Raw genomic sequence first — 72,089 nt, 5'->3', positions numbered from 1 at the left:
GACCAAGTTCGACACGCCACAGCTGGATTTTGGTATTTTTGATTTCACCTTTAGATTTGCCGTCAAACATGAACGCGACAGATCTCTGGTCAGTCACAAAAGTGAAATGTCTGCCACGTAAAAAATGAGCCCATTTACGAACTGCCGCGACGATCGAGGCCGCTTCTTTCTCAACAGAGGAGTAGCGTATTTCACTTGGCGATAGTGTTTAAGACATGAACGCGACCGGTCGACCGTTTTGACTAAGGATAGCTGCAATGGCTGCATTAGAAGCATCGTACTCTATTGTGAACGGACTTGTCTCGTCGATCCTACCAAGAGACGCGTCAACTAACTCGCGTTTTAAATCGTTGAAGGCGATAGATGCATTTTTGAGAAGCGGACATTTTTCGACTGAATACAAAGGACGGATTTTGTCGGAAAAGTTTGGCAACCATTTGACATAGTAGGCAAACATGTCACACACTCGTTTTAGTTCTGGATTGTTGCGTGGCGGCAATAAATCGATTAACGGCTTTAGTCTTTCTCGGTCCGGTTTGATCACGCCGTGCGACACGAACCGATGATCGACTTTGAATGATTGAAAGTGAGGCTGAATCGCTGCGCAGCATTGAGAAACGCGTCGAGATTTCTATCGTGGTCGTCCTTATCCATACCGCAAACAGAAATATTATCCAGATAAGCGAAGGTGCAGGTGAGCTTGTTGTCTTTTATGATGTTGTCTATTATTCTTTCAAATGCCGAAACTCCGTTGGTGACTCCAAATGGCAATCGACGGTATTGGTAAAGATTTCCAGCGGCTTCGAATGCCGTATACGGACGATCATCAGGTGATGATGCCACTTGATAATACGCGGACTTCAGATCTAACGTACTGAAAACTTTGAAACGGGCGATGTTGTTGACTTGATCATCGATCCTTGGTAAAGGATAGGCGTCTAGTAAGGTATACCTGTTGACCGTCTAAGAGAAGTCGATGACCATGCGCTTCTTGTGTCGACCGTCATTTACAACAAGAACCTGTACTCGCCAAGGCGATGAGAAAGGCTCGATGATTCCTTCCTTCTCGAGTTTCGCAACTTCCGCTTTGATGAAATGTAGATCGGCTTCGCTGTATCTTCTGAATTTGGTGGCAATCGGTTTGCAATTCGGTGTCATAAACTTGAAAGTTTGCGGTGCTTCGACACACCCTTGAGCAACTCCTCATAAACTGTACTTCTGATCTCGAGGGCGTTCCAAGGTATCTTTATCTCCGTCCATATTGAAAATGACTCGTTTATGCAAGTTCATGAAATCGAGACCAAGCACCACATCAGAGCATAAATCTTCCATTACTTTAAGAGGGAATTCCGTATATTTTGATTCGTTTACAAGAATGTCCGGTCTGTAGAGTTCTTCAATCTTTCGGGAATGGGCCGTAGAAGCAAATGTAACCGTAGAGGAGTACTGGGTGGATTTCAGGTCAATTTCATTGGCGTATCCAGTGCTTATGAAGCTTTCCGCTGAACCGGAGTCGATTAAAGCAAATTTTATGTGGCAGCCGATCTTAACCACGATTCTTGCTTTTGTGAGACATTTGGGGACTCCGATGGCGCTGAAGTATGAGATCATTGCAGTTACTGTTTTCCTGTTGTCAGTGGCCTTTCTCATGCAAACCACTTCATAATGACCTAGGACTCCACAATAGCCACACTCGCTCCGTTTCGCTTGACATTTATATCGGGAGTGGAATGACTGACCGCAAAAAAGCACTTTCGATCACGTTTGATTGTTTTGCTTATTACTTTGAGTTGAGTGTGAGTTTCTGCGGATGATCGTTCGACTTCAGGATTCAAAGATTTTTCCAGCGGTTCGACGGCGACATATGAACATGGAGTGCTGCAATAGATACTAGAGCTTCGCTGGGCGAATTCTAATGAGCGGGCTTTTGAGATCGCCATTTCGAGGGTTACAGCCCCGTCACTTTCTAATAATCTCTGTCTGATAACGTTTGATCGAAGACCAGTAACGAAAGTGTCGCGGATGGACTTCTTGCGATGATCTTCCGCCGAGAGAGTCTTGAATGTGCAATCTTTCGCTAGATCTGCCAAGGCGCGGGAAAATTCCTCGATCGTCTCTTCGGGCTTCTGAATACGAGTAACTAGCATGTGGCGGACGTAAATTGTCGTAAACCGACTATTGCTTTGAATAACTGACTGAAGCTTTATTAAAGCAAAGGTAACCAATGTGGCTTTAAGCAACATAGCACACAACCGACAGCAGAACAGAGGAGAATAGAATGACACGGTAACGATAAGGCGACACTGTACTGTACAACGTAACTAATCAGATGAAAGTAATTATCGCCTAATTGCGGATCACCACATTATTTGATAGACTTTCTTCGATGATGCGACTCCTGTTTTAAGGAAACATGTAGCAGTTCTACTGCTGTCCTGCATTATTATATCTAATTGTCTGATTTTTGTCGACTTAATTATTGTTTGATCACTGTATGATTGACTCTTCGCTTGCCTATGTATTTTACTTGTTGCTGTTGTTTCATGCTACATTCCATCTAGCCTCGCACGAGGAAGCATCATTGCGAAACTCTGGCTAACAGCATCTTCGTATTTACGAAGCGAATCTAAGTCTATATTATCATCTGATTTGATTGCTTGATTGTAGTTGAATGCGCGACTGATACGCAAGGTTTGTCGAGTCCAGAATAAAGCAGATTTTAGCTGTGCAGACAGGATTCGACTCCTGGGAAATCGGCACTCATTACGATTAGAGCAGGGGTGGGCAAACTTTTGAGCTCGCGGGCCGCATTCAACATCTGAATCCATTCGCGGGCCGCACTATATAAAATTGGGAATATAAATCAAAACGCAATATTGATATTTGCTTGTGTAGTGAGGACATGGAGATAATATATGTTCTTATTTAAAACAAGTCAAACATTGCTTTGATGATATCGTACACGCGTCAGAAACATATAGTGGCGAGATCTCATAGGCTTGCGGACCTCAATAACCAATTTGTCAAAACTATAGAGATGAAAGTCGGTTGGCCCGATTCTTAGAACAGGATTGAGATTTAAATCTGTGACCAGCGATCTGTTCATAGATTTACTAATTCCACTTTTGGTTCAGTTGCAGGACACACAATGCTGACAGCATCATAACCATGTTAGCATCAAACACGCTTCTACTATGTCTAGATAAAATATAAATACCCCAATTCTACGCATACAGACAACGAATCTACCTAAGACACGCCCGAATCGTTGATTATAAGCACAACACTGAAATAATTAAAAACGGAGTGGCCAATCTGAAATCCCACTCGTGATCCAAATTCAGTAAATATGTCGTTGCAGCTATCCCGCCGTGATATCAAGTATTTACCTTAGATCAGTGGTTCTCAGACTTTAACTTTTTAGGACACGACCGCCCCCCCCCCCCGTATGATGGTGAAAGGTTTCGCGCCCCCTTATCGCCATATCACAAAACGCAACCAGGATGCTAGCAAGCCTAACGGGTAGTTTGATGGTATGGAAGGTACGACTGTGGATGACAGATTTTTATATATGCAATTCAGACTAAATACAGAGCAATAACTTTGAATTGAATGTAAATCGCGCGGATCGCGAAAAATTTTTTCAGTTGAGCTCAGCTTCGCGCACCTCTTCAGATGCTTTCACGCCCTCACGGGGGGTGCGCCCACCAGTTTGGGAACCACTGTCTTAGAATTACCATGATGAAATATATTTAGAAAAATTTAATCAAGTCCCTGGATTAATTCGAATTTTAGTACGCATTTTATCAATATTTCTAAAAAAGTTTCTTTGGACGCTCGCGGGCCGCACAGCACGGTGTTGCGAGCTGCATGCGGCCCGCGGGCCGTAGTTTGCCCACCTCTGGATTAGAGTGTTGCGTCGAAACAATTGATGGTCAATGCAATAGTTCAGTATTTTCCATTTCTAACATTAACAAACATAGGTTGGTATTGAATCTGCTGTTTCATAATTGCTTCATGGGTCAAGTTTTACGACCTTTATTCGTGTCTTTATGGTGTAATGAAAGGGAAAAGATTGAAGCATGATACGGTTATTTCCTTGGATCTAAGATGGAAACAAATGAATACATTGGAAGCAACGCCCAATTCAGTCTCAATATTTTCAACTATAAGAAGGGTAGTGAAAGTATATAATTATCAGTAGCGGATGTATAGTCCAGGTTTACAATTGGCGACCTTGATGCAATTTGTGGCCAATGTAATAGTTCATTATTTTCCAATACCAAATTTAGCGGAATGTTTTTGAAATAAACTATGATCGCTATGATCAAATAAAAAATTCAATAGCAAATGTCCGAATGGAAATGAGTTCATACATGTCTGTTTTATTATTGTGTCAACACTCAACAGCTTTTACATGAGAGCAGATGATGTGATGTTCTAAATTTCGAATTCGATTCGATTTATAATACATCTATACCAACCGCGTCAAGGGGGATACTGCTGATAACGAATAGGATACAGGCGAGCTAATTACATCAAGAAGAAATCCTAGTCATTTGTCATCATTTGCGAAAAGGAAAATAAAGCTTTTGAGTGAACACATTCAAATGGAGATTCCTTATATTACCCATGGCAAACGCAACCGACGACCGGATAATGTATGAAACAGGTTTACCATAATAATAGTAAAAGATTAACATTAATTCAGTTGTTCTCAACCGGTGTGCCGCGGTGTGCCATTTGCGTCTCGCAAGTGTGCCGCGAGCGATTTCTTCGGAATTTTGAAGTTAGGCGCAACGTAATACTAGTCTATTGCAAATGATCAATAATCTAAATTGAGCTTGATGTGCAGTTTGTACATTTGACAAATCAATATTGATATTAAGCCCGCAATCAATATCCCCTTCGGATTCGCTTTACCGGGCAGATCGCGTGCCTTGAAGGCTGAATTCAGATTAGCACAATACGTTGATTAATCGCACGCAGAGAAAAGCAGACATAGCGGCGCCTGTACCACAATCCAGTTTTCTAATCCTCATTGTCTCACCAATCACCAGCGAGAAATAAACACCTTTGGAATAGACACTTACGTGACCTTTGACACGAACCAATCGGGTTGCAGAAGGATGTAAACAAACATCAAGGCCGGGCAAGCTTACTATCAGCTCTTATGGAAAAGGGTTGTAAAATGAAGGTTTTTAGCAAAATTATATTGAATTGGTGATGGCTGGCCTGATGAATAGTAATAGCGTAGAGCTGGTATTACCTAACATATTTGAACCATTGGGGTTATATACTGGACCTGATGCACAGAACGTAATATGCCGTGAATGTCAGAGCCCTGGTCACATGTCACGCAATTGCATAATGCAGGCTATAAGATGGAGAAACGGTGAAACTTGGAAAGTAAGGAAAAATGACAGAGACCAGGTAGTGGGATATTAACTCGGGCCTAGAGCTAGAGCAATGGACGAGGAACTGGCAACGAAAATCGAAAATAACAGAACACACTGGGCTCCAATACTAGAAGGCGGAAACAACTTGGGGTTAGACCTCACCACCATGAACAAGCTCAATCAATATTTCCTTGACATGGGAGTACCTACGGCAGAAGAACGCAAAATGCTAGAGCTAGCTTATAACGGTCCGAGAGACGCCACCTTTCCGCAAGCAGGACGCCAGCCATTACCACGCATATACAACCGAAAGGAAATTGTGCCCAAAGTTCGTCCTCCGACACAACCCAGTCCGACTGGGGGTCTGAACCCTAATGCTCCAGCATGGCGACGTCAGGGGGAAGGAATCGGAAACCGTTAGAGCCGGCGCAAGGGTTTCCTGCTTACGAAAGCCGGACAGAGAATGCAAAACCTGCACAAAAATCATTTGTAAATAATAAGTGCATTTCTGATAAAAGACATGACATTTCAACTGTACATAAATCACAACTGCCTACTGTACGAAGACAAAACGGAATACATAAGGTACGACACGTAGGGCTGGAAGATAAGCTAGAACCGCATGGGATGGAAGGGCTATCGTATGTAGCTCATCCGCGGAAACTGAAATTGACTTTCAAATCGCTATTTTGGGATAAAATGACGTATATACGTGATGTACGCAAGAAAGCCACATTTTTGGCAGACACAGGAGCGACGCCCAATATGATTACGCAGAAAACAGCCGAAAGAGCATACCCACGTGAGTGGAACGACAAACTACTACATGCCTTTGAGATTGAAGGCGTAGGAGGCGAAGTGAAATCTCAATACGTGATGTGGATAGATATGGGAAATGAACAAATATCCCCTTTTTAACGGGAGAAGAAGTACCCGTAAATGTAATTGGACATAATACGTTGAAACACTACTTGCCAAAAGACGACGTAAGATGGAAGACGCAAGAAGGAAAAACCAGCTTAATCAAGGCCATGATGATGGTAGACGTACCTCAGAAAGACCTTGATCAATGGTTGGTGAAGTCGAAAATCACGCAAAAACACTCCGTGCCTGGGGGGAAAACCAGTGCTGAAGAAGATACGAGGACTGCAGCCTCAGGGAAGACGAGCGACCAAGATAAGTCCGCAAACGATCCCACATGTGAATTGCCGTGTTCAGCACAAAGTGTTGAAAGGCCGATAACGAGTCTGTCGTACTCGGAGGGAACCGATGTACGGACATACGAAATGCCGTGTTCAGGACAAATAGAGAAGACGCCGCCACGCGTGCCGCCAGAATCTAGCAAACTTGTTACTGAAAGGCCGATATCTTATCTGTTACAAGAATCGACAGGGGAAACAAACGACGAAAAAGTACCACTATACATATATAGCCCAGCATCTGTGAAGATGTGTCAAGACATGGGTTACGAAGAAGGAAAAGGCCTTGGAAAGTGCCTGCAAGGTAGAAAATTACCTGTAAGAGCTGAAGGCAATAATGGCAGAAGAGGCTTGGGTTATGAGACTGATCACCTTGTAAACACCCAGCAACCTGCAAAATTTAAGATGAGACAAGAGAATACAGGCAAGGCCTGGGGAGCGGAAGTCCGTCACTTCGTGCTAGCAGAAGACGAAGAATCCACTCTAAACAGGACTTGGAAAGAGCAGCTGCTGAAGCGCTTATACTGGCAAATGAAGATTATAAACCACCAGATATTGAAGACCCTGAGAATCAATGGGAAGGGCTAAGGCCTGAGATTTGGTTACCAATCTTCGAAAAATACAAGAACGAAATAGGCAGCCTGGAAAAAAATCTATCACGTGATTCAGGTTTACCATACAAGTTCACGCTTGAGCTCAAAGATGAGTCACTTGACCCGTTCGTAGGAAAGGCGTATACCTTGCGTAATGACGTACATACAAGGGTATTGGAAAAAGAGCTGGACAGATACCTACAATTGGGCGTCATTGAAGTAGGTAACTCTGAATGGAAAACATCACCCTTTGTAGTGGCTCAAAAACAGAACAACAGACAAAAAGAGGAAGCATTGAAACGGCACCTCGAACAAGGGCTAACGGGTGAACCGGATCCACCTATGAGAGTAGTTCAAGATTTCGCACCTCTCAACAACAATACTAAAGCTACAAATGTAGTTCCACCTCTGATATCTGATTTGATACATAAAGCATCGGGAAGGACGAAGAAAACGCTGATAGATCTCACCAAGGCATATTATCACGTGCAGGTGCCAGAACAATATCGCAAATATTTGGGAATTGCGGTACCAAATAGAGAACTACGTTGGAAACGTTTAGCTATGGGCCTCAAAAATGCCGTGGCAATATTCCAGCAATCGATGAATGAAGGATTGGTAGAACCAGTGACGCGAGAATACAGAAAGCTTGCAAAAACCCATGGATGGGGAGAAGAGGAAGAAAAGGCATGCCCTATATTCGCATACATTGACGATATTCTACTCATAACAAAGACAGATGAACAGCATCTAGTATTACTAGATCTGGTGTTTGCTCAACTCGCCGAACTTCGACTCACCATCAGTATCAATAAATGCTTTGTGGGAAAGAAGAAAATAAATCTACTTGGCGTGTTGCTGGATGAAGATACGGTCAAAGTACAACCTGAAAGGATCAGAGCCTTGCGTGAAATGCCTCCGCCCAGGAATATATTCGAACTACGCGGATATATTGGAGCATTGAGATATTTGGCAGCGCACTTTGAAGATATGGCGATGATACTGGCGTGTTTTGATAGTCAGACAGGATGTGTACCAGCGTCACAAAGCAGGCGAGTACCTGTTAAATGGACACGAACGCTGTTTGATAATTACACGAAAATGCGTGATGTTCTACTACGACCGAAAACGCTCTTTCATTTACGAATGGGGCTACCAATCTTCATACAAACAGATGCGGCGTTGGACGGGATGGGTGCAGTCCTATACCAAACGGAGAACGAAGAACCCATTCCCCACAAACAGATATAACCCGTGGCTTATTACTCAAAGAAATGGAAACCTAATGAAAAAAGTTCATACAGCGCGTGTAAAAAGGAAATGTTGGCGGTAGTACGAGCTTTCGAAAAATGGGGTTCTATACTTCTGGATAGACCTGTATCAATACTTACGGACAACAAAGGAGTAATGGGAATATTGAAGAAAGCCACTGAGGGTAACAAACAAGCTTCAGATGACCCGCAAATGATGAGATGGGTGGCTGTGATCAGCGCCTACAATATCAGGAACGTGGTTCATATTTCTACGTCAGAAATATTCACTGCGGATGCGCTATCAAGAGTGTTTGTTGAAAACACGGCAGTGGAAGAAGGTGACCCACTGGCCTGGATAGCTATCAAGAAAGGCGGAATGACAAAAAATGAGAAAGAAAAGCTTAACAGAAAATTGATTAAACATCTCAGGCATACAGTGTGTATGCTACAGAAGAGGGGTTGGCACCCTTTTGCATGTGCTATGAAATATGGCTATGATAATCCGACGGAATGGATTGAGAAGGACAGAATAATGATCTCAGATCATGGGATTGCGGCAAAACAAGGACATACTAAAGGACAGAATCCGCAAATGCAACAGTGGATTAACCCGGAAGGGCTAACATCATTGTTTCATGCCACTCGAAAGAACCGAGTATCCCCTATTATGGTGGAAGGCATAGCTAAGATGGGAAGACGTTTTGTACATCTGTACACGGACGAGAAAGATGCGAAGCAAAAGGGAGAAGTCTGCATTTGCATTGACATAGAAAGACTCAAACCGCAATCACTATGGTCCTTGAATGACGCGTCGAAAGTTGTACTATCTTCGGACATAATTCCTCATGATTGTATATCTATTTCAGATGAATAGGAATCTACCATATTATCCTAGTAGGTCGGCTAATGCTGCTATGCATCTGAGACTGAGGGAATATGGAATTATACGACATGGATGGAATATGAAACCTACCGTTTCAGGAAGTAATTATGTGGACCGAATGAAGCTTATAACTGTGTGGCCTTTACCCTGTAACTCACGGCTAAATCCACTACAATTAAGTATAACCAATGAAATGCAAGGAAATGACTGGAGAAAGAAGAGGCCGGGGTTTGAAGAAAGCTTGAGTGAAGTTTGGAGAATGTTTCGATCTTATGAGATACATCCTAATGTGGATAAGCTATATGCTTACCTTACTGATGGAGAATACCGTAAAGCATTGAACAATGGGTTATTGCCAATGAAACAAAAATATCTGCAGGGATATAAATACAAATTCGGTGTACTCACTACTTGTGAGAAGGCGCCTAAAGGTTGGGAAAAGAGACACAGAATATCTGTTACACTGCCTAATGTACAGAGTAAATCCAAGTACCCTCGTAAGGACGTCCTGAAAAATTGGAACAATACTGAACAATGTCAGCCATTACATCTATGGCAATGGAATGGAAGCAAAAACTGGTTATGGGCAAGCAAACACTTTATACCTAACGAGTTGAAAGATGATAATGTGGTTTTCGTTCGGACTACGATATTGATAGACTGATATTTGTGCAATTGGACATTTAGCACTGAATACAATAATAACAATGGTATCCATTTTACAGATACTAGTTAGAATACCCATGTCGGAAGCGAACATATCGAGTGTGACTGAAACAAGTACGGTGGAAAAGAACAACATATTTGAAATATATTTACCACATGTGAACTCAGAATGGGCCACGTTCGCATTGCTTCTGTTGTCTATTGCTGGATTATCATGGTCATTTATTGCGTTCTGCTGGACGCGGAAGGATCGAAAACGAACCAGACGGATGAAAAAACAACCTATAATCCCGGGCTCGGATCTACAATTGTTGGCATAGAAGACAAGGTACAATGGCTACAGACTGAAGTCTATGATGAATCGTTACACGGCAATAACGCTACTCATGAATGGGTACCTATAGCCGGATGGGAGGGACTCAAGTACAACATGACATCGGAATGTGACGAAAAGGATGACACTCTTTCGGATTTTACAACTAGTACATATGGAATAATAGTAAGATCAAGATCTGTGAATTATGTGGAAAAATACTTCCCTAATACCACAATATTCTCGTCCCATGACGAGTATATCTCCGAATGTAAAACAAACAACTCGACAACATACCGGAAAAGATCTGAGATATTGCCTGAATTGCATCCTCTAGTATTTGATCGGAGCGTGATTTATGTTCGGAACAATAAACCGTACCAATGGTATGATTGGAATTGGGATCCGGAATCGAATAATGTGAGGTCATGGAATGAAGAAGATATTACAGTCCTCAATTTGGTGGAATTCTTCACGGCATATCGCATACAAATTTCGTTGCTATTCCAAGAATTTGCCGAAGTACATGCTAATTGTACGACTAAGAAAGAAGCCTTTACCAAGAGGCTAGTGCACTTTAAAGAGAGGAGAATTAGGTGGCAACTCAGCCGAATAAGTTGGTCATATTCAATCAATTATTCCTATGACAGTAAACTACCTTTGTGGCAAGGATTTTTCGACAAATGGACTCACCATGCGCTGAAAATAAGGACAGAATGGACTATAGATTGTTCGTTCTATGGCAAAGAATCGTCTCGAATACGACCCGAGACGCTAAAGGCCGATCCGTATCTAGTCATGACCTGGGGAAAAACAGATAAGCGATTTAATAAAACGAGCCCTAAAAGGATGCATGAAGAAATGAAATGCATTACAGGAAGTGCGGCAATACACATACAACGGACCCGTGCTGAATTTATATTTGAGGATTTGGCAAGGATAAAGTTGGCTTTGATGGAAGAATACGTTAACAATATCTGGGCAAACCCGAATATATCCAGTATAGAAAAGGACGAAATCAATAGTACATTGACAGAAACACGACAATACTATAAGACATGGGCAGTAAAGACGGGTAAAAGGTTTAAACCGTTCGCTACGTTTCACATGCTACATAGATGGGGGTCGGTTGTTTACACGGGAGACCACGAGAGAGTCTGGAATAATCGACTACGGTTGAAAGTAATAGATGGAATACCTAACAAGACCTTAACTGGAACTCCTTTATGTCGCTTGGGACTACCGAGAAGAGGAATTAATGAAGGCAATGCATCGATTATGGATACATATTGGTCGGACTACGAAACCGATTGGCCACCAAGATCCGGAGGTTATGACGGAGTTTTGGAAGAGGATTTAATACTGTTACAAACGGAAAACACCAAGAAAGCACGACAATATAAGTGCGACCATCCTTTTGTTCCTCTAATTACAAAACTTAGGTACTGGAATGACACACGTTACTATGTGAATGTGCAAGAAAAATATCCTGTTCAGCCATTTTGTTTTAAGACAATGACAGGAAAATCGGACTCTGCTAACAATCAGACAATGTCAAAGAGGCAAGTGCTAGCGGTGGGTTCCAGAATTATACGATTGGCAACTACAGGACAATGGGGTTCCACTAAAATAGAATCGGCCGTCAATGCACATGTGGCAAGCCTGGAAAAAGAAATTAGAGAAAGGTTTCGTAATGATGCAAAGAATCTAGCAAGAACTGCGGTAGATCTTCGGCATATGCACAAAATGACGCCTGAACTAATGAAGATGTTAACCAGTTTGCAAGTAAAGTTATTTGAAACAGCTCGGCTAGCAGACAAAGATGACAAAACTCTTTCGACCTTAGTGCAGATGGGAAATGGAGATGGTTCCATTACTTTGAAGAACTTAGTTTCGGAAATACACATGCTGGAAAGAATGGCGCGAGTTCATCTAGCGGCTGATGATATGGTTAGCAGGGAATTGCTGCGAGTGAACATACATGTACCCAGTAATGTCAAATTTGAATTGAATATTATAGAGGGTATAATACAACTGAAAACACTTGCAAGAAGAATGAAAATACCTGTGGAAAATGTCAACATTGAAGAATTCGAAAAGCCGCTAGAATCATTTGTCAACGATACCAATAGCAATCTGACGATAAGAAAGATAGAGAATAGTGCTATACACCGAGAACTGAAAAAGATCAAGAATGCAAGTATGACTATAAAACATGAAGAAAAAACGTGGTATGGTCGAAGATCGGGAATTGAACGGGTGCTTGACGCGTCAGGTAAAATAGCTAAAGGTCTCGGAAATGTAGTTGTCAAAACTGCTAAAGGTGTCGGAACTGGGTTGGAGACAGTCATTAATGAAGGCGAGAAGATAGTGAGTGGCGTTGGTAAAACAGTCGGAGGTATATTCGGAAGCGTATTCGGATCACTGTTCAAGCCATTATTGATTCCAGCAGCCATTGGTATAGCAGTGCTAATAGTGATATGTATCCTATTACAATGCCACCCGCAGTGCCACAAAAACAAACAGAGATTGCATCCGTCATTGAGGTGGGAAGTAATAAAAAAGAACGTATGTGGTCAATCAAGAATAGCAATTTGATTCACGAAGGGAAAAAGATACTACCCGAAGCCGTTAAAATGGCGGCGATAGCACTGCCGGCATATCAAGCCAAACCAACAAAGGGTGTGAAGTGGGCCGACGATATCGAATGTGAGAAATAAAATCGTGGGATGTAAAACAGATTGTAACATACAATATTTAAAATGGAATTTATAACGACGACTCATGTAAAACAAATTTGTGTGACATGGTAATTGACATGAAATCTGGAACAACGCTACATGATATTCATTGGTATTCAAGGAAGGATATTAGCGCCGATTTTGTCGTGTTTCACATGCCATGGTACATGAGATCTATGGATATTCCAGGAAGAAGGTGTCTGAACAGATATCGCCTGATGATACAATAGCACATGCTACATATTCGGTAACAGAATCTGGTACTGACAAGAGGTATGGCCAGAGCAGTTGGAAAGAACGAGTCACCATCAGTCATGAAATGGATTTTGACAAGTAACGCATCACCAAAGGGAGTCGTAACGCCTGCGAGACAAGTAAATAGTCGGCCGTCGACAAGTGCAGAAGAAGAACAGGCTATCGAAACTGTGGACAAATCGCAATTATCGCAGAGAGCTCGAAAAAGATACAATCGAATACTTCGAGAAAAGTCTAATTCGTCGATCAAAATAACCAAAGAAACGAAGGCGGCGTTCGAAAGATACAAGCGTATGAAGATACGAAATGATCCTGAACATTGGCAGGATGTCAGGATGTGCGAAATACTAATGCATATGATAGAGCCTAATCTCCAACAACTCTTCAAAAAAAACGCGAATGATGAGACACAATGAACAAAAGGTATTGAAGGGAGAAACGAAGCAAGAATTGCCCAAAGGAGTTATGCTTGCTAGTAAAGAGATGATGGAAGGAAGAAAATCCCGAAAGGCACTTTGCAATCTGACGGAAGAATCCTAACGACTGGAAATGCTATCCATTGGTAAAAAGACGAAAAGAGAGCTGCGAGCAGCCTTGAAGAGAACACGAGTCTGTGTTTTAGCCGCAACGCACTGCGACTTGTGCCACGAGGAAGACAAAAACTGCATATTACAGCAGACTATAGACTGCAACAGCACACGGATCAAAAGCCGAAAGACAAAGATTTAAACTAATATGTTCAATTAGTTTTCCCGGCTTTTAGGGTGATTAGTGCACGCCAAACGCTGCTATGAACCTCCGGTCGACATTCCCATCGACAGACCTGCTCGAGAAGTGTATATATGTAATAAATTGTGGGGATTGGGGGGTCTATATAGATAGGACTAACTAGGTAGGAACATCTCATTGCCAACGGAGAAGGTTTTGCCTGCTGGAAGGGGGCTCAATTGGAAACCGGTTGTGCATAATGCATGGGCAATAACTATTGATAGCTCCAATTGATTAGTAACAACATTTGGTTGTTTGGATAAAATTCGAAGTGGGGAATAAGGTGAGAATGGCGAGAGTTGGACTCCGTGTCTTTAAACGGCGTATCCCGACATTTTGACTGGTGATGTTGTCGTCAAGACAACATAAACCAGACAAGGATGAAGGGTTGAATGCTGTGATGGGACGACTTGAGAAAAGCTTGAACTTGACACACCTTAGGACACGTTGATTAAGACTGGCCTATGGCCATGTTTGGATCAATCTGTCAGCCTTATTCCTCCTAGGTCTAAGTCAGCAAATGAGGGGTCAGAGTAACAGGTCATCGCGGCGATTAGGGTTTAGGCTAGGGTTGCCATACGTCCGGAATTTCCCGGACATGTCCGGAATTTCACTGTTAAAACTGCGTCCGGGAGGAATTTCTAAAATATGCCTAAATGTCCGGAATTTCGAAGGCTTGAAGTAAGCTCAATCTTTTTTTTCTTCGTAAATCAACCTAAACAAGACTATTTTTGCGTAGATTTTTGCTACATGAAATTTTTCTTCGCGCTAGGCGCGATTTAGTATCATATATATTGGTTTTAATATGGGACTATCGCTCTCGCAAAAACTGCGATCAAGAAATAAATAAAAATAACATTCATTTACAAAAAGAAGTCTAATTGTAATCGCGATTACAAGATAACGGTATTCATAGAGTCGTCGTTTTAGGTCGTTTGGATGCTTTATTCAAAAACGATGGTAGTTTGCCTTTATTCTGGGGTTCGCGAAGATGTTGAACGTAATTAGCTTCCAAATAGGCAATGAGTAAGTCTGGGCAAATGTGCCGACCTTTAATTAGTAATCAGCTCATCAAATTTTGAGCTGGGCCACGGCACATTTTCAAATTGGAAATGGATTCGCGACCATAAAAGGTTGGAAACCACCGGATGTGCGGTGTTTATGTAGCTCAGTGGTGAAGTGCACACCCGCATTAGGCTGATAAATAATCTTATTGACGTGACATGAACATGACTTAACGATGTACAATCACGCCCCTTGCATTTTCGAAGTCATCATCCTACATCAGCTCAATTCTACCGCTGACTCTGATTATGTCGGTGGAGAGAGGATTAGAATTATACAGTAATATATGGAAGAACCAATATTATTGACACAATTCATTCAAATCATTTAACACCAGATGCATATGGTAAAACCCCAGAAGTTGCATCGAATACCCTATGATGGGCCCAAGATCAGTGTTTATTTGGGCGGGATGGGGCTGAAAATATGTTGCTTCGGCCCAGGTTACAACATACAATACACAACCACATACTCCTGAACCGGATCGCGACCACCTCCAGTCGATAGACAAAGCGATGCTGGTGTAACGTCATATTGATCGACATTTCGCTCACACCTCATTTTGAAATCCGCTAGTGGGCGCTGAAGAGCGTCCGGAATTTGTGAACCAAAAATATGGTAACCCTAGTTTAGGCTGTTTTGTGGTATATGTCAATTGATGCATTTGTCGGTAATTTATTGTGTAACAATCTTATTCGATCGATTACGATTGAGCTGCTTACACGTTGACTGTGTTGTGTCGCTTCCCAGACGATATGCCTAAGCGAAGTAGGGTGAGATAAAATTAGAGAAAAATGGATAAGATATCGAAGAAAAAGAACAATTTTGGTTCTTGTTGGAAAATTTTGCCGTACTAAACAAATTAATGGATAATTTGGATGGCATTAAGAAAATCAAACATGATTCGGAAAGAAGAATAAGGAATTTTGTACTAATTACATACGACTGTTATATTTGTAATCAAATGTTGAGACTGAAATGGAAGACGTTCTGGAATTGTTAGGAACAATCAATATGCTGCGCGGGGGTAGTGAGAGCGCTTTGGCAGAAATGAAAATGATATTTATGTATGTTTGATTAAGAAGGGGGGAAAAGGTCAAAGGAATATAAAGTTGTTCGAAAAATACTGACAAAAAGTAATTCATGGCGAGAATTTGTGAATAAAGTAATTCATGGCGAGAATTTGTGAATAAAGTAATTCAAGGCGAGAATTTGTGAATAATTATTAAATAAACGCCGGCGAACATTCTGGAGAGTCGAGGCAGCACAATAGCATGTGTGCAGACATTGATGAGACATGAATTAACATTTGTGATGTATAATGAGTTAATGAAACGTGAATTAATATTTTGGGATATGAATTGAAAATTGTGACGGTTAATTTGTCAGTATTGTAACTGTACAATGTGTGTATTTGACACGATAACATGATAATGTATTACGATACTGAACAGGAAATACTTGCCTTGATGTATCCGAAACATAAATGGGGTTATTGATACCAGTGTAGCATGTGCCTTTGTATAGAATGAATTCATGAATGTAAACGTGAAAATGAAGAGCGATTTGCTTCTGACACAATCATAAGTAATGTGCCTACAATGTGCAGTAATTAGTAAGCATGCGACCCGGTTGGAATACACCTTATGCTGAAGTATGTATATTGTATATTGTTGGAGTAGTCATGTTATGATTGTGATATAAAGTGTCTATGATATATGGTAATAAGCATGTAACCCGGTTGGAAAATACCTTTTGCTGAACACCGTATATTATTGATGTAATTGTTGAAGTAATTGTACCGTAGTTGCAAAGTAAAGTGCCTATGATATGCGGTAATGAGCATGGAACCCGGTTGGAACATACCTTTTGCTTAATGCCGTATATTATTGATGTAATTGTGAAGTAAAGAGTCTATGATATGCAGTAATAAGCATGCGACCCGGTTGGAACATACCTTTTGCTGAATTCTGTATATTATTGATGTAATTGTCAAGTAAAGGGCCTATGATATGCAGTGATAAGCATGCAACCCGGTTGGAACATACCTTATGCTGAAGCCTGTGTATTGTTGATGTAATTGTGTATTAATTGTTGAGTAATTGTGCTGTAATTGTGACGTAAACGTCATTGGATTGGTTTTACAATACTCGGTGAAGAAGAATCTTACGAGCTAACCAGAGATCAGCTGAAATGCCTAACACCAGGCAGACGTCAACACCTGTTGCCAGATACGGATAAATTCAAAGAACTCGTACAGCGCCTAGACGATCCTGAAGACAAACCACTAGTTACGTGGATATTAAAACAAATCAATAACACCAACACGGGCAGTGGCCATGAACCAAGAGATAAATTATTCTATCAAGCTCTACGGAGTAAACTCGAAAAGGCGGGCAGAATAGAACAAGCTCTTAATCTATCTCGCGTCTACAATGCCAACGAACGAGACACTTGGAGAGATATGATGGATTCCCTCATACAATGGTATCCCAACAGTCGCACGGACAAAGAGGAAGTCATTGAGAATTTCGCTGAACGCTTCAGTTGGAAACAAATGCCAGGACCACAACTTTACGAAGCATGCTATTAGGCATTACGATATTCACAATGGAACTGAATTTGCACGATAGCCGAATATGTTGCGTCATTCATTTTTAATTTTTAATCTTCAATTAGAGTAAGCTAGTTAGTCTATATTTGGTTAGTTGACACACAATGCTGCTAAGTATGACACCGGACAAAATTTTATTCTCCTTGATTCTACCGATCAGTTGTTTAATATGAATACGATGCCTCGCCATCTTTCTTGTTGTGGAACAGTTTGGCCCCGACATTTGACGCTGTGCCAAATCATGTGCTGGAATATTAAAATCTTGATTTAATTTCTTGATTTCAGACTCAATGGCGAAGCGAATCCCTTTTCTGCCATGATAGCATCTCGTGGTGCACCATAGCTCCATGTGAATAGTTCTCGCACAAACGTTAGTGCACCACAATCCATCAATCCTTTCAAAGTTGCATGTGATATAGACAGATTGATATTGTGAATGTAATCGCAATGAGCACGGCGTTTTTTTTTTCTTAAAGGGGCACTGCACTCTAAAAATGACGTGATCTCAAATTGAAGGGCAAAACGAAAAACATATTTGGCCGCAGCCATTTTCTTCAGAACGCCGCCATAATGGAGCTGCAATTTATTGAAATTTCCAAAGGGGTTTCACGCTCCAGCAGTCACACAGAGATCGAACTTTATATAGTTGTCGGCCGATGTTATGAAGGAAATATGTCGTACACGCCAAGGTGGTTTAGATACCGCGTTCAACGGAAGATGTCCAGTCAGGAGATTTATGTCAAAATCGGGCCTAGTGTATTCTATTTCTTTAGGACAGATATATACATGTAGGTATACCAATGTCATCAACTATCTATCTCATTATTGAATATATTGCTTTCAACAATTTCAATCCATTACACACCTTCAAGCAACAAACACTGGAGCGGAGTAATATGAGACACACACCAAGTCGAATATGGCATCCACAACGAAAGCAGTGTGACTGCATTTCAGATTGGACTCATTTTGAAATTTTGAAACGCAGAATTTTTCTATCTAAATGATGTGATGATTCAACATTTTTGGTACAATAATACATACGTCATTTTATTAATAAAATGAGAATTCAGATGACTATAACTAAGTCCACATGCCTTTATCCAGATTTTACATTCTTCCGTACATGTTATCGGCTCTGGGAAAGGTAGAAGCGCACACCAGGAACTGTCTGGGTAGCAATCTCCAAGTTACACAGGCTATTAGTACAGTGTTTATGCGGCATTTATCATGATTGATTCAATACATGAGCCAGAACAAAAATGACGATTTCAGCCGGGAACGGATCATATTGCCTAACACAGACCTGGGCAAAGTGCGGTCCGCGGGCCAAATGCGGCCCGCGAAGCCATTTTGTGCGGCCCGCGAAAGGTTGCTTCGAATTCAAAACATACAACTTGCTTTTTACATGACTAAAACCATAGTCTGTCTTAAATGAACAGGAAATTCGTTTACTTTGGAGCCTGTTCATTAATATGCCACGATTAAGCTGCCCACTTACCTCGCATGCGTAATCCAGATTCAAAATAAAGGCAATGTGGCAAATCATGAGTAGCAATTGAAGTCACAAAAATCACTCTTTCCATTTAGTTTAGTTAAAACCTTCGTTGCCATTGTCACTGTGACATTGACAATGACAGTGACATTATACGGCATGTGTTTCAAATTGTTACGTGATACGTTGCCAAATCCCTGATTCCTAAAACAAGTCAATCAGTGCTCGAGATTACGATACGACTCGTCATATCTATCACCCATAAAGGATTACCGAGCATGCAATAAATAAAAGCCGTAAACTGAGATTCCAAGAAGGATTAGGTTTAGGTTAGAGCACTAATTATTTGTATACTGGAGTCAGGGGGAACCTGTCATTTTAGTTTTTGCCGAGCATGTCGCCGAGATTAAGGATATTAAGTAAAGTCGGGCTACTTAAACTGCACACTGCTCGGAAGGTAGCGACCAAGAAAACAAGCTTCGTACTATTGCATACACATTTCAGTGCAGTGGTTCTCGGGGGGGGGGGGGCGTTTAAGCATCAGAAGGGTGGCGTAAAGCCGAAGATTAATGATAAAATTTTTCGCGCTCCACGCGATTTACCACCATCATCTCGTTTTTGCTCTGTGTGTTCCCCGAATTTGATATTTCAGAATTATGCCATCAACAGCCAAAACCTTCCATGCCATCAAAATATCCGTTGGGATTGGTAGCATTCTCGTTAGACTTTTAAATATTTTGTTATATTATGATAAGGTGGACGCGAAATTTGCCACTATCATAAAGGAAGGCGTGCCTAAAAAAGCTTGTTTTAGAATCTTAATTGAAGAACGAGGACAGGGGTTTAACATTGTTTCCATATTCACTGAGCAACATTTACTAACAATATAATTTAGAAATAAAATTACAATACGCGCGCGAATATAATTAAAAATTTTCACTCGGCCCGCCAACGTTTTTTCTACTTCTCATTTGGCCCGCGGAGGAAAATAATTGCCCACCTCTGGCCTAACATATATTATATTTATATGTTGATTATAGAATATGCGGACAAGTGTCCAGTGTAACAGTAATTTGCTAGTTAATGATACAGACTATACCATATACGATTCAATAAATAGAACGCATACAACACCGAGCACACATAATGAATACCCCACCTATCCTGTCTCAAGATTCCTCTAATACATGCTATTCGGTACGAAAATCCTATAGTTTGTATACGACTAAGGATAATTCAAAAATAGTAGCTTCATCCGAAAAGTTGTCAGAAATCGATTCATTTGTACATTCTATGCTGACGCGTGCTTGCCACCATTGATGTGTGCTCCAGGTTAGAACACGTACTATATCTACGTTATTACCATTCACCAAAGCCAGCTTTCCCCAATTCAATGTCATTTTGCTAAAAAATTTCATTTTACAACCTTTTTCCATAAGAAATCATAGTAAGTTTGCCCGGGCTTGATGTTCGTTTACATCCTGCTGCAACCTGATTGGTTCGTGTCAAAGGTCACGTAAGTGTCTATTGGCGTTCGCGTTTCCAAATTCGAATTTCAAACATGGCAATTCACATTGTGATTGTTAGGTATCGTGCCGGCATTTCCGATAAAATGTAGCACAGCGTTGTGATACTTTCAACGAGTATGAGTATTGAGAAGTAAGGTTGATCAAATTATATCCGTTAACAAACCTATTCGCTTGGCCGCCGAGGTTGTACCCTTGGTTTGTTGAAAGTATAATTGAACTGCAGGTGGCTGCCAGTAGAACTATTGAGGTATTGCTATCCTCACGCGTGCTACACGATCTGCGTGAAAATGCATTGCGCTACGTCTCTACGCCTCCGTATTCGTTAGCGGCGATCGTGCTTGACCTCTTCGACCCAATCCGGCAGTGGGCAGATTTATTGTCAAGCAAATCCTATGAAGTCGTGTCTGAGGGCAGCCCGTGTTTCTGTGAAGTCGTATATCAAAATGACCCCTTTTACTTACGTCTGAATACGCCCTGTTAGTTGTATTCACGAAGGAACGATATTCTGGCCCGAGGAAAACGACGACTTTCTATCACGGCTTAGTAAGCTTTATGAGGGACGCTTTACGTACAAATGTTTAGCTTTAGAATTATTAAAATGGAGCAGTTTATTTAAAAAAAGGAAGAACAGAAACATTTTGGATTGACTGCAGAGGTGGTCCCATTAGTCGGCGTTACTAAGTATTCTGGTAGTTTACAGGTGCCGTAAGTCAATAAAATTCAGAACCGCTGCTATGGTGTGCCGCGAACTATTCTTCATTTCCGAAGGGCGCCGCGATGTCAAAAAGGTTGAGAACCACTCCAGTAGCATCACTAGGGCGCGATAATTGTGATAAAATACAATTTTGTAAAGTTAAAACTATTGTAAATCTCTTAGGTAGTTAGTATATATGTATTGTATATACATCGATTTACTGCACGATAGAAGCACTGACATTATTGACGAATCCCAATGTATCACACATTCTTCGCGAGTAAACTCGCCACTAGAAATTGAATGATTGAAATTTGGATTGTATTATGAATGATCGAAATGATTAAAATTAAAGAATTCAACAACTCGGGTACAATGCATCATGGATTTGTAAACAAATTTTCGTATTTAGTAAGTCCCTCCTCATTTTAATCCTCGATTCTCCAATGATATTGTTCCTTCAATTACTCGGCCATGATCAGATAAAGGAGTAATTGAATGTTCCACTGCTATCTTCTTCATAAACCGCGAACGTTAGATTATGAAGATAACAGTGCCCCTATTAATTATAATCCTTTCGTTAAACAATGTTTTAAAAAAAGCTTTCAAAAAAAGTTGCGTTTTTTTTTTAAGTTGTAAAAGTATGCCTTAATTGTGGAAATACTTTACAAAAAACATGTTGTATGAGCCTACGGACAATCACCACCCGATATAGCCGACGTATATCAATATGGGATGGTTTGAACCCTCAAAATAGTCTGCAAAACAGCAATAGTACATATATTTCATCAAAGGAGCTATTTTTACCCTATATTTTCAATTGTCAAAGTCAATCCACTAGAGGACGTCACAATTGAATATTGACTAAAAAATACACGAAAAACAATAAAAAAACATATTTTGAATTGGGGCCTTGCTTTAAACATGTTTGTTTTAAATTGATTTTTGTTTTAAATGCAACCCTAGGTATGAGGTATGGGTCGAAACACCGTCAAAAATGCCCGACGGCGTGGATGAATAAGTATATGGGAAGTGGGTAAGTTCAAAAATACGCACGGACCTGCCCGTGCCGATTAGTGCATCGCAATTTTATAAATTATATTACTCGCATCGTTAATCCATCTGAAAACGTCGTAGATATCGTCACTGCCTGAAATTATGCCAACCTGCGATTTGCAAAGCCTACCAGGTGAATCTGGTGCGCTAGTGTAATCAATTCTACAACGGGTATTCTAGCCTGTTTATAGTAGTTGCGATAAAAATCCTCCGACCGCCCATTTTAGTGAAAAGCATTGCCTTTCGTTCTGATATCGCGCGCTGGCGAATATAAGTCGGTAAAATAAGAACAGCATCATCATATGCAGCTTGGAGTTAAATCTGTCCATCCGATCAAGGCAGATACAAGTTAAAATGCGATACATAAGACACAATGCAATGCAACGGAGAGATAGATAGAAGGATGCTTAAGCGACCAGTTGCGGTTTCTTAATCCGGTACCCATTTCGGCCTAGTGCCCGAAGCCACAGTTTTTCGATGTAAATAATAATGTTCTTTCCAACTCTTTACAAATCGTTTCTATTTATAGTAGATTCTTAATCTTTTTTTTTTCTTGGATCGTACGTCGACACGGGTGAACAGGAGCCCATATGAACCTCCGACGCGGAATTAAACCATCGGGACGCCTGCGTACCTAGCGTTATATTTCGCCACAATAAGCAGCTTCGATAACTCCCCAAGAACCCCACGAGCTTAAAAGCCCGCCACATGATGTGATGAAGTCGGTAATTTACCAGTACCAGGGAACGAATGTGTTTAGAAAAAGAAAATTGCCCCTGAATCGCGATTATTCCGTCGAGTTTGTTGCATCGCCAAATATCAAGCATAGGTAGATTATGTTTATTTGCAGCTCAAAACAAAAACTGAGATATGTGATGCTTCACAATGTAAATGAATATAGATCTATTGTATTAGTTAAAATGCAGAAAGTTAAAACGCGATGAAATTGATTGTTTTACGATTACGGTAAACTTCTCGACAATGTAGTCAAACGCAATAGTCGTAATCAAAATCTCAATGAGCCGCGTGAATTTAGCTGGCTGCAGTTCTGACACTCCTGTAATATATGGTGTGAGACAAGGACGCTACATTCTCCTGCATTTAACTGTTTAAAATGCTTGAAAGAAAGCCCGGCACATCCACATTGTGACTGCTCCTTTTCCCTGGTATAACTGTAATTCCGGGTCGCAATATGCTATAATGTGGGAAAAGTAAATTTAAACCTTATAGTTGTAGGCCTAACCCCAATTTATTACATCCACTTTTAAAAGTCAATGCGTTGGTGATTAAAGATTTATTGATCAAAACACACTGATTAATAAAACGATTATACTGGATAACATCTAAATAGATTCGTAAACTCACTACGTAAACACATAAAGATATTTTTGTTCCATTTTTAGTATTTATCGTTCATCAAATAAATAATTTAAGCATTTCGTTATGTAATACTGCATACAACTCACATGATTCTCTTCCGGTATTATATAATATTATTATCCGTGGCGACGACAGCTGCATCGGTCCAAATTCACATTCATATGAACTACAATATTGAGATAGCGATCTTAAAAGCGAATAAAATAGTAGCCCGACATAGTCATAAAACTCACACAAACAGACAATCAATCTCTGAATACTTAAGCGTCGACAGTGACACTATAACGTGATTATAAACATCTTTCTTTAGTAATTTACGATACGTAAAGAGATCATGAATCGATGTCAGACATGTTAATCACAATTTAGGGCGGTGGTTCTCAAATTCTTTTTAGACACGTCAACCTTAATGCTTGCGATCGCTACGTATAGGTTGATGGCATGGAAGGTTGTAAATGTTGATGGGAGAATTTTCAATTATGAAATTAGGACAATACACGGAGCAATAACTATGAAATTGCAGTTGACCGCATCTTCGCGCCCCCCTTCAGATGCCTTCACAACCCCCAATTTGAGAACCACTGCTACTATAAAAATCAAACGGATTCTATGAGAAAATTTCAAATTAACCCCGGAAACTGAAATTAATAAACATTACAACACTACAATTACTAGATTATCATGCATTCATTAGAATACAAACAAACAGTTATTTGTCGATGATGAGTCGATTCCACAATAATCTAGTTTGTAGTGTTTTCGACGTCATTTTCGTGGCACGTCATGTATTACTGACCCACAATTTCGTAATTTTCCATTAATAAAATCAGCATTGGTCATGCCTCACATACATTCTACACGTGTAAAGTAATTGATTGACTATGCATTTCTAACGTTGTAAAGGGGTAATGATTGTAATTAGTCTTCACCTCATATGGCACCAAACTCACAAATACATTCTCTCAATGTTGATTCATAAACGTTCCCCACGAGCAAATAAGGACGTGGAAGGAAAGTTTGAGTACCGTTGAAGTGATTTTTTAGGAATTAAAATTGATGATCATCTTTATTAGAGATTTACGAAATGTTGAAGGTTAACATAAACTGCTGCAAACAGCAATACATTTGCCGTTCTTGATTTTCGAAATTACTTCGCAGCATTTCGTTATGCGAATTTTGAAAGTATGTTGAGTTCGGAAATTCCGTCCAATGTGTTTAATTTGGCGTTGTCGTTTCGATGGAATATTTGTACTACGTCCTCATTTATTCTTGCTATCAATAACGTTGCGAATTTAGGTCCGCATTGACGCACGCTTGTAAAGGATACTTCCGTCCGGAAATTCGACACCTGTGACCTGTAGAAATACATGAAAACAAAATCTCATGAAGGAAAGTATATAATGCCACAAAAAAGCGATTCGGGAATATTTTCCCAACACTATTACAAGTAACGGATGCAAAGTATCATCGATTACCATACAGAATATTGTGCATGCATTATGATCAATATATGATGAGTTTGAGTACAGTACAACGAGCTATGCAAAAAGTACTTAACATTAAGGGCGCGGACATTGGAGATACAAACACTATCCATGAGCTAAACCAGGGGTGGGCAAACATTTCAGCTCGCTGACCGGATTCAACTTTTAAATCCATTTGCTTTCCGCACTATATAAAATTGGGATACTAAGACCAAATTCAGATATTTTCATAGATATTTTCATAGATAGGTCTATCTAGAGTGGATGATCTCAAGAAATTGCCTGTCAGTCAAGTAAAGAAAGCTTTCCACGTGAAAGACCTTATTGGCATCGCTCTTGTACTAATGCCTATTGAAGCGATAGAATATCTCGACACTCGTTATCAATTGCGCAATTATTCTCCGAGGCGTGATTGCACTTCAAATCGATCTAATCGATTTGGCCCAGGTAACAAGCCAACGTCATTATTACGTGACAAAGTTTTGTCCGATTTTGGGTGGTTTCGAGGTCAATGAGCAAAGACAGCTTACATTTCTTGAATAATATCCGCAGTATCTTTCGACTGACCCAGGTTTTATCCAATTTTGCGCTTGGGAAGCAAGCTCAAATAAATTGCTATAATTTGCCATTGGTCAAAATAATGGGGAAGGTTTTGTGACCCGTTTGCCCTCATAAGTGCGGTTCGGTTGTGTCACACCAGGGAAGAAAACCTAGCATGAAATTCACGGAGTTACAGTAATTTTGTCATTATGAATACTAACGATAGTAACGCTGTATCGTGAGTTTTCAAACGATGTTGTAACAGCGTGCATAGACGCAGCAAGGCGAAGAATCCTGAAAGATTCCAGTTAGTAGATCAAAAAGACCACATCGCGGAATGGAACGAGAGAACTCCCTGCAGTTTTGGGATGACTCGAGTCATGACTTGACTCGAATCAGACTCGAGTCGACTTTTTCGTATGACTTGACTTGACTCGAGTCACTTTGGAAAAATGACTTGACTTGACTTGACTCGGCGCTTCAAAAATGCTGATTGACTCGTGACTCGGAGCAAAATGTACGAGTCAATTTCAAGTCATCAAGTAAACGGTGTCGATTAAATTACTGTATTTTCTGCATGTTCGTATTGTCGCGATACGCCTGTGTCACATTGTGAAAGTAACCACTAACCAGTCATGTACGTTTCACTAATGATCCTCTATTGTTACAACACAAATAAATTGACCACACACGAAATGATCACAGCTTACGTTGTCGTAGTAGAAGTAGGTTAATATTATTCTAATAGTAACGTATCTCTATTTCTTAGACGGTTTAGTGCTTACATTGCGCAGTGATCAGCTTTACCAACCCTCTTGTATGATTTAAATCGAGCGAATATAGTGTATGCGTTTATATTCTCACGAATACGTAGATGGGTAGTGTATTGTACCAAATCAAATTGTTTCAACTTCTCGAGGCTAGGTATTCGATCCTCATGACTGATAATAACAGACTTTAGCATGTAGCTATATACAGTTACTCACGTATTTTATTTGCAGTTCTAGGTATGCATGAGCGATACAGCGCCTTCTTGCATGCATATTCAAGTGTATTTTTGTTATTTGATTCAGGATGAATGACCAATTGTTCTGTTTTCACACAGCTAGCAAAATGTAATGACTATAAATCGTCACTGATACTTCGAAAATTCAATTTGACTTGAATTGTGACTTGACTCGTGACTTGACTTGACTCGAGTCACCTCCAAAAAACGAGAGACTTGACTTGACTCGAGTCACCTTCAAAAATCGATTGACTTGACTTGACTCGAGTCAAAATGTGAAACGACTCGAGATGACTCGTGATTCGAAGGTAGTGACTTGATCCCAACACTGACTCCCTGTCGACTCCACAAATGGAATGATTACCAAGGCAAGTTTAGAGTGAGAAGCATATTATCCACTTGTAGCTTGTATATATAGTTTGAAATTTATTATAAACCTATGTCCCAGAGCACGAAAATTTGATCCTTGATAACATATTTTGCCCGTGGTGCACAAGGCCGGAAACGGCGACACGCGCACTTAAAACTCCTCATTAATAATAAAAATCCTGGCAAAACGAAGCTACAAACACCTAGAAAATCTTCTACCGCCTGAGCAGAAAGGATGCAAGGAAGGCGCCCTTGGCTGTAAGGACCACCTGCTCCTTGACAAAACCATTCTTGAAAACTGCAAGAGGAGACACACTAACCTCAGCATGGCATGGATAGATTGCAAAAAAGCTTTCGATTCAGTCCCTCACACGTGGATACTGAAAACAATGCGTATGTACAAAATGAATCCGATCATCATCAGATTTATTGAAAATTCAATGAAAAATTGGCATACAAAACTGTTGATCAAACATGACCAAGGTGAAACAGAAACCTGTACAATTCAGATATGCAATGGTATCTTCCAAGGTGACTCATTCTCACCACTTCTATTCTGCCTCAGCTTAGCTCCACTCAGTGAGTTGCTGAGAAAAGAAGAAACAGGATACGTGATGAAAAAAGCAGCAAATTCTGAAGGTCAAAAGATTCATCACCATTTGTTCATGGATGATCTGAAACTGTATGCGAAATCCGATACGGACCTGAATAACCAAATGAAAATTGTTCATGAGTTTTCGGAAGATATAAAAATGAAATTTGGCTTGGATAAATGCTCAAAACTTACCATACGACGTGGAAGAGCCACCAGCACTGGCGACATGAACTTCAAAATGGACGAAACCATAACAGAATTGAATGCCGAAGATCACTATAAATATCTAGGGATCTGTGAAAGCGACAACATTAAACATGCTGCAATGAAATCAAATCTAAAAAAAGAATACATCAGCAGGCTCAAGTCAATTCTCAAAACTGAACTCAATTCCAAAAACAAAATCAATGCCATAAACAGTCTTGCAGTGCCTGTCTTGAGATATAGCTTTGGTGTGGTGAACTGGCGCAAAGATGAAATTAAAAAATTGGACACAAAGACGAGAAAACTGATGACAATGCACCACATGCATCACCCAAAATCTGATACACAAAGACTGTACATCCCCAGAAAAAAAAGGTGGTCGAGGACTACAAGAAATTGAACAAACTTTCAAAACAGAAATCATCGGCTTGTCACAGTACATCAACAACAGCGATAACAGTTACTGCAAACTCATTGCACAGGAAGACAAACAGCGCAAATAAAAATCTCTGAGCTATCGTCACGACAAGTACGTCAGAGAAGTCAACATGGAAACAGCTAACCTGTACACCACAGAAAACACTGTTGCTAAACCCACAACAATAGCAAAAGCAGCACGAGTCCAGTACAAAAATGCAACGCTCAAAATGAGAGAAACGATATGGGAGACGATGCCTCTTCATGGACAGCACAAGAAGTTAACTTCACAACCCCATGTAGACGAGCTTTCATGGACCTGGCTATCTAGCTCTGGCCTGAAACCGGCAAGCGAAGGATTCATTTTCGCAGCACAAGACCAATCGCTTCCTACAAAATACTATCGCAAAAGAATTCTGAAGCAAAACACGGACGGCAAATGCGGAATGTGCCACAACCAAAATGAAACTGTAGCACATCTCATGTCCGGCTGTGGTGCACTTGCAGCTACCGAATACACATGGAGACACAATAGGATTGGTCACTACATTCATCTTGAATTATGCAAACACTTTGACATCACCACTTCGACAAAAAATTGGTACGATTACAGCCCAGCACCAGTGACAGAAAACGAACAAGTAAAAATTCTGTGGGATGTACCAGTTATAACTGACCGCGAAATCAGAAGCAACCGCCCGGATATAATCGTCAAACTAAAAAAGAAAAGAGAATGCTTATTCATTGAACTGGCTGTCCCAGCTGATCACAACCTACAGCAAAAAGAATCAGAAAAACACTCCAAATACGCAGACCTCAAAATGGAATGTGAGAAAATGTGGCGATGCAAAATAAACATTGTACCGATAGTCATTGGCGCTACAGGGGTCGTGAGCAAAAAACTCATGAGACATATCCAACAAATTCCGGGTAACGTTCGATTCGACATGATCCAAAAGATCACATTATTGGGGACTGTGCACATTCTTCGGAAGGCCTTGAATGCACCACTGGACTAAAATTACACTTGTGAATCACAGCATAATTTCTGTAATTTCGATTGTTCATCTTCAATCATCTCTACCTCTGCTCTGTAACCCTTGCCAATTCTTCATCTGCTGCAATTCTGTAATCTGACTTCTCCGTGTATTGCATAGGAATAACAATTTGAATGTATTACTGAAATTTTAAAAAAATTACTCCAATCTCGCCATTTTCCTTTGGGGGCAGGTTGCTCCCCGGATTATGTGTGTATCTACCAGTTTTACTGTGAATAAAGAATATAATTTGGTTGTATTAAGAAATTAATTAATAATAATTAATTATTACTTTAAATTAACCTAACTTCTGAACTGACGCACCACTGCTGTGGATGCCTGCGAAACGATCTGGATATATTGCACCTGGACGTACCCGCCGTGGGACCAAGCGGATGACCCCAGAGGACTCCTCAACTCCGACCACACAGGAACACCAAAGAGAAGATATTTCTCAACATGGCGCCTGTGCAACACCGAACTGTGGCTCACAAAAAAGCTCTGCTGCAAAAGAAAAAAAGAAGAGACACAGATGGAGTAAAGAAGAGTATAAAGAAATAATGAGATGTTACTTCTTAGCCAAACTTGAAAACTCGGCAGGAGTAACCGAAGGAACTTTTCAAAAATGGAAAGAGAGAACAAACAACTCTCCAACCATGACTGCCAATACCCTGGCAACCATGAGACGCTGTGTAATGAAAAAATTATCAGAACAAGAACTCGCAGAAATCGAGAGCGAAATTTGTAACAAAAACACAGAAAACTCTGAGGCACTAGAACTTCAATTCGGCCAAGATGACCTGTATCCGCAACAACCACTTGAAGACCTGAACATCCCAGAGGTAGAATCACAAAACACCGTCGGGCACTCGAATGAACCAACACCACCTAACGTTGATGACATGGACACGGAATTAGAATTGGAGATCAAAAATCAAATTATCGACCGAATGAACTCCACATTGGATATAAATGACAGAGTGAATTTACCTGACCTACAAATTACAAAGAAACTGAAAACTGATATTGCAGTAGCGAACAAAATTTTGACAGAAACCATACTACCTGCAATAAATGACAAAAAAGGAGAAAGACCACAATGTCCCTTAACGACAATCAACAACCTCATTTACAGCACTGCGGCAGTTATCTCGGAAAGGCACTGCAAAATACCAAGACCTGTCAACAAAAAAAGGGGAAGCCACACGCCAGCTTGGCAACGCAGAATTGAAAACAAAATCGCTAAACTAAGGTGTGATGTTGCGATACTCTCAGAACTAAAAAAGGGAAATGTTTCCCGCAAAGTAAAAAATAAAGTAAAAAAAATAGAACTGGAGCACCAAACAAAACTGCAGTCAACAGAAAAAGTGACAATGTTGCAAGAGGAATTAAAAATGAGAATATGCGCCAAAGCACAACGATTGAAACGATATAAAAAACGAGAAACACAATATCGCCAAAACTTGTTATTTACTCGCAAACCTGGCCAATTTTTCCGAATGATGAAACAAAAGTCAAACCACAAAATTACCAGCAGCAAAATTCCAGCCACTGCAGATCTGGAATCATTTTGGAAAGAAATATGGGAAACCGAAAAATTGCACAACTCAAATGCAACTTGGATACAAGACCTCCACACTGACCACCTACAAACACCAGAACAACAATGGTCAGAAATCACAAAACAAGAAATCAAGGAGGCCCTAAAAAGTTCACTGAACTGGAAAGCAGCTGGTCCTGACCAGATCAAAAACTTTTGGCTAAAAAAACTAACTGCAACACATAATTACCTAGCGGCGATCTACAATGAGCTTTTATCCTCAACCAACTCGCACGAGATCCCAGCCTGGTTCACACAAGGGATCACCTATCTTATTCCAAAAAATGAAAACACCGGGGACCCCAAGAACTACAGGCCGATAACATGCCTGACAACCATGTACAAAACACTGACCAAAATCCTGGCAAAACGAAGCTACAAACACCTAGAAAACCTCCTTCCGCCTGAGCAGAAAGGATGCAAGGAAGGTGCCCTTGGCTGTAAGGACCACCTGCTCCTTGACAAAACCATTCTTGAAAACTGCAAGAGGAGACACACTAACCTCAGCATGGCATGGATAGACTACAAAAAAGCTTTCGATTCAGTCCCTCACACATGGATACTGAAAACAATGCGTATGTACAAAATGAATCCGATCATCATCAGATTTATTGAAGATTCAATGAAAAATTGGCATACCAAACTGTTGATCAAACATGACCAAGGCGAAACAGAAACCTGTACAATTCAGATACGGAATGGTATCTTTCAAGGCGACTCATTCTCACCACTTCTATTCTGCCTCAGTTTAGCTCCACTCAGTGAGTTGCTGAGAAAAAATGAAACAGGATACGTGATGAAAAAAGCAGCAAACTCTGAAGGTCAAAAGATTCATCACCTTTTGTTCATGGATGATCTGAAACTGTACGCGAAATCCGATGCAGACCTGAATAACCAAATGAAAATTGTTCATGAGTTTTCGGAAGATATAAAAATGAAATTTGGCTTGGATAAATGCTCAAAACTTACCATACGACGTGGAAGAGTCACCAGCACTGGCGACATGAGCTTCAAACTGGGTGAAACCATAACAGAATTGAATGCCGAAGATCACTATAAATATCTAGGGATCTGTGAAAGCGACAACATTAAACATGCTGCAATGAAATCAAGTCTGAAAAAGGAATACATTAGCAGGCTCAAGTCAATTCTCAAAACTGAACTCAATTCCAAAAACAAAATCAATGCCATAAACAGTCTTGCAGTGCCTGTCTTGAGATATAGCTTTGGTGTGGTGAACTGGCGCAAAGATGAAATTAAAAAATTGGATACAAAGACGAGAAAATTGATGACAATGCACCACATGCATCACCCAAAATCTGATACACAAAGACTGTACATCCCCAGAAAAAAAGGTGGTCGAGGACTACAAGAAATTGAACAAACTTTCAAAACAGAAATCATCGGCTTGTCACAGTACATCAACAACAGCGAAAACATTTACTGCATACTCATTGCACAGGAAGACAAACAGCGCAAAACAAAATCTCTGAGCTACCGTCACGACAAGTACGTCAGAGAAGTCAACATGGAAACAGCTAACCTGTACACTGCTGAAAACACTGTTGCCAAACCCACAACAATAGCAAAAGCAGCACGAGTCCAGTACAAAAATGCAATGCTCAAAATGAGAGAAACGATATGGGAATCGATGCCTCTTCATGGACAGCACAAGAAGTTAACTTCACAGCCCCATGTAGACGAGCTTTCATGGACCTGGCTATCCAGCTCTGGCCTGAAACCGGCAAGCGAAGGATTCATTTTCGCAGCACAAGACCAATCGCTTCCTACAAAATACTATCGCAAAAGAATTCTGAAGCAAAACACGGACGGCAAATGCAGAATGTGCCACAACCAAAATGAAACTGTAGCACATCTCATGTCCGGCTGTGGTGCACTTGCAGCTACCGAATACACATGGAGACACAATAGGATTGGTCACTACATTCATCTTGAATTATGCAAACATTTTAACATCACCACTTCGACAAAAAATTGGTATGATTACAGCCCAGCACCAGTGACAGAAAACGAACAAGTAAAAATTCTGTGGGATGTACCAGTTATAACTGACCGCGAAATCAGGAGCAACCGCCCGGATATAATCGTCAAACTAAAAAAGAAAAGAGAATGCTTATTCATCGAACTGGCTGTCCCAGCTGATCACAACCTATTGCAAAAAGAATCAGAAAAATACTCCAAATACGCAGACCTCAAAATGGAATGTGAGAAAATGTGGCGATGCAAAATAAACATTGTACCGATAGTCATTGGTGCTACAGGGGTCGTGAGCAAAAAACTCATGAGGCATATCCAACAAATTCCGGGTAACGTTCGATTCGACATGATCCAGAAAATCACATTATTGGGCACTGTGCACATTCTTCGGAAGGCCTTGAATGCTCCACTGGACTAAAATTACACTTGTGAATCACAGCATAATTTCTGTAATTTCCATTCTTCATCTTCAATCATCTCTACCTCTGCTCTGTAACCCTTGCCAATTCTTCATCTGCTGCAATTCTGTAATCTGACTTCTCCGTGTATTGCATAGGAATAACAATTTGAATGTATTACTGAAATTTTAAAAATTTACTCCAATCTCGCCATTTTCCTTTGGGGGCAGGTTGCTCCCCGGATTATGTGTGTATCTACCAGTTTTACTGTGAATAAAGAATATAATAATCCACTTCTGGCCAATGAGAAACCCACCTTTGAGTTTTCAAGATGAAGTGTATCTTCAAGTCTTTGTCTTCCTTCTGCATCAATTTCCCAATTAAATAGAGCCAGTTCTACCACAGCAAACTCCATCAAATTGCACAGAACTGATATATGATCCTCAGTTGCAGTTGAATATGACCAATAAATACAAAGTGCCGGAATCTGAAGTCAACAAGTATAAATGTTGCATTATATCGACAGTACATGTCAAACACTTGTGTTAATAAGTACCTAAAATGTTCTGAGAAAATAGCGTAGTTATTTCAACATTTGCCTCAGCGAAACATGACACTAAGTTTTGCAACGGAACCTTCATTAAGCGTTAAAGGGGCACTTTGGGTTGCATTTAAAACAGGAATCAAATTAAAACAACGATGTTTCAAACAATGCTCTTGTTTAAAACATGTTTTGTTATTTTATTAGTTTTTTTTAAAGCCGTGACGTCACGAATATTTAATTGTGACGTCATAGTTCATTAACAATGAAAATTGAAAATATTGGGTAACTATATAGCTCCTTTGACGAAATATCTGTTCTATTGCTATTGAAATGACTATTTTGTGGGTTCCAACTATTCCATCCCAATGTACGCCGGCTATACCGGGTGGCAATCGTCCGTAGACTCATACAACATGTTTTCTTGGAAAGTGTTTAAACATGTAGGGCATAATTTTACATCTGAAAAAAAACACAATGTTTTAAAGGCCTTTTTTAAAACACAGTCTAAAATACGCTTTAAACAAAGTGTTTTAAAACACCGTTTGTTTTAAAGGCAACCCAAGAGGCACTACGTTCCACAAATGATATGATCTCAAATTGAAGCACAGATCTAATTTTTTTTTTGGCCGCAGTCATTTTGTTCAGAATGCCTTCGTAATGGAGCTGCAATTACCTGAATTTTGGATAAGCCCAACTGACGTATGGCTGCGTGTCATCGTTTCTTAAACCGTTGCGGAATTTCTGGCGTGATATCTTAACCGTCGCACTTGCTCGACGTGACCTCCATATTGTAGCTCAATTTATTTATGTAGTATATGTAAACATATGCTGCGACAGTCAGTTTACAGCCACATGATACAACAGCACGTACTCTCAATGCCACTCATATTGCAACATACTACCATGCCATACCATACTGACGAGACTCTGTTGTAAATTACCGGTACCATGCTGTACAAATGCCGTCCGATTGAATGGGGAATTAACGTAGCTGTATAATTTGTATATAACCGAATGCACAATGCACTAGAGCAGTGGTTCTCAACCGGGGGTCCGCGGACCTCTGGGGTCCGCGAAGACTCAAAATAGTTGATAACCTAATTTGTATTTTTTAAATTCGGAAAATCACAAGGCAGTTTAGCTTCATTACTAGTAAAACTCCAGAGCTCATATCAACAGAATGACCATCTGAGACGAAATATCCTATTCTGCAGACTCATTTTAATTGCTAAATTGTCAATGGCCTACTGATACAAACATTTTGATAACCTAATTTGTATTTGTTATGTTCGTGCATTTTACGTTGGTATCGTTTGTTTCTTATTTGTCTAGGATTAGTAATTACTGCCAATCATTATTTCCTCGTGTGTCGTGCTTTGTATTTATACCCTGTGTTCTGTTCTCTACGGGTCTTTCATTTAACTGCACTCTGGATCGTGTCGCCTGTCTTAAAGTTATACTGCTGTTAATATATACTGATTTCACATTGCAACCTCGTCGTATTGAGTTATCGTTCAAACAAGATCAAGAACATAACAATTGGTGTCAGAAGTCGGATTCATATTTATTTCTGCGACTGAGATACATCATGGAAGCAAGTATATTGAAGCTTCTAGAGAAGCAGCAGGAGATGATGGCGGAACAACGCGCACAGCACAAAGAAGATATGGCACAGCAAAAGCTGCAGCATGAGGAGGCCATATCGCAATTAGTGCAGAGGTTGAGTCCCGGTGCGTCAACATCTGAAGCCATCGCTCCCAAGTTTGATTCATTCGTAAAATCAAAGGAGAAATGGGACCAGTATCTGCAACGATTCAACCATCACCTAGCAATTTACGGTATTTCCAACATGGAGAAAAGAAGAGCGTGTCTACTCTCATGGGTCGGACCTGAAACGTACTCGCTCTTACGTAATTTGTTTGGGGCTGCTGATGTCAGTGCGCAAACCTTCGACGCGTTGTCTGAGAAGTTGTCTACACACTTCAAAGACTCAATTCATGTGCAAGCAGCCAGGTACGAATTTTACAACTGTAAAATGCAACCGGGACAATCGTACGCCGATTGGATCGCTACTCTACGCGGAATCTCTAAAGATTGCAACTTCATATGCTCAAGAGATGGCTGTGATCAGAGCTACGTTGATGAGCTAATGCGCGATCTCATCATTAAAGAAACGCCGCACGCGGATGTGAGACGGCATTGTCTAACACAAACCAATCCATCCCTTGACGACGTTCTCAAAGTAGCCGCAACACACGTGAGAACGCTGGAAACTGATAGGGTTATCCAAGGCGAGAGTAGCAGTAAAGACGCTTCCATCGTCAACAAAATGACGGGAAGTTATCAGAAGGGGAAAAAACCTTCCAAATCCATCCAAGGCAACTTCCCGGAAAGACTGAAATCCTGCAGCCGCTGTTTCATCGATCACCAGAGAAAAGACTGTCAATATCGACATGCAGTATGTCAGAAATGTGGTCGTAAAGGTCATATCAAACCTGTGTGCATGTCTACCAAACCTAGTATCACGCAACAGGTCACATCCGTCAATTTCTGCTCAGTGCCACTCCTCTCCTTCGACATCGATCAACTATATCGACGCGTGGGAAACCAGCTCTGGATCAACTCCAGCATCAACGGCATTCCGTTGTCAACACAGTGGGACACTGGTGCACCCTCCGCCATGGTGGGATTGACTGGGTACAAAACTTTGGGCTCTCCGAAACTCTCAGCATACCATTGCTCTTTAGTAGCGTACGGCGACAAGCCACTGAAAGTGAAAGGTATTTGCACTGTAACTGTGCAGGTGGGTTCTGAAGTTCGAGTTGGCTTAAAATTGGTAGTTCTCGACGAACACCGTGGGCAAAACATTTTTGGTCTCGATTGGAGCGACGCTTTCTCCATGACCGCTAAGGCAACGTCTGCTTTGGATGCAATTTCCTCGCAGATGGTCAAATCGCAATCATGTAATACTATTGACATTTCTGATTCGAACGACAAATTGGTATCTTTTCAGTCCAAATTTCCCTCCGTTTTCTCTAATGTATTAGGACGATGCACCAAGACAAAGGTGACAATTCACTTGAAACCTAATGCCAACCCCGTATTTAACAAGCCACGCCCTTTGCCGTTTGCAAGGCAAATCGCTGTTCAAACCGAATTGGATAGATTAGTCAATCAAGGTATCCTCGAACCAATCAATTACAGTGATTGGGCAGCACCAATTGTTGCCGTCACTAAATCAAATGGATCAGTACGCATTTGTGGTGACTTCAAAGCATTGAATCAACAAATTCAGATAGATCAACATCCCCTGCCCTCATTAGATGAAATTCTTCACAAGTTACAGGGTGGTTGTATTTTCACGAAAATTGATCTTGCCGATGCTTATTTTCAGCTAGAATTAGATGATGATGCGAAGAATTTGTGTGTCATCAACACGCAATTCGGTCTTTTCCGTTATCGACGCATGTGTTTCGGAGTCGCATCTAGTCCCGCAAATTTTCAACGCTGTATTGATGCCATGATCGCCGGCTTACCCGGTGTTGCTAGTTTTATCGATGACATAATCGTTACTGGCATTGATGAACGCGATCATTTTCGCAACTTATCGCTACTCTTTGAGCACCTCACCGAATACGGCTTCACCGTCAATTTCGCGAAATGTGAATTTTTCAAAAGTAGTATCGAGTACCTTGGTCATATAATCGACAAGGACGGCAAACGCCCGTCTAACAAATCCGTTGAAGCAATCAAACAGTTGCCTAAACCTCAGGATGTTCGCCAGCTACAGGCATTCCTGGGCAAAGTAAATTATTATCGCGCGTTTATTCCTAATTTCACGAATAAAGCCGCTGCCTTGTACCGTCTACTTCAAAAAGACGCGAAATTCATTTGGAATACGGACTGTGACGCAGCTTTTCGCATTCTCCAAAACGACGTAATCGACGCTACGCAGTTAGCTCATTATGATGTAAACAAGCAGCTCATTTTGTCAACTGATGCTTCTCAATTAGGAATCGGCGCTGTCCTCTCAATCGAGCACAATGGCGAAGAGAGACCGATCGCGCACGCGTCGAAAACACTTTCTGATTCGCAAAAATCCTACTCTCAAATCGAGAAGGAAGCTCTGTCAATCATTTACGGAGTCACTAAATTTCGTCAATTCTTGTATGGTAGAAAATTTACGCTCGTAACGGACCACAAACCGCTTTTAGCTATTTTCTCGCCGGACAAGAAAATTCCCGTGATTACAGCGCAACGCTTACAGCGATGGGCACTAACGCTCATGGCTTACCAATACGATATTCGCTATAAACCGACTAATCAGCACGGAAACGCCGACGGTTTATCTCGCTTACCAAAGGGTCCAGACCCTGAGTTTGACGAACTGGAAATTCGTGAAAACGCGGAGATCGTTCACGCTATTAATATGGCATTCGATGGCTTACCGTTAACTCGCAATGAAATTCGGGACGCGACGCTGAAAGACAAAACCATGGAACTAGTGAAATTATCTGTCACTCATGGAAATTGGAATCCAAAGACGCACATTGATGATTTTTCTTGGTTTTCAACTCGCAAACATTCACTTTCTCTGCACGAAGACATAGTCATGCTCAATATTGATGGTTTTCAGCGCGTAGTAATTCCGCAGTCACTTCGCTCGCGAGTATTATCATTGTTGCACGAAGGACATTGGGGTATCGCGAAAATGAAGCAGATGGCTCGACGTTACATCGCATGGCCTTCCATTTATCGCGACATTGAAAATCTCGTTAAGAGTTGCGACGCTTGCCGTAAGGTAATGAAAGCGCCTGATCGTCAGTATCGCGAATGGCCAAAAACTTCTGAAAGCTTTGAACGAATTCACTTGGATTTCGCAGGTCCAATAAACAATAAAATATTTCTTGTCATCGTCGATGCGCATTCGAAATATCCTTTCGTTAAAGTAATGAATGTCGGTTCTACCACAACCTTGTGTGTGGTCAACGCTTTGAGGGAAGTCTTCTCTGTCGAAGGCTTGCCTATAACAATTGTCACGGATGGCGGGCCGCAATTCACATCGAATGAATTCGATACGTTTTGCTCTAATTTGGCTATCAGCCATATCGTATCACCGTCTTTTCACCCTGCCTCGAACGGGGAAGCGGAGCGTTTCGTCCAGACTTTGAAAGCTGGATTAATAAAAAATTGCGACGGGGGAAAAGATCTCAACTTCGCGCTCCAAACACTTCTCGCTACGTACCGATGTGCACCGCACCCGGGCATAGACTGGAAAACGCCTGCCGAGATTTTACATGGTCGACAGCCGCGCAATTTGTTAAGTTTGTGCTCGCCCTTCGACAAATCGAAACCCGTTACGCCTGGACAATCAGTCACTCATTTCGAGATTGGTTCCTCGGTTTACGCTCGCAGTTACCGAAGCGTACCAAAGTGGGTTGCTGGCGTGGTGACGGAAATACTGGGGCGTGTTGTGTACATTGTAAAAACGGATCATGGGTATTGGAGAAGGCACAAAAACCAACTCCAACCACGCTTGATTTCAGCTGGCAATAATACAGCCACACAGGAAGTTGCTCAGCCTCAGCAACCACAAGTTGAGCAACCATTGGTCAGGAATAGGGCACAACGTCCTGTAGCTAGTCCTGCTCGAACGTCGGGCAGACGTTATCCGCATAGAATTAGAAAACAAACTGATTTCTATCGGCCAACGTAGATCACCTGTACTCTTAACTTACAGGGGAGGACTGTTATGTTCGTGCATTTTACGTTGGTATCGTTTGTTTCTTATTTGTCTAGGATTAGTAATTACTGCCAATCATTATTTCCTCGTGTGTCGTGCTTTGTATTTATACCCTGTGTTCTGTTCTCTACGGGTCTTTCATTTAACTGCACTCTGGATCGTGTCGCCTGTCTTAAAGTTATACTGCTGTTAATATATACTGATTTCATATTGCAACCTCGTCGTATTGAGTTATCGTTCAAACAAGATCAAGAACATAACAGTATTTCTTCAAATTCGGAAAATCACGAGACAGTTTTGCTTCATTACCAGTAAAACTCCAGAGCTCACATCAAAAGATTGGCCATCTGAGATGAAACACCCTACTGTGCAGACTCATTATAATTGCTAAATTGTCAATACCCTACTGATACAAACATTTTGCTGTATAGAGATATTTTGTTGGGGATTTTGGAAAGAAAAAGTTCGATAATATAAGAGTGTTGGGATGACTCGAGTCATGACTTGACTCAAGTCAGACTCGAGTCACCTTTTTCGTATGACTTGACTTGACTCGAGTCACTTTGCTCAAATGACTTGACTTGACTTGACTCAGCATATCAGAAATATTGATTGACTCGTGACTCGGAGCAAAATTCACGAGTCAATTTCAAGTCATCAAGTAATCGGCGTCGATAGAAATCACTGTATCTTGCATATGGTCGGATTGTTAGCGAAATGCTGGTGTAATCCGTGAGAGCGACCAATCATTCAACGATCGTGCGTATTACTGAGCCTCCATGGTTCTCTCACAAATAAATTGACCGCAAGCGAAGTGATCGAAACTTACAGCTTACGTTGTCCTAAACTAGTAAAGTAATTTAACAGCAAAATGTCTATTTCTGTTCTCTGTTCTTACCTTAGCCAAACATATTGCTTGCTTGAAATTGAATTCGAATATAGTTTATATAGTCCTCAACCACTGGCGCAGACTCGAATTGTATCATATCAATTTGCAAATGGGCAATGTATTGCATGTTATCAATTCTTTTCTCTATTCTGTATTTTCGCTGGTAACTATAAATTGAGGCTGTGCTGTACGTATATGCGAGCGATACAGCGTCTTTTTGCCTGTGTATTTAACTCTATATTGGTTCAGTTGTTCAGAATCAATGACCACTCAATCTGCATATCAGACAGCTAGTAAAATGCAATGACGTAATCATTCCTAATACTGCAAATAGGCAACTTGACTTGAATTGTGACTTGACTCGTTACTTGACTTGACTTGACTCGAGTCACTTCCTAAAATCGAGTGACTTGACCTGACTCGAGTCACCTTCGAAAATCTATTGACTTGACTCGAGTCAAAATGTGCAATGACTCGAAATGACTCGTGACTCGAAGGTAGTGACTTGATCCCAGCACTGAATATAAGGTCAATCACGGTGACTTCAAAATATTTCCTCCTGTGATATACCTAACCAATAACCATGCTTTCCATACTAACTTCAAGATAAGCTGCTAGATAGAAATGACCAGGTTTGACGTTATATGCTCATTATGAAAAAATTGTTTGTCCATTTTGGTCGCATATTTGTTGCAATCATACACAAATGTGTCGACAGAAGCGTTACGCGTTATCATTACATTCGCCACCGCCTATATTTGTGGAAATGGATTTTCATATCCAATCGAAGGAGCGGATTTTCAAGACACGACCACGTATTTCCAAAAATGCCGAAAATAAGTCAACTCAATTTCTACATGAATAGTGTGATATCATTTTCAAGAAAATTACTTTTGTTGCTGTTTATCACTAAGCCTACAGTTATCATTTGCACGAGACAGATGACGATTGCACGATTATTGAGCAAAATTTGAACTGAAAGTTCGTGGGGGTACGCAGCTTCCGTGATGGTCCGAAAGGGGTCCGCAAAGACAAAAAGGTTGAGAACCACTTTACTAGAATGATATAAAGAAGGTGATGCCGATTGTGCCTCGTTGTTATTGATGTAAAATAATAGTATTTTTGTAGTTTATGCAATACAGCACTGCGACAATATCCATTGGCCAATAACATATTCGTGGGCATAGACTTCATTCGGATAATTCCCTGTAGAGGCCTGTTTTTAATATTTATGGTGAATATCAATGTGCCCTTGAGAATGTTCATAGTACAATCTTTGTTAGTGCCAGATCATAAGACATTAGCATAGTACAGAACGATACCTGTAACGTATGCCTACAACCGAGCCCCGACCCGTATGGTGATTATACTAAAACATACATATGTTGCAAGTGGCATTGAGAGTCCGTGCTGTTGTATCATATGGATTGTGGAAGCAAAGTAAGTGATACATCATAAGTTTTCCACGTACTGCATAATGAAATTAAGCTACAATATGGAGGTCGCTTCGAGGAAGTGCGACGGTGGACATACCGCGACAGAGATTTCGCAATGGTTCAAGAAACGCGGTAGCTGGATTGAAACGGGTATATCCATAATTCATTTAATTGCAGCTCCATCACGGCGGCTTTCTGAAGAAAATGGCTGTATCCAAAAATTGTTTTTGATCCGAGTTTCAATTTGAGACCACATCATATTTATAGCGAAGTACCCGTTTAATAGTAAGCGTTCTTTAAATCGATACGTAATCTACGATCACCTATACGCGGGAATAACACTGGTAAGCACAAGTTCTGTGGAATTGAATCAGATAATTGATTTCGTCTAACTTTTGGGCGCGGAATTAAAAAATGACTTCCGTTTTGATCTATAACGTCAAGTTTTTTTTGTAGGCACCCACCCCATTGTCCCATAACCCACATAAAAGTACTACTTTTAATATTTTGTGTTTATTGCATAAAACTTTTCTAATTTTTCTACCTGTGGTCAAAGGATGATGCTTATTCAATCAATTAATGAATATGATATGGTTGTCTGATGTAAAAAATCTAGCAAGCGTAGGGGGTAAATCTTGACTTCATATGGTAATTGTATCATTAAAAAAAAATAATAATCTGTGCGATCGGGGTGTTGGCTACTGCTGTATAACTTATTAATGGGGTAATATCGGTAGCAAGTATAGAAACCCGGTTTACATTCTGCTCAATATCAACGCAACAATACTCAGACGCCGAATACATTGTTCGGTCTGGCCTTGACCGTTATATTCCGTTGCAAGTTCTCGTCGAAATTGTTGGCAAAGCCACGGAAGATATTGAGTATATGGGATTATTATATCATTTGATGGCCCAAGTTTATGTATTTGGCGACGTTTAAAACATCAATATGTGCTTCGGCATTGTGGCATTACGTGGCCCGAGTCGTGCGCTAGGTATCGTTAACTTGTACGCGTACAGGTACAGTGTATTTAGTGAGTACAGTTCATTATTATAGGCTATCACTTCTGAAATGTAGGGATGGAATCAGCAAAATCATGTCACGTGACGTCATGAGGTTCACGTTCGCGTTCACACTGAACCTCTCAGAAAGGTTCATGTTCACACGAACCTAAACCTTTCGTTCATACGTTCATACCATCCCTACTAATAACTCGAAATTCTCTGGGTTGTCTCGTTTGGTACTCGAGCCTGTAATAGTCAGCTAACATATGTAAGCTTCAATCTACTCTGGTATCCTACTCCAATCATCTTCAGTTATTGGAGTATGCTTTCTTCTTGCCTATCTCGGACTATGCCAAGGTTTTCGAGAAATTATTCAGTTATTTTAGCTTTTTTGAAAGTCTGCTGTCCGCAAACAACATATGACAGTGGTACATGTGCATCAGGGTTACATGTGCATTCTTATTGTCTGACCGCTAAGAAACCACAATATTTCAAACCTGACATGTATGATCCAATCCCAATTGTGCTTGTGATATTGCAACAGTTCAATGTTTCTGTATTATTCACGAAGACTAACTAAGTGTGCAATTGTTACTCCACCTAAGACGTTGATATTCCATAAATCTTGTATGTAGTGTGTTTCGTTCTTGCTATTGTGTGATAGTGGGCAAAGCTCACAACATATAGTTCTTAAAGATTCACAAACGAAATGCTGAATATTCCGAGCAAACTTTTAAGCAAACAATTTTGTAATTGGCAAGGTGCATGCTCGTTTAGTGATGAATTTCTTCTCATGCTCTAAGCGTCATGCGTCCGGCATTGTAGTTTTCAACTTTCACAACATCTAATATCGCGACATCATCCAGAGTCGGACCTCACGGGAATGTAAAGACAGCAGCAGGAATGTTAGGAATATTGTCACACCCACTGTGAAGGGTGGTCTGGTGAATAAATATGAATTCTGTGCACCGTACACAGTCCATAAGCATTACACTTAAGATTCACTCATATGGAAGGGGAAGCGAGTGGCGCAGTTGGTTAAACACTGCAGTCACGACACCAATGGACGTTGGCTCGAATCCAGGTTCTGACCAACTTCTATGTGTCGGAGGTTTCTCTGGGCTCCTCATCGCCGACCTCGCTACTACGGTAGTGCACTGAAAAGCCCAGAATGAAAGTGAGCCGTGCTACAAGTCGGCAGCAATGACCACGATGGGGACGCATGGGAGCGAGAGTGAATGAAGAATGACTGCGAGAGAGATTGAAGGACGTTCCCAAGATTACAAAAAAGCAAAGACCTCTGAACATTATGAAATTCGTGTCGTGGAGCACAAGGCCTAAATAGGCGATAAGCTCCACTGTGTCGTGCACATTAATACATACATACATACACTCATATGGAATCAAGATAAAGCCAATTTTACACGACTTAGCATCCGCCAGGTTTGAACAAGACCCTTTTTGGTGGAATGTCACACACTAAATCGCTACTTCTTCATCGCGTATACTCGTAACATATGTACCAAAACAAATATCGGTCATTACGACACTTTTTCCGTCAGCTGTATCACTCACTTCCGTAAATTGTAATGAAACACCGATGCCTGAACATTTCCGAAACTCTCAATTCGTAAATTAAAGTCATTGCTTAAGGCAGACGTCTGCGGCCCTCGAGAGCATTTTGTGCGACCCGCGACGGCCTTTTGGAATTTCAAGGATTCAACAAGATATTCAAGTGCCATATATCTTTTTAGTTATAAGAACGTAAGTTCACCATAAAACTAGGCTACTATAAAATTCACAAAAATCTCAACTAACTCCACTATCACGTCACTTTTAAAAGCTACCACGCTTTAGAAGACCAGCTATTACGTCATATGACCCATTGGTGATTCGTGACTGAAAATTGTGATTCGGTTTGCGCGACCTTCTCGTGAAATTACTAGGGCTGGGCACAATGATTCGAGTACTCGAATCTGAATCGAGTATTATTTTTAATGATTCGAGTCGAGTAGTAAAAGACGAACTTTTCGAGTATTGAAATTATACGCTCCTCGCCACTGACAGTTAATTTATCAACGAGAATTATAGTTTCGATACTGATTTTCACTGCTGAAGCCTTGAAACCTGATTTTTCATATTGTAGCATACGAAATATATAGCACAAAGCTAGGAACATTACTGTAAATAGCACATTTCCGAAGTCATGATCATCCCACAGCATTGTCACCAAGTCCTATGAAATCGGTACGGGCGAAAAAATATCACACTATGTTTAATGTAACGGATAACAGGCATTATATTCTTTGTGGTAGCATAAAAGGTACATATTTGAACTTTGACATATTACATTCTGTTATGACGTCATAATGACTGATACTCGATTACTCGACTCGACTCGAAGCATATTACGTGATTCAGAATTGAATCACTCAGGTACTCGATTTTGCCCAGCCCTAGAAATTACTCGTTTTCGGATTGACTGGGTGATTGAATAAATATTACTCGATTTGATTCGGGTCAAACGTTAAAATACAAGTAAGAGAATAACTTGCGACTCGGAACGGTGACTTGGTAATCCTACGGACGCAACAATCTGTGAAACTGTCATGGAGAATAGTAATATGTTTAAAAGGTCGTAGCTTGCGTTGCGTAGGGTATATAGTTATCTAATCAGGTCAGTATGGCAACCATTGGCATTCTGTGACCACGTGACGTATAGTTGGTTACATGCTGGATGTTGTTTGTTCTATTTATCCATGTTATTATCGGTGGCGAGTAAGGTAGTATAGTACGCTCTACAGATGTAACACTAATGAATTCTGCGCCGATTGGACATTTCTATTCCAGAAGTTCTTAACCTGGGTCCGTAGACCCCATCGGGGTACGAAGCACCACATCAGGGTGTACGAGATGCATTGTGGAATTAAGCCTATTTGCTGTGGAATATTTCTTTGGGAAATTTATTCAACTGTAATATAGTCTTCGCGTTATGCGCAATTTTATCTGAATGGGCGATCTGATATTTTGTATAGGTAGCCTACCATCAGAAATTGTGTTGAAAATTGCCAGGTGCTACAAGAAATCTCATTGGAAGCACAAGGGGTACGATCGCGAAAAATGGCTAAGAAGCAATGCTATTACTATTACTCAATAATGATTATATTTAAGGTATTATATATATTTTTCAATAAATATTAATCGAAGGCAGAATCTAACGCTGATTTAATTTGACTTTGGCAATGACAGTAACAATATACCCTATACCTATCACTACCATATCGAAGCCAGGATTAGGCTACACCGTTCAAATGCTCTGATATCAGATCAATCTTCAGTAGATTTTAAAATATTCTACATAAAATTGTGGCGCGTCAAAGGTCCACTAGTTGCAATATTATAACCCGAGAGTTCTAAAATGTTATCGTGCATCCTCTTGTATGATGTCTATAACTCATTAATGAAAAAAATTATCCCGGCACAAAAACAATTTTATTCAAATATTGGGAAATGAAAGATTTTCCGTGTCAAGCGTGGACAATACAATAGTAAATTACATTTCAACGATATTTGTGAAATGCCTGTCCCGTCAAATAAGGCCTACTTGGAAATTATATATTGAATATCCCTATTATCGATGCTGCGGCCCGCAGCGTCATCGAAAACTAGGAAATTCGCCCGCGAGCACATTTGAGTTTGAGACCTCTGGCTTAAGGTAAGCTATTCGTATCCTGTCTTTGAGTCTACTTAACATCACCGATGAGATATTTGCTATTTGACTCTTTCTACAGATGAACCGGTGGTACGAATTAGCATAAGCTGTCTAGTCAACGAAAGAGCCTGTAACTGATTACCATCGGGATAAAACTAACTATTTCCTTTTAAGTAAACTAGGGGAGATGTGCTCAGGGCTTTAGGGCCGGAGCCAGAGCCAAAGCCAGTAGCCGGAGCCGGAGCTGGAAACGGTTGTATGAACAGTAGCTCCAGCTCCGATGTATTTCATAAGATACTATGCTATTGCTGTTGGCTGACTTTACATCATTTTACGATAATCATTCACAAAATTAGGAATTGCTGCCTTGTTGGCATTATCTTTTCATACTAACCAATACCCATGTTCGTACATAGGTGTCAGGCCTGGGTAGGCTGGATTTGCCGCGCTCACTCCGTAATTACTCTATTATAGGTATACCATCAATTTCGTCATCAGCACAACACCGATAGCGATTTGTTAGGTTCGAAAAATAATGAAAACCATGCATGTCACCAAACGGGATTGATGGTTATGTGAGCAGAGCAATATACCTGAGACAAATGAGACAAATATTTAGCCGACGCCATAGGATATAAATATAACCTTGCTGTACATGTTTATTTGGACACCGCACACCGAGAAACATTGCCTCCTTTCTGAATTGGACGAGCAAATTCTTCGTCGATAGTTTTTAATCGTAGCGTCGAATAGGAAAGTGTGTCACCGTTTTTGCCTACGAATTGAGCTTAATTCTAGCGCATGATCGTTTACTCCAGTAACGATTTGCGAACGTAAATAGGGAAATGCACCGATGCAGCCCGGCAGATCGCTTTTATAGTCCGCATACAATTGTCGAGATGCGAGCTATAGTCGATGCGAAGTCCGAACCCTGCCCTGGTGTTGAATATAATAGGGCAATTACTGATTGGATGCGCGCTTTCTAATTTGTAAACATTAAAGGGGCACTGCGCTCTAAAAATGATGCGGTCTCAAATTGAAGGTAAAAGCGAACAAAAATTTTTGGCCGCGGCCATTTCCTTCAGAACGCCACCGTAATGGAGCTGCAATTTATTGAAATTTCTACAGGACCAGCTGCCGCAGCTGCTTAACCCGTTACATGACACGATATCTTCACCGTCGCACTTGCTCGACGCAATTAGGCAGTTACGCAGAGAACGAATTTTAGATAGTTGTCAGCCGATGTTATGAAGGAAATGTGTCCAAGTTTCGTTCTCTTCGTGACTGCCTTATGGCGTCGAGCAAGTGCGACGATGAAGACATCGTGCCATGTAACGGGTTAAGCAGCCGCGGCAGCTGGTCTTGTAGAAATTTCAATAAATTGCAGCTCCATTTACGGTGGCGTTCTGAAGGAAATGGCTGCGGCCAAAATTTTTGGTTCGTTTTTACCTTCAATTTGAGACCACGTCATTTTTAGAGCGCAGTGCCCCTTTAATTTTGTGTATTCGCTTTAGTCTGCTTGATACACTCGTATTCCTGAATTGTTGCGCAATGTCTCTTGCGACCTTGTAGTTTAATTGGTTACTGACTTGTACACTGCATGGCGTTGAATCAAGTTCTCAATGAGTGTTGGAGGTTTATTTAGGCTCTTCCTCGCCATCTCATCTCATCCGTGTAAGCTGTGTCTTATAAAAGCATAGAAGTGGGCCGATGCTACAATTCGGCAGCTGCGCTATAAAACGAAAAATTGGCGTGGTGTAAATGACCACAGTGGTCGACAAACACCATGAATACAATCAAGTTCTTAACAAACAATCAAGTTCTGAATGATCGATGCAACACGGGATTCTTAGTGGCACAAATTCTGACTTCAATCTGCTCGTTTGAGGGAAACCTTGTGTATTCAACTTAACGTGATCGACGACGGACAGACTGGTAACGAGCACACCAATATCGAATTTCAAGCCATTGACTATATTTGGTAAAAAAGTGGATTTCTGCTGATACGGTCGCGACATGCGCTCACTTCTGCAGTAACAGTCGAAAAAATCGCTCCATTTCAAGATTAAATTACACTGCATGGCTTGATAACAAAGAGCGCAGTATCGGTATTAAAACGTCACTTCACTGTTTTAGTGCTGTATGATGTACCAAGTGTACATGCAATGACGTAGAGTAAATTGCGTTCTCGTGCGGATATGACGTTATCGACAGACGACACAAAGTAATTATCACGTCACAGGACTGTGCATACCCACACAACCAATGTTCCCTCTAATTTTTCACGAGTCTGCGCAAACACGCCAACTCACTGCGCAGGCCCTTGGACAACAGTGCGCATCCAGGCCCCCCACAGGGTGATAAACCTAACTTCTGGGGGGCTTCGCCCCACAGACCCCCCTCGGGCTCGACGCTTTTTACCAGTACTGGTCATCTGCATTGGGTGTCCGATTGGTGGATGTGTGGTCCAAACGCGCGAAGATTTTCTATATTCATGGTTGAATCGGTATATTGCTCTCAATTTTATGCTCTCTCTGCTCACGAAATCAGATTTACCGGTAGAGCTGATCGGGTGAGGAGTGTTGGATAAGGTAGGACCCCTAATTAAGCATCGTCGGGCGTACCCGTTGGTTGGTATAATGACTCTATCACAGGATGCTATTTCGTGACCTCCATGCTGTCCAGTGTCCACATTTTACCATCCGAAATTTCGTTTGCTATTTTGGCTTTGCGACATATTGTGCAGAGCAGACCTTTCCCACTCGAAAAAGAAAAAACTCACCTAATTTTATAGTTTTGTCTTCCGTTTTCACATGCTCCGAAAACTATTCCATGTTAAACGAATCGCATTTCTTTGTTAATTTGACTTGGTGAGGGGATGAGAAACTAACCATTCGTTTTGCCACAATTGAAAGAGGTCAGTATAAACAGCGCTAAGAAGAATTAGCGATTATTCATTCAACGTTGGCCACACAGGGAAGCAGCTAGCCAAAACACTTGTAGCGACACAAATGGACGCGGACGCCTATAACCGCGAGTACTATAGACGGCGAATCGTAACTTGTGCGACCCCCTGTGACGTCACAATATATACATGTGGTATACATGGTGGCATAGACCACTACTAGTCGTACACGCACGAGAACGCACTTTAAATCAATATATGCGATCGATGTAGGCCTACCGCGTTAAACACTGATGTGACCTCCTAATACCGGCAATGCTCTCATTACTATGTACGAATATTCAATTCTGACTGAAGCAAGAACAATATCAGCGTATGACAGGCTTACCATATTTTGGAAATCTAAAAAGAGGACACTTTTTCAGAAATTTGCAACTTGCAAAACCGGAGAAGAATTCTCAAAAACCGGTGAATTTTTCCCACTTTGCGATCGGTTGACTAAAATTAAAAAAAAATAAAAAAGGTCATCTTTTCCGCTCCGAGCTCCAAATACCGTTTTTCTCTCCACATTGCCAAGTGGATGACTAAAAAAAGGTCATCTTTTCGCTCCGAGCTAAAATCACCGTTTTTCACTCCGAAATACCCGCCGGAGCGTCACTTATGTGCTAATTTACGACTTATCACTCGCAATTTGCTCTAAATCTGACCTAAATTTTCAAAAAAGAGGACAAAATCTCAAAAGATGGGCATTTGGGCATCCTCCGAGGACACTTTCAAAAAAGTCAAAAAAGAGGACAAATCCTCTTAAAAGAGGACGTATGGTAAGCCTAGCGTATGACCTTATCGACAGAAGATTTCCGTTCGAATTGAATAAAATCAAAATTTGTGCTGCTGAGAAGCTGATGTAATTCAACGCCCACAGTGCACAGTTGCAGCTTTCCCGATCAACATTTGCAAGGGGATGGATAGATTTTTTCAACAATATTGGTGCTTGTACTAGCATATTCTGCATATTATCCTATCTCAACATACGTGATCAGATTTGCCGGATGGAAATGATGACTTCGAAAATTCGCGGAATGCAATTGTACAGTAAATCTATACGCAATGTTCATACCACGTGGAGAACACTATTCGTTGGTTTCTCGCAGATTAACTTCGCGGAGCGTCATATTTACCTCGATGGGCCGCACTTGTACCTCGGTTTCAGACATCAGCGATAACACTATTTTCCCCTGGCAATGTTCCCTGTAATTTTCCACAAGTCTGCGCGCTTGCGCGGTCCCTTGAAGAACATTGCACAACTACTAAAAAAAGTCATCACTTCGGATTTTTTGTGCACAGCTTCGATTTTCTCTGCGCAGAGACCGTTTCAGCACTGCGCATTTGCGCACGTGCGCAGCTTAGAGGGAACATTGCCCACAACATGATGGTTCCATGCAATGGCTACAACCGAACCATAGTTGACGGAGCCGGAACTGAAGCCGGAGCAGTGGTATCAATGAGCATTAGGTACGACAGATTTATTATATGTGGACGTAAACGGAACTGTATAATGATTCCGGAATGCGCGAGAAACTTCCGTTATCGTCATTCTGCCGGCCGACTGAAGAAGTGACCCAACGCATTATAAGCTTTACCCGCCGTTCCAGATAGTACAGTAAGATAGTTCACATTCAAATAGAAATTCAGCATAGGCATCATCTCGAACATACTAAGACACAGCAGCACAGCTGAGGACAGCCGAACAGTTACTGAACGCTTATGACAACACATACGTGAGCAACACAATACAAATATCCATCGTCAAATTTGTGTGATATGTAAACCATCTCAGTCTGTATAGGACGAAAGTCATCCACGAAACCAGACTATCAAAGCACATATCCCTGGCTACAGTGATCACATAGTTTCCCTTCTGCAACAAAGTCAAGGCAACATATCTTTCATCAATTTGAATCTTCCTTCGGGCCATTTCAATCTCTTTCGCACGTCGTCGCAATTTTGGAAAATTTAATATTACTTTTCCGATTCGCAGAACTTCAGGGCTCAATGGTTAAAGACCCTCGGCTTCCCCTCTCCGTTCATCACGATTGTCTGGGATACGCATCATTTAAGAAATTTCAGCCTTCAATTACGTGTAATACAACCCAACATCCCAAATAATACCAATACGTCCGTCGTCACGTGATCCCAATGCCACCATACCAAATATGTGGCCAATTCATCGATGAATTGCAAAAAAATGAAATTTGGTGATTTTTCGATTTGATTTCTTCGTATGGAAATCGGGGTGACACGAAAAATAAAATAGCCAAACTTACCAAGCTGTGACTTTCCCTGCAGCCCATCAACAAGCTTTCCAATTTCTGTTTTGACAAATCGCAATTTACGAAATATAGTATAGTACATTTGGCGGCTTTGACGGTAGTTGCGATGTAGAAATAAGCGTCTGGAGGCATTGTCCTATCCATGATGATCAGTTTCGAAATCTGGATGAGACAAATATGTGAGGATTTTACTTAAAAGGTATTTTGATTTTTGGTATATTATATCAGTCTCGATTGCATTGGTGGAATATAGTTTGGATGTATGCAACGGAAAATGAATTGCGTGATACCTACATAAATGAATTCCTATAACTGTTTACCAGAATACGACATGAATTTCCAGCAATTCCAATTCGAAGACACTGCACAGTCACATATGATATTGCTCGTGAGTTCCGTTTATGGGGAAATCGACATTTAAAATACGAGTACAATTCATTGTCAAGCTGATCTATGAGGTCTTCAAAGCAAAGGTTACGAGAGTCATTTTATTGGATAGGAATGAGAATGACTCAGAAATCTGGAAGTCGTTCTACTTATATACTAATATATCAAACATTTTCAGTTTGTGATGAACGTAGTTTCAAGTCAACGCGCGCTACCAAAAGAATTGGTAGTGTTCATGGTTTTTATCATCAAATGTATTTGGTGTTGACAATAATTATGTCGAACTTGAACATTTTTTGCTCGTGCCGAGAGACACAGGCAAGAAGCAGAAATAAGATGTATTCCGTCTTACAGCCCAAAGTTTACCCATTCGCATGATAGGTTGGAGTCAATTTTGATAATGTTTCATGACTTAGCAAAACTGACGCCGAAGGCGACGGGCATATGTCGATATCTGTATCCTTGAGCAGGCCTGATTTACACGGAAGATCAGCGGAGTCGAAAAAAATTTCAATAGAAAAAAGCACCCAATGAATATTCCGAGGACGATTGTACAGTAGACCGGATAATTTCGTTTCAATGTTTCCAAAGTTACGGTGATTTCATATGAAGGTTGTTGGAGTGCGTCCGATAAGGGCACCTCAGGATCCAAAACAACAGTTTGACATATATATCAACACTTGATTGGATTGAAAATAACGAAGAAATAACATGCACCAAACGGTGTAATATTCAATCTATAGATAAATTTTACAGACCCCGCATAACAAATCGTAAATAACCGAAAGGATTGCCAAACGTCATGAATAGAACCTTTTTCTTGTTGAATTGCGAAAACGAAATATCACTTTTACAGATACTATAAACAAAGACGAACGAGTCACTAGTGTAGTTTATCACCATATGTCGTAGTCACATACTCAAAAAGACTGAAGACTGAAAAAACTCAAAAATGTTACTTTGGTATTGGGCAGTATGGCTCAATATAGGCGAATCAGGTACATGAAATCGGTCGATTAAACGGAGAGAAATTATAATAATTGATATATTCTTTTCGGCTTGATGTGAGGATTGGCTGGATAGAAAGTGGACCTGTAGGCATGGAGGCCGACTTTTATTTTTGCATGGGGTGGCGACAGGCGCGTAGCCAGGGGCGGCGAAACCCCCTCCTTTTGAAACGCAAAACCCCCTACTTTAGAAATGACCATTCTGACGCTAATCTTCAGTTGACTCGAGTCACGATTCTTTTGTGACTCGACTTGACTCGAGTCATTTTCTTGAAATTGAAAAATGACTCGACTCGACTCGAGTAAATATTTGGATTGACTTGACTTGAACTCGAGTCATTACGCATGACTCGGCCCAAGTCATTGACTTGAAGATGAAGAAATTTGCGAATCGTAATGGCTAGATTAACGCATCTGACGAATTCTGGCGACATCGCTATTTGTCCCACTGCTTTCGTTGCACTCGTCTGATATCAGGTAGCCTATACCGCCGTAAAAACAACAGACAATGGTAAATATAGTAGCGATGCATTGTACAAAATCATCCAGTGATGAAAAGGTAATAGATCCTCCGCAATCAAAGTACTCAAAACTTTTCAATTATACAAGCAAGCAATCGAAGAAAAGTTTAGTTATAGCCAATGAAATGACTCAGATGGTCAAGTACTTGGAAGACACTGATTAGCTCATGTGTAGAGTTGAAGGCGATGATTCTTTGCATTCTTGGGCGACTACACTGTAAAAAATAAAAACCTCGATTTACCGCGAAATGTTTGGAAGCACGGTAGCCAGACATTTCGTGGTAATCTAACATTACCGTTAGTCAATGTAAATTTAACTTACACTCGTCCGGTAATCTCACTTTACACGCCAGACTGTAATGTTACAGTCACCTCCGGTATATCTAATCTACATGTTCTCCTGTACATTTGCGATCGAGACTGTCATTTTACCGCCTACCTACCTACATGCTGTCCCTGTAAATCAGGATTACATACCAGCTTGTAAATTCACGTACATCCATACCTATCGCAAAGTGTGACGGGGCGCCATCTATGGCGACTGATGACGTCACCCCTGTAGACAATGCGTTCGCGGGAGATAACCGCAACCTTCTAGAATATTCTGTCTGTGTCTGGGTGGTACACGTTTCCGGCTTTCTACTGTCGTCAATACAACTGTTACGGTATCTGTCTGGCTGTGAACTGATTTACACTTGAAGAGTATAAAGAACTAGTAGCGACACCGTTACAATTGGCGAGCACACCAGTCTTCAAGTTAACAACCAGCGATCAGTGCAACAAGAATACCGGTATCGGCATGGATTCATTGCGTGAAGAGAATGAGTATCTGCGAGCAGAGTTGGAACGGGTTCATCGCCGGATCGACGATATGGTGGAAGCCCAAAACAGTACCCTCAGTCGTGTATTAACCATTGTACAAAGTTTGGGAGGTGAGAGTATGTCTGCGGCTCCGAATGCGAGTGGATGTGTGTTTGACAGTAATGATAATGGTGACATGGGGGAGTTTGTTGATATGACTGACAGTAAAACTGGTGTGATGTCTCCAGAACCACAGTATGTAAATGATAGAGTGCGTGTTACTCGTAGCAATTCTGTACGCCCCACTCCATCAAGTCATAGCATGCCCAAACCCGCTGTTGGTGTTATTAAACTGGAACAATTTGATGGTGTGAATATGCCCATTAGCGATTATTTATGCCATTTTGATGCGGTGACATTGGCCAACGGATGGGACGAACAAACTGCTTGTACTAGGCTTAATGCTAGCTTACGTGGTAACGCTTTGCAAGTGCTTGGACAAATGTCGGCTGATTGCCGTCGGGATATTGATCGTGTAATTGCCCAATTGAAGAAGCGCTACGTTCCATGGGGTATGGAAACCTTGAGCCGTACTGAATTTAACAAACGCAAAATGAAATTGGGAGAATCCCCAACAGAATTCGCATCAGTTCTGGCTACGCTTAGCTTGAAGGCTTTTCCACGTATGAATTCTGCGGCTCGTGATGAGTTTGTGTGTCAACAGTTTATCAACGGTCTTGGCGATATTAACCTTCGCCGACAGCTAACGTTGATGAAAACAAGTAACCTAGATGAGCTAGTTGCTTCCGCGGATTTGTATTTCTCTGTTGATGGACCGCCTAACAGTCAATTGTTCGAAACTAGTAAACCAGTTGTGGCTCCTGTAAGTCTACAACCAAAAACTGGCGATGAACTTCTTGCAGTAGGCAAGCGTGATAATGAGATAGAATCGAAAATTGACAAGCTGATTGACCTGGTTAGCAACCTAGTGACTGCCAGTAATCCACCGCCGATGAGTCGGCCTAGAAGCCCTCCCTTTCGAAGAAGAGTAACGTTTGGGTATGGACCTTGCCATAACTGTGGAGTGACTGGACACATTCACAAAAACTGCCCAAACTCCCATTGTGCTAACTGTGGCCAGTTGGGTCACCTTCTAGTTTCGTGTCCCAATAGAAATAGAGATGGTGTTCCGCCAGTCACCGGCGAACATGAGCCCCACCAATCGGGCAATTCTGTAAACATGCCATAGCAGACCATGGGTCCGATGGCGCTGCTCTTATGGATATGGACCAGGATTTGGAAAGACTTATGAATTTTGTTTGTGCGCTTCGGCTCACATCTAGCTGGTACACCGTTGCATCGGTGAATGACAGCCTGTCGGCTAAACTTTTGGTAGACTCAGGCAGTCCCCGTACCTTCCTAGACTATGATCTGTACACTCGACTGTATGATATAACTGATTTGAAACCATGTGATATCCCATTTGTTACTGCTTCTGGTGGCCCCTTAGAGCTATATGGCACAGTGATGTTGACCCTACGTATTGGTGATTTTTGTGCACAACAAGAGGTTGTGATTGCTCGTCTGGGTGCGCCATATGGCTTGTTAGGGTGTGATTTTATGGAGAAGCATGATGCTGTTTTGTACATGGGTAAAGGAATGATGAGTTTGCATGGACAAAATGTTATATTGCAACAGCTGTCGGTGTCCTGTTGTGGTGTTATAACTCAGAAACAGATAATAGTCCCTAAGTGGAGTGAAAGAGCTGTCATGGGTGCAGTGAGTGGGCCTTGGTTGCCGTCCCTTTCACAGTATGGTGTGGTTGAATCGTCACCTGTGTTTGAGAGCCAGTATGATAATCGTGGGTTGCGTGTGTTGTCCGGTTTGGTCGATCCTACATGTAATGAGGTGCCTGTGATGTTTATAAACCTATCTCAAAATGATATTGTAATCCCTGCTGGGGAACGAGTAGGCTCTTTAGTGCCCCTTGCGACTTGTGGGTCTGTGGCGGCGCCTGACACCGTGGAAGTCGAACCGTGCTTGGATCTGCCGGACCATCTGCGACACCTTGTAGAAGAACCAGACAACTTGAATGTACAACAGCGACAACAGTTAAGAGATCTTCTCATCAAGTATCAGGATATATTCACGGGGCCTGATGGGAAATTGGGATATACCACTTTGGTTGAGCACAAAATTGAGCTATCTTCTACCGTACCAGTTAAAGTGCCTCCGCGACGTTTGAGTTGGAGGGCACGAGAAATTGTGGGTGACCAGATCGAAAAGATGGAAAAACTGGGTGTTATCGAGAAAGCCCAAAGCCCGTACAACGCGCCGATTGTTCTGGTTCCAAAGCGGGATAACACGTACCGTTTCTGCACCGACTTCCGTAAATTAAATACGATCACGGTAAAGGATGCCCATCCTCTGCCCCGCATTGACGATATCCTGGATTCTCTGGGTGGGGCAAAATGGTATTGTACTCTTGATCTCGAATCCGGTTTTTGGCAAGTTCCCCTGAATCCAAGTGACCGAGACAAAACTGCATTCAGCGTACCTGGGCATTCGCAATTTCGGTGGACAGTCCTTTGCTTTGGCTTGTGTAATGCGCCTGCCACGTTCATGGCAATGATGGAGAAGTTACTTGATGGAATCTTGTGGAAGAAATGCCTTGCCTTCATGGACGACATTTTGGCATATGGGGAGAACTTTGACCAAACACTCTGCAATTTGGAAGATGTTTTCAAGCGAATTCGTGACGCTGGTCTTAAGCTTAAGCCTAAAAAATGCAAACTGTTTTACCAGGAGGTAGAGTACCTGGGACATGTGATTTGCCCAGATGGTCTCAAGTGTAGTGATGACAAAGTTTCTGCTGTGAAGGATTGGCCAGTGCCGAAAAATCTCAAGGACGTTCAAGCATTCCTCGGCACGGCAAACTATTATCGAAGATTCATTGACCAGTTTTCAACCATTGCAGAGCCATTGGTGAAACTCACTCGGAAGAAGGCTACCTTTGAATGGTCCGAGGATTGCCAGGTGGCATTCCTGTCTCTGAAACAAAAATTAACAAGTACACCAATATTGGCTTATCCGCTTGAGACTGCAGGAGAGTTTGTTCTCGATACTGATTGCTCTGGCTTTGGTGCAGGAGCAGTCCTCTCCCAAGTGCAGGGAAATGAAGAAAAGGTGATTGCATATGCCAGCAAGACGCTAAACAAGCAACAGAGACGATATTGTGCCACCTTCCGGGAATTATATGCTGTACAGTGGGCCGTGAATCATTTCAGGTCTTATTTGTGGGGAAGGCCGTTCCGACTGAGAGTGGATCACAGTTCTTTGCAGTGGTTGTACAACTTCCGGAACCTAGAAGGCATTACGGCGAGATGGGTCAGCATGTTGGATACGTTCAACTTCAAAATTGAACATAGAGCGGGGGCAAAGCATGGCAACGCAGATGGACTTTCCCGCATCAGACGTAAATGTGAAAGGGATTGCTGTGCTACATGCGGCGACAAACCGGACATTGAACTAACCTGTTTCCTACCCGGATTGGAAGTGACTGCTATTCAACCAGCTCCTGAGAGTGGAACTGATGAAAGAATGTGCTCATGGCTGGAATCATATAGTCCAAGTCAGCTTAAAGGGCTGCAGATTGAGGATGAGTGCATATCGGTCGTGCTGAACTGGAAGGAGACGAGAGATGATGCTCCTAAAGGCACTGAACTTTTACCATATCCAAGGGATGTCCGCACCCTATGTATGCAATGGGATGCCTTGCGAGTTTTGGATGGCGTCCTGCACCGAAAATTTTTGTCACAAAAACCGGGCAATCTTGAGCTCTTTCAAATTGTGATGCCATCGAGCTTGCGTAAGGATATCTATCGGTTACTTCATGAATCAAGAACGGGCGGCCATCTTGGCAAGGAGAAAACTTACAAAAAAATTCGATCAAGATTTTACTGGCCTAATATGCATCGACAAATTGCTGATTGGACCAGATTATGTAAACCGTGCTTTGCTGCAAAAACGCCATTACGACAACATCAGGCCTACTTGCGGAAAATGCCATGTGCAGAAATCATGGACAGAGTGGGCATTGATCACATTGGACCATTACCATTGTCTGAGAACGGCAACGAGTATATATTGTGTGTTACGGACTATTTTAGTAAGTTTGTGGAAGCATACCCAGTCAAAGATGTTAAAGCTGTAACTACCGCGGAGGCGCTGGTCAATCAATTTCTCACGAGGTATGGTGTTCCATTCACCATTCATTCTGATCGTGGATCCGCATTTGAATCTGAACTGTTTCGTCATCTCATGAAATTGTTCGAAATCGACAAGACTCGAACAACATCTTACCATCCACGTAGTGATGGTCTGGTCGAGAAATTTAATGGGACTTTGCAAAAAATGATAAAAACGTTTGTGGGGAATGGAAATCGCAACGATTGGGAGGACTATATCCCTTATCTGTTGATGGCATACAGATCCACGGTTCATGAGAGTACAGGATACACGCCCAACCGACTCATGTTTGGGAGAGAAATTTCCTTTCCCACAGACTTGATGTTTGGAAAACCATCTAACGAACTGTCGTTCGAGTTTTATCATGAATATGTACAATGGGTCGAATCAACAACATCTGATGCTTTTACGTTCGCAAGACAGCAGCTGTCGAGATCTGCTGAGAAACAGGAGCGCAACTTTAACCTCTCTGTTAAACCAGCCACGTATTGTGTCGGCGATTTAGTCTGGTTCTTCTATAAACCCTTGGTGAAGAAGTTGTCCAATGGGTGGGTTGGACCATTCAAGGTCATTGAAGTGAAATCGCCATACCTGTACCGAATCGAGAACTTGGACAATGGGCAGTGCAGACTTTCGCATGCTGATTATATCAGACCTTATCTGCTGGAGACGCGGGAATCATCGCCCTCTACATCAGATCCTGCTGCTGACGATACGACGCCAACCACCACTCGTGCTGGCCGACAGATCAACAGACCTGGTCGTCTGCAAGACTACATAACATGACATATTTTCATCATTTTGTCGTTAGATTTTCACAATCAGTTGTCCTAACCATTTGTATGTTCGTTGCTTTTTGGCTTTTATGCCGAAGTATTTTTGGTGTGTCGTTGCTTTTTGTTTCGGGGTAGATATTTTCTCATGTACCATTCGAAAAAATTTGGAGGGGGGTATATGTGACGGGGCGCCATCTATGGCGACTGATGACGTCACCCCTGTAGACAATGCGTTCGCGGGAGATAACCGCAACCTTCTAGAATATTCTGTCTGTGTCTGGGTGGTACACGTTTTCGGCTTTCTACTGTCGTCAATACAACTGTTACGGTATCTGTCTGGCTGTGAACTGATTTACACTTGAAGAGTATAAAGAACTAGTAGCGACACCGTTACAAAAGCAACCCGATGCAAAAATATCGCAACATTTTCTTCACATCCCCAAAACGACATTGGAACAAACTGTATATTCATTCATGATATCACGATGAAGTGGTTATCGATGGAAAAATATTGCTGCTGGAGGTCTAATTCTTCTTTAGGAGACATGCAGTAACACGAGTGGTCTCAAGAAAACGTGAATTAATTCCACCACCGGCCAAACTTCCAATTGTTTCTTTTTCTCGTTCTCATTCCTTCTGTGTAAGTAGTATCATGCAGTTCCACTAAAAAGAATTCATGCGTAAGTCGCTATATAAAGCAAAGTTCCTAACCTGGACAGTGGACATGACATTGTAAAGACTAAGACAAATAGGCTAACAAAAATATAACATGTTTTGAAGTACCGGTATTGGCACATTGTGTGATGACGGCTCCGCCTTTTACATGACATAGCAGAGATTCATGACTTTATCTCTGTATTGAAGCAAAAGGTTCCTAATTTAAGGTGGCATGTGTGGCAAACAAATCCAGCAGTGGATGAAAACATATCTATGCTATGGCCCGAAAATGACATTACCAAGTCAACAGTTTCAACTCCTCCGCAGCGGAGTATGTGGTCACTGAATAAGTCGACAAATATCCCAAAATAGAACAGAGAATGCGGCGAATGAAATATATCAATCATGAAATCTAAGTCAGCGAGGGCTGGTGTGCAGAGTCAGATATTCACGGTAACAAATACTATGTAGTACTGCATTACCTTTTAAGATGCGAATTCCATTCAGCATTCCTAGGAATCTTCAACGATCGTGTCCACTTTCTTCAAGCACAAGCTTCGCTCCACCCTTTGCTCAAATAAATCTCACTAATGGCCACTGGCCAGACGACACTCGAACGATTTCGAAATAAATGGTATTCATCCGCTGACACATGACACCAATAATATTTACTGGCCACGTTATAATGTTTGATCTGGGTCGTTTTTTCCATACAGAAACATTTATCATTGCATATAGTCCCTTTTTTCATCTAATTTCGTATAAATTGATATATATTCCATGTGTTGTTCACTACTTACTGTACTTACCTAACCAGACGCTGCTTGTGATGTCACAGTTGTGCGTTGGTTGTTTACTACGAATCTCAGAAAAAGCAGCCACCTAATGTAACCTATTACAGGTCGCCTTGTCCGCCATTAACAAATGGTCAGTTGAGCATGCGCTGCTGATATTTCTAGTATCCCCGAGCAATATTATACATCCTGAACTAATTTTCTAACTTATCAGCCTTATCCGTGACAACGAATGTAACCGGCGAGACTGGCCGTACCCGGCGTACAGCCATTGCCTTATAATATAATATGGCTACGGTGTTCCACATTAGCTACGATTGTCAGTTATTTCTTGTACCCTATAAGCTTAAATTGATACTAGGGCCAACAATTACGGTATAACAGACCCCAGTCTCGCAAACGAGGTTCAATCAGGTCAAATCACCTAGAATGATATATCAGTAACATTCAGTTCTACGTATACATTGGCTGCAGCGATTTTGAAGCTAATCAATTTTGCCAATAGCCCGGTAAACTGCAGTAACGAGTAACTGTCAGTAATTTTGCGAATAAATTCTGGTAACTTACTTTACAGCTATATTAAGGTGATATTACATATCAAAATGTAAAATGACAAGCTACGCACAGTAATTGGCTGCGACCGGTAATTCGTGGTAAAATTTACAGAGATTTCCCAGTAAATCTACCAGATTTTTTACAGTGTAGAAAGAATGAGTATCCAATACTCTTCAGCGTGGTTCAAAAATGCTTGTCAATTCCTGCATCTAGTGCACTAGTGGAACGTGTATTTAGTAAATGTGGATTTATTCTATGGCCATGCCGCTTTACCATATATGAGGATCTCCTTTCCACTTTAGTAATTTTGAAGTGTAACTCATTGATTTGATCAGCTGTCTGTGAAAACACACAATACCCTCCGTCCATTTGACGTTTTGTTGGATATATGCATTGTGCACGAGCATGATAATGAATGGCTAATGTTGTGTGATGTTTGTACAATATGGCTGCTCAAAAATACCTTCTTTTTTTTACTGGGTGGCTACTTGATAAATTTTTTATGTTGCATTAAAAGAACACTGAATCTGTAGTAGAATCAATGATATGAGAGAAGAAAATTTTGGATTTGAAAATAAATGGAATATTTTTAGTAAGAAATTCTTCCAAATTATATAATTTAATACTAGTAGTAAGCCGACTATTTTTTCATATCCAAAATATTCCACTCTAATAACTTCGCTTCTTTTAGTTGGAATTGAGCCAAATTTGCTATGAATAATATTGTTACACACTCTAACAATATCATGAGGTAGCCGGTAAAATTCGAAAATCTCTATCTGTAATTAATCCAAAATTTTCTCTCATCGCATTGGTTTCTACTGGTTGGAATTGAGCCAAATTTGACTTCGTTTGGGCAATCTAACAATTTTAAGAAATAGCCTAATTTTTGAGATTTTGTTGTCTTTTTTGAGAATTTCTGTTAAATGTAGGGCAAATTCGACTAAGATACAGTAAATCAGCACTGAAGTAACGCTCCGGCGGCTATTTCGGGAGCTGAGCAGGAAAGTTGACCTTTTTTTTTAGTCAACCACCTAATAATGTGAAAGAAAAGCTGCACCTCTACATAGATATTTATCTGGTGATTCTTTATCGGCTGGTATCTAGACTTGAATTCGTTCGTTCTCTATAAGCTATTTGTGAGCAGCCGTCGATGTGCTCGTAATAAAAACTGAATGCTTGTATTTGTGATGTATCAGACTGACAAGACAGATATTTCATTTAAAGTTTTAAGATTAGTTAAGTTATCATATTGGCGGCCTGTCTCGTCTATCTGTAGCATCGTTAAATAAGGCCAGATCTGTCCGTTGTCTGCTTAAATAAACATGTGGCAATGCTCTGGTAGGGACAAAAATAGGCATGTTTGGCAAGCAAGGAATATGATATCACCCTAGCAGGATTGAAAACATAAGTTGAACATGACTTCAATACTGTGACGTGGACTCGGACTCGAGTCATAGCACTATGACTCGGACTTGACCCTTTAAACGGTGACTTGGACTCGGACTCGACTCGGTGATGAATTGAAAATGACTAGACTTGACTCGAGTCAAAACCCCAAAAGTAAGATTGACTCGTGACTTGGAACCATGTGACTTGGTTACAACCCTGGTGATTTCACCTCCAATGTCCCAAGAACAGAGAAGTGAGCAACAGAAACCAGGGAAATATATATATAGGCAAGCGACAACGGACGGCGCATCAATTAAATAAACCAATCAAATGAAACCTAACAATTAGTGTTGTCGATTAGAAAAAAACGAAATATAAATAAAGGACAATTGAATTCGAAACTGATTCACAAGACAACTTGACTCGTCAGAACGAGGATTGTTTTCAAACTTGAATTCATTCACGTATGAGATTGGGCTACTAAAGATGAATACCGTATTTTAAGTAGGCCTACATGACATAATTAAAAAATCCCTCTCGTCTCACTATCAGTTATCAAGCGTTGATCAGAGAAATACATTTGAAACTTTCGAAAAAATAGACCAAAATGACAATAGCCGATATGATTGCTATTTCATGAAATTACATTTTCGAATCGATTTACCGAAATCGGAGATGAAAATATAAAGTCAAACTCCGGTATAATCCGGGGCTGCAACACCAATGGGTGCGGGTTCGAGTCCGACCGAGGTCGACCTCGGCTTCAGGATTCCTATACTTAAGTGTTGGAGGTTTATCTTGGCTCCATTTCGCCACCTCAATCGCGTAAGCGCTGTCCTACAAAAATCCTAAAAGTAGGACGTGCTATACGTCGGCAGTTACGGGAAAAAATTAAGAATATATCGGCCTGGTGTTAATGACCATAGTAGTCGACAAACCCCATGAATACCACAAAAACCAATATTCACCATCTATAGTGGTCTAGAGATACTGAGTCACCACAGTGACTTTACCTTAGCTCGCAGAGAGACATATGTAACCAACTCGGTACTTTTAGACATTACACAAATTTTATTTATTCGCCTTCGTTATTCTTCTTTAGTATAGTGATATTCGCTTTTTACAGGAGGAAATATTCACAGTGTCGAGAATGTGCCTTTATTCCATCATCAAATATGTCGACGAAATGGCGAACTCTACAAATTGTCATGCCCAGATAATTTGTGGATTTGTCTTCTCATGCCCCGAAGTTTTTCGAACTCATCTTTTCCATCAAATTACGATTAAACTGGACTTTAATATAGATAGATAGATAGATAGATAGATAGATAGATAGTCTTTTATTCGTCACATCAATAAATAAAGAAGTATACGAAACAAATATTGCGGAATAGACTGGGAGACGACGAGGGGCCGTTAGGCCTTCAGAGTCAGTCGCCACCCGTTTGGAGTGTTTGATGCATATATAAATAATTACATGAAACATATATATTAAATCACACACATATACGTAGAGTCTACATTCAGTAAATATATGACTAACGACACGATATTAAGCTTTAATAAAGGTGTAATAAAGGATAACATTAGAACAAGCATTGCATAAAAGAAAAAAATCAACAGTACGTTTGGAGTGGATAATTTTTATATTTTTTTTTAACTGCCATGGCGGTATTAGTATCAGCTCTGCAGGGAGATCATTCCAAGTTTTCGCACCGAAATCATAACTATCATGTATTGTTCAAACTGGACCATTGGCTGATGATATACATTCAGAATGAATTTGTATAGACCTACCATGGAATGCCAAGACCATTTTCAATTACCTCTGTAATATATTTATCTAGCTTTTGTTCTTTTTTTTATCCACACCAGGGATTATTCAATCGTAGGTCGCTCTCTATGTCAAAGATTAAGAAGTCTCTAACAACTTTATTACTGCGTTTCCATGCACGGCCGATGGGCCCATTTTCGAGAGACTCGGCCGACGAACGAGAGAATTTTGTTGCGCAAGCACACGCACGTCGGCCGACTCGTCGGCCGTCGAGTGAATACTTCGGCTTGACCGTTCGGCCATGCTTGCGCTGTGTCTTCGGTTAGCTAATTGCTATTTGCTACTTGAAATATACTTTTCGTATCACATTAACCATGGCTGACACTCCGGATAGATTTTGGACGCATGGAGAACCCAGGAATTCAATTATGATTGCAACGGAAGTTAGTAATACCGGTACTGCTGCGAATTACCCCTAGGCTACTGAAATCTTCTTCGCGATCAGCTCAATGCTCATATGCGCTGCTGCCACATTTCGAGGGTTTGTGTTCTGGTGCATGGATTCGATACATACTACGGTTTGACCACAAACTAGGTGAACTTATTCACATACTCCTGGTAAGCAAATCATGAACAGGACACACGAAGTTCATGTATGAATCACGACGATGAAACAGTAGTACCGGTAGACTACTTGACAAGTTACTAGTCTGCTCTCGAAATTATCAGACCACGATATCCTATATCTATACGTCCCCCGTACTAAGATATGCCGCCTAAATTATATTTTTCCCTCTTATTTTATCTTATGTTAGTTTTAGGCAAGTGGTTCATCATAACCATTTTACGTGTTGGATTTAGGCCTACGTGTTCAATGTCAAAGCGGGTTTTTAATTGAATAACCGCTACAAGTCGTGTCGGCTCATTCCTGCCAAGTCATTTATCGCAATCTTGTGATTATTAAGAAATTATAACTGTATAAGCCAGATACGTCATCGCAAACGCTTCGCCCAACTTGTTCGGCCAAGTTACGGTAGGATTACGCCTGGTCATGGAAACAGGGCGGACATGTACAACGCATGCGTCATGGCCTTTCGGCCGTCCGTCGGCCGTGCGTGGAAACGAAGTATATGAGTAAAATAACAAATTCCTGTCACAATTGGCCTTCCACTGTATTAGTCCTATGATTAGGATTGTTATGTGGCTTTTGATTGGATCACGCAACCTACCGACAGGTCACGATCGGCCTTATGTCTAGGAATGGTGTGAACGTGAGGTTCACGTTCGCGTTCTGTGTGTGAACCTCAGAAATTTAGAGGTTCACGTTCATAAACGAACCTTGGTAGGTTCTGCACTGTGAACCTTTTTCATATATTACAATTTTCACTTCAATATAACATCTTCGGTTGAAATTTATTGCATTTCAACTGCGGGCCACTCTATGCATGGCGATGGCAGCATAGAAAAAAACAACACTAAACGAACATTCACCTTGACAATCTCAAAAATTTTACTTGCTTTGTTACAAAAGTTTGCTCGAAATATCCAGCTTCCCGTTTGTAAATATGTAGTGACTCTCTTCTGTGAGCTAGACCCACAATCACGCAACATCAAGAACGAATCAGCGAAATGCACCACATGTAGTCAGCGAATGATGCTTATTCAACCAATCAATGAAAATGATATTGTTATCTGATGTAAAAAATCTATCAGGCATACGAGGTAATGGGGTGTTATCGGTAGCAAGTACAGAAACTAGTTTTACACTCTGCTCAATATCAACGTTGCAAATAGCAATAATCAGACGCCGAATACATTGTCTGGTCTGGCCTACACCGTTAAGGCGTATGCTTATATTCCCTTGCAAGTCCTCGTCGAAATTGTTAGCAAAGCGACGGAAGATATTGATTTAATGGGATTAATATATCGTTTGATTGCCCCAGTTCATACATTTGGCGACGTTTAAGACGACAATATGTACTTCACCATTGTGGCATTATGTGGCCCGAGTCGTCGCTACGTATCGTGTACATTAATATAGGCTATCACTTCGCTGAAATGTAGGGCTGGAATTAGGTATATGACGTCACATGACGTCATGAGCTTCACGTTCGCGTTCACACAGAACCTTTCAAAAAGGTTCGCGTTCACACGAACATGAACCTTTCGGAGTTTCACACCATCCCTACTTATGTCCTCATCCAATCTACACAATTCGCATTTCAGTAACATTATCTCAACTTACAGATATATGGTTGTCTTTACATCCAGTGCAGAATTCACAGAGCTTCCGTGTCGTCAATTCGCAGTTTTCGAACTTTACCTCTTTGCAACACGTGGACTTGAGTGCGATTGCGATTTCACGAAAACTTTCAGCAGGGATTTTGGCATCGATGATAAACAGTTTTGAGAGCTACAAAATATGCATTCTCTGAAGTAGATTACTGTTTCTATACTTCCTCATTTTTGGAAAGGTCGCGAAACATAAATTACCAATATACATAGCAATGTGACAGCTTTCACGATTGACGTTTGCGATTTAATTATTAGGCAGGGCAATTTGATCACAAAAATACAATCGGAACTTTCGGAAGGAATTGGAACAAATTGGATAATAGTCAATCCAGTGACCATTCTCTTACTACATTTGCGCCTGGACTTGCATAATTCGTAGCTGGAAAAAGCAGTGAAATTCGGGTACTTACTGAATCTCTGATTGGCTAATATATATTTGATGTTTCTTCAATATTTTTGTATTTTGCGATCACTAAAAGCTGTTGTGACGAGCGCATGCACCCCGTCAGCCTGTTTTCTCATAAACATATGTATTTAAATATGTATATAATGACCAACCTGGTTACTAGGCAAATTAGCTCGCAGCAATATGGTCGAATGCTGTAACAATATCCTAGATCAAAGTCAATTCGACGTTCCTACAAAATTTCTCAGCAGACGTTCAGATCACAGTACTACTTTTCAGATAAGCCGCCTTGATTATCTTATAGACGCGCGAATCGGGAAATTTACTCGAAGTAAACTAATTTATATTTTTCCAAAAGTAATGGTATTGCATATATTACTGGTTAATTTATATCATATTTCAACCGATGTAATCAGCGTTATCGCAGAAGCTGCTGTGGTAGTGGTGTCTTTACAATTTTGCGCGGGAATAGTTAATGACCGATCGGAGTGTTTTATCACATGTTATAGTAATACCAACAACTCGTACACAAACTTATAATGGATCCATGAGCACTTTGCACTTCAAGTGCCAAGAAGTTATAGCAGGTATTCTAAATGAATGTTTGAGTATGTAGCCCTAGCTTAGCCAGAAAGTTCAATAATCAGTTTGCACAACGTACCCAAATACAATGGTTCTGTTTCATGAGACATAGTTATAACCTTGTAAATGTTGGGGAATATATATAGGCATGGTCCAAGTACGCAGAAGTAACGAAAGTGAGTTATTTAATTATCGGGAAATGCAAGCAACATTACCGAACACCAACGGGAATAAATGCTGGCACCGTCTCTAGTAAACTAAGTTTTCATCAAGACGTTCCGAAATCGTAAATAAATAATATATTTAAACTCCGTATTTATGCGAGTCTCGGCAGTAGCTTATGGTGCTATTCGCAAAACTTCCTCATATTCAATTGTGCGCAGAGTGTATGAAACATCGCACGGCTCCAACAGGACGTTGATGAATAATATATTAAAACCCCGTATTTATGCGAGTTTCGGCAGTAGCTTATGGTGCTATTCGCAAAACTTCCTCAGATTCAATTGTGCGAAGAATGTATGAAACAACACAAGATTCAAACAGTATACGTCATAGTCATGAATTTCAGGAGGCTGTCACACAATTAAAACTGATATCTGAATAAAGTTTGAGAATGGCAGATATATTTTTGGCAGGGATACTGACGTAGACAGCACGAAATGATTCCGATTTTTATTATCTTTCCCTTTCTGTGAAAAGAATTTCGAGGAAATGATGGCAAATAGTATATATCAAGTTCGCGAATTTGCTGATTTACTCTTCTCATACCCCACAGCTCGTGTCGCCATTTACTTTCTTAATGAAATTAGGATTGTTTCCCATATTAATCTAGCAAATTCAACAATATAGTATACAAGCTGTATTGCCGTTAACGGATTTGCATAACACTCGATACTAACTTCATTTTCACTTACTCTTTTCATTTACTGGGATAGCCCTAACTATCATCGCAATTCCAATTAGTGCGTTTTAAAAATGCCAACGACTTTTTTCAACATTTTCCCGCATGCGGGCTTTGCTTGCCGCGATCAAAAGCATTATACATAATTCCACGAGTAGCTCACTAATTCATTTTGCCAATTTTTTGTTGTGTGCTCACTAGTTAGAGAGATCCAAGTACTTTCACAACACAGACGTCACCTTAATCTGCCAAACCCCGGAACAAGTACTGTCGATATCACTCGTCAAACCCATTATATTCTTGGATTAGTAAGATTGCGTGACCGGCGGCTAGGGATTGCGTGACCGGCGGCTAGGAATTGGAAACCTAACGAAAACTTAGCGGGCACTCGTGATACAAGCAATGCACGTTTTCCGTACACAAAATGAACTTACAGATAGATCGTTTTCTTTGCATCCAGTGTAGAATTCAAAAATCTTCCGACTCGTCAATTCGCAGTTTTCGAACTGTATCTCTTTGCAACATGTGGTCTTAAGTGTGATTGCGATTTCACGAAAACATTCAGCAGGCATTTGGGCATCGATTATATACAGAGTTGAGAGCTATAAAATAAGCATTCTTTTCCATTATCGATTACTTTGCAACTATATACTGTAAAGTGGATTATTGTTTATTTAATCGTTTGTTTAGGAAAGGTTGCTTATCAGGAATTTAATCGTTTGTTTAGGAAAGGTTGCTTATCAGGAATTAACAATCCACGTAGCGATGTCATTGCGATTACGATTTACGTCTAAGATTTACTCATCAGATTGAGCAATTTAGTCAAATAGGAAGTAGTCAATCCGGTGTCTTACTATATTTGCGCCTCGACCTGCCTAATTCGAAGCTGGAATTAGCAGCGAAATTCCGGTGTTTAATGAAATTTTGATTCTCGAATATACATGCGATGTTTTTAAAATACTTTGGTATTTGGGGATCGCTAAAGGCTGTTGTGACGAACGCATGCACCACTTCACCCTGTTCTCCCACGCCATAAGCATATTATTTAGATAAATATTATATAGAATTAACAAAGAGGTTACAAGGCGAATTCGCTTGCAGCAGAATGGCCGACTGCTGTAGCAATATCGCAGATCAAAGTCGATTCGTCGAGCGTACCAAAACTGGCAATATACGCACACATCAAAACACTACTTTTCAGATAAGTCACTTTGGTTTTCTTAGCAGCGCGAATCGAGAAATTAACTCAGAGTAAAGTGATGTATATTTGTCAAAAGTAATGGTAGTTGCATTTGCATATGTTCTGTTGAATTTACATCATATCATCTGCCATCCCTGTAAATTGAATTTACATCATATCATCTGTCATCCCTGTAAATTGAATTTACATCATATCATCTGCCATCCCTGTATATTGAATATACATCATATTATCTGTCATCCCAGATTCGCGTCTGACCGCCGAGGTGTGCGGACGTGTCTAGATTGAGCAGGTCATCCTGCAATCAGTGTCGAGAGCTTGTTACGAGGTTTCGGTTTTCTGGTGTTAAGGCTTACTTATAGTAATTCTCTAGCGGTCCTCGGATAGTATTACGTGTAGTGAGAAGTTATTAGCTGTATAAGCCACCATCCCGCCTGATGGAAGCGGAGGTTGGTAACGATGACATGGAATTTACTGTTGTCACATCAAAACGCAGTAAAAGGGGTTCACAAAGCGAGTCGGATGGTGATAGTCCGCCATTGAAAGCAATGAATAATAAGTCTGATGCAGACTATTCTGGCCGCTCAGCTGATTCAGCTCGCTCCGGAAATTTGAAAATAGTTGTAAAGGATAAAGATAGGAGGATGAAACATTATCATCCTACCACAGTGAACAAGTGCTTACACGCAGTGTTTGGTAATTATGAAGGTTACCGTGTCTTCCCGTCGGGAGACTTACTCGTCACCTGCCACAATCGCACGCAGGCCGATGAGCTACTATCTCTAGATATGTTTACGGACGGAGTAGTGTCAATTCCAGTTAATACGGGATGTTACGATGAGAGTAAACTGCATCAGCATGCGTCTAGGGCCGTTATCCGAGGTGTGCCAGCTGACATGTCAGAATACGAAGTTGTTGAATTCATCAGCGAATCACACGTGTGCTTTGCTAAACGGCTAACACGCAAGTCAACTGATGGCTATGTTGCTAGTTTGTCAATGCTGCTCGGGTTTGATGTTCCAACACCTCCAGATGAGTTGTATATAGGATACCTTCGATTCAAGACCAATCCCTACAATCCTCCCCATTGAGGTGCCACCGATGCAATCGATTCGGTCACACGACGGCAAATTGCGGTGGAAGAAAAACGTGCTCCATGAGCATCATCAGTGCAATCAGGAGAAGAGATGTGTCGATTGCAAAATGCCACATAGCGCAGCCTACGGTGGGTGCCCAGTAGGGTTGTCCATAATTTAGAAAATCTCAAAATTTATGCGTATCCATGTCTCATTCTATAGATTATAGTTAAAAAAACGTCAATGAACCTACAAGAACCTCACGGGAAAGTCGTTAACATTTGTCTAAATGCGTTTGAAAGTAGCTGCCGTAGAGTGGGCGTGTCAGCGACCATAGAACGGCAAGCAGACTAGTAATCACGAAATCACGGCGTTTGATTGGCTAATCTGCTACGCTTCAATGATCACGACATTGGCGGCTTGTTGATCAGCTGGTCAAGGAATCGGCTAACGGCGGTGAGTCTGTAAGCGCATTGTAGGTTGGTCCGCTAATCATGATTTAGGATTAATTCAGAACATGTTGAGTAACGAAACACATGATGAACAAAGAACAGCTGCTTCACAATATCTTTAATTACATGACATGATGGCTTATTGTGAA

The 72,089-nt window shown here is 41.0% G+C and overlaps 1 protein-coding gene and 2 long non-coding RNA genes across 3 annotated transcripts; all 3 read right to left on the bottom strand.

Moving 5' to 3' along the window:
- Positions 1-24,969: 24,969 nt before the first annotated feature.
- On the bottom strand, positions 24,970-67,434 carry LOC145434443 (uncharacterized). The gene is made up of 4 exons (XM_080311795.1): positions 67,273-67,434; positions 52,110-52,277; positions 33,868-34,038; positions 24,970-25,258 (listed from the first exon to the last, which is right to left on the bottom strand). The coding sequence occupies exons 2-4, from the start codon at positions 52,257-52,259 to the stop codon at positions 25,196-25,198; spliced, it is 384 nt and encodes a 127-aa protein (XP_080167921.1). The 5' UTR covers positions 52,260-52,277; positions 67,273-67,434; the 3' UTR covers positions 24,970-25,195.
- Positions 27,701-29,803, bottom strand: LOC145434609 (uncharacterized). Its single transcript, XR_013913496.1, has 2 exons — positions 27,959-29,803; positions 27,701-27,889 (listed from the first exon to the last, which is right to left on the bottom strand). It is a non-coding gene; the product is annotated as an uncharacterized LOC145434609 (long non-coding RNA).
- Positions 60,271-62,007, bottom strand: LOC145445366 (uncharacterized). The gene is made up of 2 exons (XR_013916981.1): positions 60,995-62,007; positions 60,271-60,518 (listed from the first exon to the last, which is right to left on the bottom strand). It is a non-coding gene; the product is annotated as an uncharacterized LOC145445366 (long non-coding RNA).
- Positions 67,435-72,089: the final 4,655 nt, after the last annotated feature.

Source organism: Botryllus schlosseri, chromosome 1 (genome assembly GCF_051294905.1).
Source record: "Botryllus schlosseri isolate E-star chromosome 1, Bs_hap1, whole genome shotgun sequence".
Lineage (NCBI taxonomy): Eukaryota > Metazoa > Chordata > Ascidiacea > Stolidobranchia > Styelidae > Botryllus > Botryllus schlosseri.
The sequence above is the reverse complement of the archived record's forward strand: the minus strand, read 5'-3'. Positions and strand labels throughout refer to the sequence as shown.

Bases quoted from the DNA above. Each gene is read 5' to 3' on its own strand.
- LOC145434443 (XM_080311795.1), bottom strand. From the start codon at position 52,259: ATGGATAGGACAATGCCTCCAGACGCTTATTTCTACATCGCAACTACC. The intron at 34,039-52,109 runs GTAAGTTTGGCT...TGTTGACTTCAG, and splicing joins GCAGGGAAAGTCACAGCTTG to ATTCCGGCACTTTGTATTTA. The intron at 25,259-33,867 runs GTGGGTTTCTCA...GTATTTCTACAG, and splicing joins TTCATCTTGAAAACTCAAAG to GTCACAGGTGTCGAATTTCC.